A 71567-nucleotide genomic window follows, 5' to 3' on the forward strand; every position below is an offset into this window, starting at 1 on the left:
AATGGTGCGCAAGATTTAGCCACGGTTGGGGAAGGGGCTGCTCTCCTTCCGGCTACTGGAGTCGGAGGGGGGCGGGTGAGGGAAAAGACCAGTTCAGCATATTAGAGTTGCAGTTCCCTGCGCACTTACTTACGAGAAAACCCCACTATTTACGAAGAGATTTACTTCTATGACCGGACGGCTGCAGTCCAAAAGGCATCTACTTGAAGGTAAGTCCCGCTGAAATGATCTGAACACGTTTCCAAGGAAAGGCGGCCAGGATCGCACTGCAGGCAGCGCAAGACCCCGAAGCGCCCCCCCCCCCGCCTGCGAGAGTTAAACACGTCTGAAACGGCCGGATCCGAGCCAATCCGCGTTGAGAGCAAAGCCCTTGGAATTCAGCCCGTCTTATTTCCCAGAAAACACGCAGAGGATCGGGCTGCCCGTTTCCCTGTTTCTGAAAGCCCCAAATTTCCCTGGGCGCAGCAGGAACGCAGCTGGCTTTCACGTGGGCTGGTCTTTGGGGGGCTCTAGCTAAACCAGGGGTTCTTCCAGCTGGGAAACAAATTTCAAGCCCAACTCTAAATTCAATTTTTTTTTCCCCGAGAGAATTTTATGGGGGAGATGATTCTTGTCTTATTTGCCGAGCTCTCCCTCGATCTGGACATCCTGACCAGATACAGACAGACTGGAATAGTTGAAACGAGTAATGCAAACTTCGGGATTACACAGATCTCTTCTTCGGCCGAAAAGAAGTCAAAAGATCTTGCTTTAGTTAATTTCTTTGAGATGAATAGGCTAAGCCCTTGATTTCTGAAAGGACCCACCCTTACTTAGAACCTTTTGAAAGATATTCATGAAGAAGGTAGCCAACGTTTTTTTCTTTCTCTCTCTTTGACAAGCAGAATGGTTTAGGTGGGTAGCTGCGCTGGAAGGGAGCTCCGACTCTCGAAAGCTCACCCCCTGAAAATCTTCTTGCTGTCTAAGGTGCCACTGGACTCAAAGCCTGCTCTTTGACAGGCAGAAGTCTTGCAGGTAAAATAGTACCAACTTTTGTTTCATTCTCCTTTGTTTTATTATGAAACGAGGGAACCAGCTACCTGGATAGGGAATCATCCATCTATCCAGCCCAGATGATTCTTCAGGATCTGAAAGGAGAAGAAGAATCGGAGCCAGCAAAGAGGGAAAAAATGTCAGAGGAATGTCTTGCTAAGGGAGGGGGGAGGGGGAGAGAGAAGCCGAGTGGCGGAGCAGGTTTCTGCGCAGGCGCCTGGCTCTTCCTCGCCGTGCGCCCAGGTGGAGCGCCTTGGCCGGGGTGCCAGTCGGGGAGGTGACTGCCAAGGGGTCCCAGCCCCCAGCCCCTCGAATGGCTCTGCTGGGGAGGAACGATTGGCAAGTAAGTTTCCTTTTGCCAGGGTTTTGGACTTGGGGGAGCTGGCAGTGGTTTGGAACTGGGAGGATCGGGGCCCCGCGAGGAGCTCGGGTGCCGGAGCTGGCTTAAGGCTCCCTGCGTAGAGTTGCTCCGTTCAGTGGGCTGCGACTGAAGAAACTTTGTCCCCCAGTGCAATCCTAAACAGAGTCACTTCACGCGAAACCTATTGAAATGAAGGGCTTTAGGCCGGAGTAACTCTGCCTAGGTGCACTGTCAGCAGAAATTGCTCCATTGCGTGAATGGCGTTGGGAAGCGCGGCTCCGAGGGCGTCGCGATCTTATTGCTAAAGAGAAAGACTTCGGTGGGGGTTCTCGCGTTCTCTCCAGATACCTGGGAGCGGGACTCGAGGTTTTCTCGTAGTATTTACGGCCCCAGCCTACTTCCGATTCTTTGCGAGGAACCGACCGCCAAGTAGGACTGTACCACTCCGATGCCCCCTTGCTTTGGAGAAAAGGTCTCCGGTGCAGCCCGATCCAGGTTACATTTACTCAGAAACGATCCCCACGGAGTGCAAGGGGGCTCGCTGCCAAGTAAACAGGCGCCTCCAGTACACATGCATGCTAAACTTCACGTGCTTGCATAGGGGGCGCTAAACCCCGCGGTCCCCAACCGGATTAAGCCGGACTCGTTGAAGCCAACGTGGGTCCCGCGATCCCCTTCTTCTTAGGTGAAGGGAAACTCGCGCTTTAAAACTACTGCGCCGACTAAGGGGGGGGGGACGCATCTGGAAGCCCAGAATTGCCTGGAGCCGGGGACCTACACGCGAGTATGCGGCGTGGTGACAGCTCAGATCGGCTTGCAGCCAAAGAAAGGTTTAAGGTGAAAGATGCCACCTCAATTCGAGCGCTTAGCGCAAACATTGCTTGTTGATATTGATGGACACTTAAAAAGAGAGAGTCTCTGTCTCTCTTTCTCGCTCTGCGTCCGTCCCCCTCTCTGGCACTTGACGTCCACTTTCTGAAAGTATTTGATCTTCTCCAAGACGGAGTTCCTTGCATCTAAGCCAATTCCGAGCTCTTGCCAAGAAACGTTCCTTCTCCATCTCGGAACTGGGGGCGGGGGGTCGGCCTAAAATTCTCAATTGCTCCCCCCCCCCCCCACTTGCGGGAAACTTTTGCCTGGCACCGAGAACTGCGGTGGGAGCAGCTCCGTTTCCCAAGGTTGCAATAAACAAGCACACATCCTTGGAAGAAACTCCACTGAACCCCTACTCGGCTGTTTCCGCAAAGGGAAGGAGGCCTTTTGTGGCCCTGTAAAGACATTTCGCGCGCCTTTGAGATGCGAGGCTGCCGGTACAGGCACCGGCCCAGGTACACCTACGAACCAATTCAGTGGTATTGCTGACATCGGATCTATTAGGAAGGTGGCCTTTAGAGTCGCACAGAGTTCCTCGTCGAGGACATGCTCCAGGAGGAGAGACCCCCTAAACCCTGTTTGCTGACATGATATCGAGGCCTCTTCCTGGAGGACGCAGAAGAGGAGATGGTAATAAACCATCTTCTAATTTTATTTAGCTACCTACTGGCAGAACTGGAAACCGACCAATTTCTTCTTAGCCATAGCAGTGTAGCTATTTTAAACTGTCCCCCCCCCCCAACCCGGCATCTCTTCAAATTCCACCCACCCGGGAAATGTCAAATGCCCGCTTTAAAAGGAATTAAAGCCCCACAGAATTCCTTCTTCTCCTCTCCAAAACCTCCCATTCTTCAGTGCAATTCCTGGGCTGCTATGCTAGGCACACTTGGGAGCAAGCCCCATTGAAACGGTGGTATTTGCTTTAGAGTAAATATGCTGCATTGATTTCCAAGGAAGCCATTTAAGAATGAGAGGAAGATGATCCCCCAGGCCTGTGTTCGAGACCCAAATTAGATTTTAATTCCGAGGGGGGAAACCCCTGCTTCCGTTTCTTGCCAAAGCTCTGGTTGATTATAAACTAGTGGGCCGAAGTGTTAAGTGTGCAGGCCAAAGACTGCGGGAGAGGAGGGAGGGTGTGTAAGTCTTTGCAAATTGAGTGGTTTTTACAGGCCATTTTAGTAGGGAAGGTTGAAGAAAGTCAGTCTAGTGTAGCGCGCAACGCCTGTTTAATTCCGAAACATTCGCCTGTTTTAGGGAACAGTCCCGAAGGGATGTTGTGTGTTAAATCTGTTGCCGCAAAACAAAACCAAGAGGAGTCCTGTGCTGCCTTAGAGACGAATCGAGATTGAATTCCACCGCAAACGTCAGAGCTGAAGGAAGGCTTGATTTGATTTATTTATAGTCCGCCTTTCTCGCTGAGACTTAAGGCAGGTTAAGCAGCGCGAATCAGTGCAGTCAATTTCAAAGCCGTTTCAATGAACAATGTACTGGGGTAACAGGCGGCTTCAAAATAACTAGTCACTTTCCTTAGTCTTCAAAAGGACACGAAACTTCTGCTTCTTTCTGGGAGGAGAACAGTTAACGGTGGTGTGAGAACCTTCTAGCTTTGGGTTTCTGGGCCGCTGGCGGTGGTCGAGATCGGAGCAACTAGTTAGAGAAAAGAATGATTTCAGGTGGCCTCCAAAGCATAAATCCTTCGGAGGAGGAGCGAGGTGGGGCGATGCTGCAACCCCCCTGGCTGCTGTACTGGGAACGGAGTAGCTGGCTGGAGAATTCCCCCCCTCCCCATTGATGGTGGCGGTCTTGCATTCAAAGAGGGGCTTTTGGGCTACACTTGAAATGTCAGATTGCATCGGACTGGAGCTGCAGGCAGACTTTCAAGGCTGTCAAAAGATCTTTGCCTCAGACTCTCGCTCCGATTTCGAGAGAGGAACTGATTCCCGCGGAGTTTGCTCGCGAGTAGGCCTGTAACGCCGATTTGAAAGTGCCATTGAAATCAGTGGGGAATTCTTCTCGAGTCAGAGATGCTTTGGGTAGAAACCGGTCCATGTTTCTTGAACAAGAGCAGATAGGAATCTGTTTGTTGTCGTCGTCGTTGTTAATAATCTTGATAGTTCTCCATTGCATTTAACACCATGGAGCCAACTCCTTCCCAGTTGGAAGTTATGGTAATAGGAGTTTTTTTTAAAACGTAGCACGAGTTTTTCGTTCGACATAGAAGTGAGGCAAAGTTACTTGGGATATTTTTAGGAGTAGGGGTCAGCTCGTGCGTGATGATTTTGCATTCTGAATGTGCATCTCTGGTGGTGCAAAATTTGGCTGTTTTAGGGAGAGTCTGGTCTACAGAGTTCCAACTGTCTGCCTTTAAAAAATATCTGCAGGGTGTCATGGCTGATGTTTTACCTGGCAATTCAATAAAATAAATAAATAGATAGATCAGAAGTGCATGTTATATTTCGAAGGGAGAAAATCATATTCCTTATTTAGTTCAATTTTCTTTTTAAGATATTGCAGTTATGCCCCCCCCCGCCCTCTCTCGAATTTGGATCGTCTGCCAGGATCCTTCAACCTGATCCAAAGCAGGTCGCTTTTAGCCAGTCTTGGTGTGTCACTCTCTTCAGGGAGCTTCAAGGTTACCTGTGGTCTTTTCTTATTCCCATGCCTAGCCTTAACGACGCCAAATGCGAGAGAGAGGGAGAGGGGTGGAGGAAGGCTTCGCCTTTTTTGTGGTAAAGGCGGATTCTTCTGCCCCTGCTGGGCCTCATTCGCTGCTATGATTCAGCACCTGCGAGCCAGATTGACAGATAACACAAGCCAGGAGGAGAAGGCCCTATGGTTAGCTAAAGGGGGGGGGGGGCGGGGGCGGGGAAAGTGTCCTACCTGGTCAGTTACATTGTGCCGCGAAGCTTCTCCGGGGCAATTTCAAAGCGGGAAGGGCAGCAACGTTGAGGGTCATAAAGCAAACCCCCCACCCCCGAGCTCTCTCTGGTGGACCAAAACTGTGCATTCTACAGGATGTTAAGCTTCCCAGGTTTGTGTGTTAAAACTCTGGTAACAAATTGGCCAGTGATTCTACAATAGAGTTGGTTAGTCTTAAAGGTGCTACTGGACTCTTTTTGAAATTGGCCAGTGTTATTCTAGAGAGCCCACGTGGCAGTTTCGGGGTGGGGTGGGCTGAGTAAAGTCTCCTCGGGGCTGTGTCACCCTAAACAAATGCTTCCTTGTCATGGAAATCAGCGATGGTTCCAATAATTCTGCAATGGGTCAGTAATGACTCAGTGCTTGCACAGGGGGGACTACCTTTACCTAGCCCTTTAAATGCCTCCTTTTCCTTCCCGTGTCAACCAGAGATAGGGGCGTACAACGTAAGCCCCCCGGGCCAGAATCTTAAAGGCGACAGCGCGGGTAGAAGGAATGTCAGTTTCACGCGAGTGGCCGGCTGTCTAAAAACAGTCAGGTTTGACCCCTCGATCCAGGCGAAGCGAAGCGCCCCTTTCCTCCTCGATTTCAACTGCTAGCTTACAGCACGTCCTCAAAGGCCTTCCTTTGAAACCGCCAGCATTTGCAAGGGCTTGACTCGGTCCGGATCGTGTCCTGGAAAGTTTACAAAATTCAAAAACAAGAGAGTATGCTGAGAAGCAAAAATATACTGAGAAGCAAAAGCAAACCTTTCTCCTCCTAAGCAAGTCTTGTAGATTTCAGTAGGACTCGGTTAGCATCTTGTGAAGTCTTTCGCAGCAGTAGTAAGCAGTAGCAGTAATAAAAACAGGAATCTCGGGGCACTGAAAAGCCCTTCTGGAATTATTAATTTCTTCGGAAGGAAGTTTGCAGTACAATCCTAAACAGAGTTATTCCAGTCTAAACCCATTGATGTCAGACTGCAACAACTCTTCTTAAGATTGCACTGTTGGGTCGGAGCCTCGAATTCTTCTCGGGTACAGCGGGTCGCAGTAAGCACGGCCTTCTGGTTGCAATTGTCAAAAGAAACTTGCAAGTGTTTGGACGCCGGGCCGACACAAGAGTCATAAAAAGTGGTGCTCGGGTCTTTCTAAACCAGTCGTCTTGGAGCAACAGCCAGACCTCCCCACGTGTTTATTTGGAAATAAGCCCCACTGAATCCAGCCGGGCTTGCTCCCGAGTAAGTGTGCCGCGTTCAGCCCAGGGCCGCTTCTAAACCGTGATTGAAACTGATGAAGCGCTTTTGCGCTCTTTGCCCAAGAAAAGTCCATTCTCCTTTTAGCTAACGAGTGGAACAGCGGTTATAGGGAGAGAGATAAAAAGATTATTATAACAACGGAGGCTGTGATCCAAAAGATTATTTTAACCTGGCGTGTTTTTCTTTGGGGTGTGGGGGGGGGGAGATATCTGGCCTATGATGTTCTCCTTTGTTATCGTCCCTTTCCCAGGAAGCCCTTGCTACTGTAAGGAAAGGGTGTGTGCCCGCGCTGCTTTGTTTACCTACAAACCCCATCTTTTAATATTTATTATCATGCTAAATGAATTTCACCACCTGATCAACCTACGCCAGAGAGCAAAACGGTTGCCGTAAGGAGGACTCTTTGCTGGTTCTTCCTGCGAGGAGGGGAAAAAAAGGTGGTTAGAAGAACTCTTCGGGAGTTCAATCCGGTTGAAAACCCAGCGGGTTTCCAAAGGGCCTGTGGCTCACCTTTCACAGCCCCCCAGGCTAATGGGGCTCGCCGCCAGCGCAAAGGACCGCAGCAGCCACTGGGGTTCCTGTCTTAATCAAGCAGCTAGTCCGCTTTGATGTCCATAGGCTATCAGTTCCGTCGGTAAGCAGATTGGAAAGCAGATCCCAGGCACGTTTTCCCTGGCAGTAAGCCCCAGTGCAACTTTCCAATGGCGAGTGGATAGCAGGAGTGGAGTCCAGGGGCACCTTAGAGACCCGCAACATTTTCCGGGTATGAACTTTTGAGAGTCAAAGCCCCTTGCAGGAGAAAAGAGCAAGAATCCAGTAGCACCTATTAGACGAACAACATCTGTGGTGGGATATGAGTTTTCCTGAGTCACAGTTCACTTCTTCAGATACCTGAAGAAGTATCAAATTTCCATAAGTTTCGCTCGTCTTACCGGTGCTACTGGACTCTTGCTCTTTTCTGCTGCGGCAGACAGGCTAACACGGCTACCCATCTTGATCCAGAGCCCCCTTGTATCCGAAGAGGAGAGCTTTGGAAAGCTCATGCCCTGAACATCTGGTGGGTCTCCCAGGTGCCAACTGGGCTCCAATCCTGCTCGTCTCTTCTAAGCGCAGCAGAGGCAAAGCAAAAACGCCCGAAGGAGGGGGCCAGAGTAATCCCCCTTCGCGTTTGTTGCAGGAACCCAAGAGCCCCTTGAAGACGAATCGCATCTATCCCAGCATTAAAGCTTCCCGAGTCGGAGCTCATTTCCTCCATCAGCATCTGATGAAGCGAATTCTCGCCGGAAACTCTGAGCGCAGTTCGGGCTGGTCTTTCAGAGCCCCTGGACTCCTGGTTGGATTTCGCTGCCAGGGCCTAACGCGGCTTCGCATCCTGAACCGGGGAACCCCTGCGCCTCTAAACCCGTCGGCCTGGCTCTCTACCAGGGCTTGTTCACCTGCTTGTTCCTCCGGCATTAAATTGCGAGGCTTTCGCCCAGCCTGTTGCTGGAAACCGGTCAAGCCATAAAAAAAAATAATCAAGGAATCCGCAGCTGTTTTCTTAAGTAGAGTCTGGAACGATTCCCACTTTAAAAGTCCCCTTAGGACACAGTCCCTGATTTTTTGGGGGGTGGGGTGGGGGGACCCTTACTCTAGCGGAACTCTCGATTATGCGTTACTCTCTTTCAAGCGAATTCCCCAGGGTTTAAGCTGAAGCCCACCGTCTGGATGGGGATCGAGCCTGCCTAGCATTACCAACGCTGGGTTGGGAAATTCCTGGAGATTCGGGAGGAAAGCGGAATCTCAGCCGGTGCATAGTCCTTTCCTCCAGGAAAACTGACCTCTGCAGTCTGTAGACCTGGAGAAAAGTTAAGTCCGTCTGTAGCAGTAGAAAAAAGCAAGAGTCCAGTAGCACCTAGAAGACTAATCAAATTTGTGGTACCCTATGGGCTTTCCTGAGTCACAGCTCACTTCTTCAGATATAGCTGTTCTCTCCATGGCTCTGCTATGAACTATGCACCACCACATATAGAGCTCCAGATACAGCCATTCTAGTTTTATCTGAAGAAGTGAGCTGTGACTCAGGAAAGCTCATATCCTACCACAAATTTTGTTAATCTTATAGATGCTACCGGAGCAAAGATGTAATTCCGGGAGATCTCCAGCCCCCGCCTGGAGATTGGCAAGCCTAGCTTTACCCATCCCCTCCCGGTCAACGAAGTGTTAACCCCCCTAGCCCCCTTTCCCAGCCCGCCCCCCCCCCGCATCCCCTTGCGCGCTCGGGGGAGCCGTGCGTGTGCGCCTTGGGCCCGGCTGGCGCGTTCCCAGGCGTGCGTCTCGTGTGTGCGCCTTGGAGACGCGCCAGGGCCGGAGCGCCAAGCGAGGAGGGGCGGGGCTTCTGGGCCAGGCCGGGCCTCGCCGATTGGCTGCCGCGGCGCCGCCTGTTGGGGGGGCCGAGCCGGGCCCGGGGGGCGGAGCTATGCTAATGAGCGTGCCATTAAGGGCGGCCGGGCCAGGGGGACTGGCAGTGACCCTCTCCCGGGAAGAGCCCCAAGTCGCCTCCGCCCGTGCGCCTCTATGCCCGGCCGGCCAAGCAGCCCTTGAGAGGGGGAGAGGCGCTCTTCCCCGCCGCTGCGCTTGGATTTACCGCTCGGGAGGCCGGGACACCCCCTTTCACCCTCCCCCGGGGTTTATATATATATTTTTAAATTTGAGTCTACACACTTTTTTTGGGATACTGGACGCCATGTTGTGGAAACTAGCAGACAATGTCAAGTACGAAGATGACTGCGAGGTGAGCTTGCAGAGCTGGGGCCAGGGGCGGCCGTGGCAGGGGTGGGTCCCTCCGCTGCTGGGATTCGAACCCCCAATGTAGAAGGCGAGAGAAAGAAGCGGCTGCTTTATGCCTCTTCAGGCTCCAAGCAGGGGAAAACTCGGGGTTCTACAGAGTTCCTTTCACGGAAACCTCCCCGCTCGCGCTTACCTGCCGATTCCTTCGTTTCCGTGCAAACCGAACCAAACCCGGGCGCTAGTCTCGCTGAGGTTCGGCCCAATCGAACCGAGAGCCCGTTGAGCGAAACTGGCGTTTGGCGTGGTGTTTTCTGAGCGGGGGCAGGGGCGGCTGCGATCCAGAGAACACTTTCTCCGGAGTAAGCCTCACTGAATATAATGGGGTTTATTTCTGAGTAGACCTGTTTAGGCTTGCTCCTAGAGTTACCTAGTCTCGGTAGCGTAGATGAAGAGTAAGGTTAAATTTCTGCTTTTATCTAAGGCTAGCGGATGCCCCGAAGTTTTCTTCTGTGGAGTGAATGGGTCTTGTTTCGAATTCGATTTTCTCTTTTTTAAAAAATCGCAGCCTAGTGAATTGAGCGTTGCTACACCGAAGCGGGTTTATTCGGAAGGGAGTTTCGCCAGATCCGATGGGGCTTCTTCGTTCTTAACTTAACCGAAGATTGCAGTCTTAAAGATGCAGTCTGGCGAATGGTCGAGTTGAAAGCGTGCACGCCGAATGGCCCCTGGCGTCCAAATTCACGCGAGTTTCTGCCTCGATTTATTTTTATTTTTACCTGCGCGTAAACACGAGCGTGTGCCTCCTTGACTGCGGATGGGTGCCTTCCATCTCCTTGCTGGAGCTGGTTCCCCGGCGTAGCTGCACTCAGTGGCGCGCTTGCCTCTGAGTAACCCCATATAGAAGCAGGCTGCGGGCGCTCGGCGACGGGAGGAAGGGGCCGCTTTAAAAACGGGGAGAAAAGGCTTTCTCCGAAGTCGTTTTACAGACGCCCGCGACGTTGTTCCCCAGCTAACGAGATTGGGAAGGGTTAATTGTGCCTTCCTGTAGTGAAACATCCTTAGCCACCGAGGGCGCCACCCCTCCCGGCCTGTTCTTTTGTACCCTTCGCGATAAATACATAATTTCAAAGGTCCCAAGCGTTTCCGGGGAGGGGGGTGGACTCCTTTGCCCCATGTTAAGTGGAACTGCCAGATTTGGATCCAGTGTCACCTTAGAAACCGACAAGATTTTTCAGGGCAGAAGTTTTCGAGAGCCCAAGCTCCCTTCTTCAGATATAGGGTATATGTCTGTCTGTATCATTGATTCTCGGAAGCTCATACCCTGAAAATCTCATTGGTCTCTAAGGCGCCACTGGACTTCATTTTACTGCAGACTAACAAGGCTACTTCCTACCTGAAACTGTCTTCACGGAAGACAGTTTAGAGTCCTGCACACCTTGCAGGAAGAATCCAAACGCCTTCTGTGGGACTTGAACTCTCAATTAAACGAGCCGCGATAAGATCGGGCTAGAATAGACATTTGCATCTTGCAAAGAATAGCCCGGAGTCTCTCCAGTCCGGCACTCGCGTTTCTTCTCTCCTCTTCCGATTGCCGCGGCCTTGTCTTTTAGAGGGCACGGAAACTTTTCTGTATAGAGGAGCTTCCGAGGAGGAGCCGCTCTTGTGTGTGTTGACTCGGAAGTAGGGCTTCCGGGGGGCTTACTCCCCGGCAAGGGTGCAGAGAAGTGCAGCCTGCCTCTGCAGCAATGGAAACCGGTGGCTCTAGATTCGAGTCACTGCGCTCTGCGAGCTTACTTAGAAGTAAACTCAGCAGACGGAAGGCCGTAATCTGTTCCGGCGAAATCAATGAAGCCTCTTGCGCCACGCTAAAGAATCGCACGTTGCTGTCTGTTCTTTAGAGTCCCTCTTTTGTAGCACTTACTCTTCGGGGTTTAAGCATACAGTGCGGTCCTAAAGGCGTTTTCTTGGAAGCAAGCACCATTGAATAACGTGGGGCTGACTTCGAAGGAGATCTGCTTAGGGGTGCCCCTTTAATCCTTTGAAGGGGCTATTTTTACGAGAGAATAGGACCCCCCTCCCAAAAAATTCTTTTTGACTCTCCGAGATCAGAGAAGCGGTCGAGTTGAATTGACAAGGAGAGGAAATGATTAATCCCCTCCGGTCTTTTTTGCTTGCGGTTTCTTTCCCCGAGGGGGGGAAAAAATCAATGCAAACCTTCGCACGCTTGTTCGCCCGGCCTGCCTGAGCGTCCCGGCTCGAGTCCGCCCACGGGGAGGGAAGAAAGGCGCGCCCGAGCGCTCGCTTGCCTGCCGGACGGGTTCTGCAGGCGAAGAAGGGAGGATCGCGCTCCTGCCATGCGGGGAGGAAACGAGGTAAGCAGGAGAGGCCCCGGGAATGGCAGGCAGTTCGGGCACCCAGGTCCGCTTGGAGAGCCGGGAGGCAGCTTGGCGAGTCCTCTCCCCGGGGAAAGTTGCGGACCGAGCAGCCGAACCTCCCTGACAGATTGTATCCTGACCCTTTAAGAGAGTCCCGGGAAGGCCGCTGTTCAACAGGCGCAGCTTTCCACGTGGTTCGCTTGTTGGTTTTGTTGCCAGCGCGGCTTGCTCTCAGGAAAGGCTGCGTAGGATTGCAGCCTTGGAAACGTGCTGAGTAATGCACTTTCAGTCCGCTTTCTGTGCGCTTTAGCGATCGGTTGCGGGTGGATTTTCCCATTTCACCCAGTAAAAATCCAGTTGCAAAGTGCATCGAAAATGTATTATTCAGCATGTGTGAAAGCATCCGCTTTAGCAGAGGGTACCCGGCGTGGTGAAGTATATCCGCTTTCATGAAAGCCCGTCGTTGAGATCCGGTTTCGAGACTGAAGTTGGCTTAACAAGTAGGTCTCCCAGAACACCCACTTTTGCATGGTTCGCTTGAGGGACTCTGATCTGAAAGCAAAGAGAAATGTACTCCGGATTTTTTGCCCAGGGCAAGTATCTGGAAGAGGACCCAATCCTCTGCATGTTTGCAGTGCGGTTTACTCGCGTTTAAGTGTGCATAAGATTACAGCCTACAGACATTTTTGGGGCTTTACTTCCGAGTAGGCCTGTAGACTAGCGGCTGTCTAGCTTCCCGCTGCTAAGCGCGCAGCCCCGAGTCTTCCTGGCAAATACCTTTACGACCAGAGTATGATGCATATTGCAACGGGGAGTCTTGCTTCCGGCAGCCCATAGATTGATTATTTATTATTATTATTATTATTATTATTATTATTATTGAAAACTGCCTATAGCTATGGTCCAGGAGCCGCTTAATTGGATACAGGATCACCCGGGACTTATGTTGTGTGTAATGAATTCTTTAAGCCCCGCCGAAAGTTGCTTTTTTTAGGATTCCGAGGCTTACTCGGAAGTAGGTCATGCTGCGTCTAAGGGCTTACTCCAGATCAGCGTGCCTCGCACTGTTGAGGGAGATTGGAAGGGCTCCCGTGTCCGTTTTCCAACCCTCTTCCAATCTGAAATCGATTAAAAAGAATAAAATGAGTCGCGGGTCCTGTAAACTCAACGGAGAGCTGTGTTTACTCGCGAGTAGGTCCCATTGTGTCTAATGGGGTTTGTTCCTAGGTAAACGCGGACGGCATTTCCTAAAACTCCAGGATAGGAAACCGCAGGCCGGCTAGCAGGATTCGTTTCTGAATCGCAGGCGCAAAACCCGGGTCCCCTCTGCTTGGCGGTGGGGCTTCAGCCGCGCTCCTTAATCCCGGCCAGAATGCAGCTCGCTACACATTGACCTAGGGTGTAAATCCCAGCGCCGTCGGTGGCGCTTACACCAAAGTAAGCGAGCCTAGATGGAAGCCGAACCGACTTTCAGCCCCAGAATCTGTTTTGAATGGTAGGGCTAGATGACAAGGGGTAAGAGTGCCTCTGAGAGTGTGCAGAGGGCCCCTCTCTCCGCAGCCTTCTGTAGAGAATATTCAAATCGGAGAGGAAAAAAAATGAGGCTTTACAGGAGCTCGGCGCTTACACGGTAAAATCCCTCCCGTTGATTTCAACTAGTTTAGACAGGAGTCCGTCGACCTAGGCTAGGATGGCCCTGTTGGCTACATGAAATCCTCATCGTAGGGAGTCTTGCGGGCTGCAATTCCAAACCAGTTTACTTGAAACTCCTGAGGAGTAAAACGGGCAGGGGATCGGGACCCCCGAAAGTCCTGCTCCCTCCTGCGTTTGATGCCTTTGAAAGCTGCAGCCCCCCGCCCGTCCATTGGTCACGGCTCAGCGTCTCCGGCCCCAGCGAGATGAAACTGCCGCTGGGCTCGGGGCTCTGCTGGGGTCCCCGGGGCAAGCCCCCTTCCCCGCTGATTAACCTGCCCTGTTCTCTTAACCAGCGTGGAGGCAGAAGCCGCCTAAACCCTCAGGATCAATCAAGAACCCAGACCTATGAAAGGCCTCCCTTTCTCCTAAAGATCGTTTCCAAATGATTTCCCTGCCAACAGGCAAATTTGCTTGTGCTTTCACGATTTTCCTTTTTTTAAAAAAAACTTTCCCTCCCAAATGTCCTCCCCTAATATTTTTGTAGGGTATTTTCATAGCTCTCCCCCAGCCCGTTTTTTAACAGGCACCCTGGGCCCTGAGGTTATATTAAATTTGCAGTGCCCACAGGGAGGAGAAGGTGGGTTCTTTTTAAATAAAGTACGTCATTGGGACAAGAACTGTTAAAACTTTTGATGCATTTTTAAAATATCATATTAAATATCACGTCAATTTGCTGGTGGTAATAAAAAAGCTCCCTTCTTAAATTCAAAAAATATTCAGCTCCTGTACTGTTAGCCACAGCTTATAACTCATTTCTTGTAAGAGGCGGAAAGCTATAATAATACCCCCCCCCCCCCCCCGCCTCCAGTATTGTAAAAAGAAGGAAACTGACTTGGTCTGTTTTTCTATTCTTTCTCTCTTAAATTGGACAACAAGGAAAGTAAAATTAAAACTCATGTATGCTTGATTTATCCCTCTCTTAAAAGGTGGAGAAAAAAACTCTACTTATTTTCATATGGCAAACCACGTCTTTCTTTTCTTTTCCGAAGACTGGATAAACTGACTTTTTAAGACATAAAAAGTCCTCAAATGGTGTTAGGAAGTCAAATCTGTTTAAATCAGCAAGACTTTCTTCTAAAACTTACTTGGGTCTGGTTGATTTAAAATCAGACTCAATACCTAGAGCGAGAATTCTTGAAGTTGGTAGGGCTTACTTATGAGTAAATATCCACGGTTGGACAGGACAGCATATTAAGTACTTCAGGGTGAGTGTCTTTTGCCATAATTTCAACTCTTCAGTCAGCCCATAGCATTATTCATCAGAGATGATCGCTGATTGAATTTGTAGTAAATTGGCTTAAGGGTGGGATGGTGGCACTGAAATTGGGGGCTATGGCTTTGATCTAATTGCCCAGGTGTGCAGTACTGAGTATTTGTGTGTGTGTTAATGAACTGGTTCCCTTCACTGAAAATGTGAGCCTTTATATTCATTCAAACTTAATTTCCAAATCATGGTGTATTCAAATATGAAACTGGGAATTTCCCAATGTATTCTCTCCCCACGCACTCAGCACCATTAGGCGGCCATAATTAAATGACTAACTCCAGGGCGATTCTATTGCTTTCAAAGGGAGGGGGCTGGGAAAGACTGGGCTCAAAAGTTCTACAGGATGCGTTTCCAGACTCCGAATGGCTCCTCCGCTCTTTTGACGCCAGTGGAGCAGCTTCAGTTGAGATGTTTTGAGGATTACAGCCAAAATCTTGGGTGAATCTGCCTGAAGTCAACCAGGCTCAACCACAATGCAAGCTACGCCCCACTCGGAAAAGGGCTCTGTGGCAATCTGGTTAATTACAATGGGAATGACTTCCAGGCTATATCTTGAGATCAGGGAGCCTTGGGGAGTCTTAGGATATAGAGAGTTCAGTGTGACTTTCGTACCTTATGTAAACTCCCCCTATCATATTTCTTGGTGAACTGATTTGGAAAAAGAGGGCGATCTGGTGGGGTTAAAAGTTTGACCTGAGGTGGCTGGGATCAGGAGCCGGGAGATCCCTCCCCTCTCCAGGTATTCTCCCTTCAGGAAGAATGTATTCCGTGTCACTTCCCCTCCTGCCTAAACACTGCCCCCCTCTAGAGTAATCCTTGCACTGATCTAGCATCTTTCTCTCTCCTCAGGACCGCCATGACGGGAGCAGCAATGGGAATCCGAGATTACCCCACCTCTCCGCTGTCAGTCAGCATTTGTATAGCCCGGCTCCCCCCCTTTCTCACTCCGGGGCCTCAGATTTCCAACCCCCCTACTTCCCTCCCCCCTACCAGCCTCTGCCTTACTCTCAGTCTGGTGACCCTTATGCACACCTTGGAGACCCCTTCTCTATCAACTCACTCCACCAGCCGCCTCCGCCTCCACCTAGCCAGCAACAGACCAGCTGGCCCAACCGTCAGACCAGCCAAGACCCTTCGAGCTTGTCCCACCATGCCCGGCCGGGGTTGGTCCCCCATCTCCCAGCTCTGGAAAGCGGCTCTGCTGGGGCGAGGAGGGAAACGTACAGGCGTTCTGAGCTGCTCTTGTCTCATGGCCACGGTCTTGATGCTTCCAGCCTGGCGGAAAACCTCGGGCTGCATGACATGACGCACCAGATGGAAGAGGTCCAGGTAAAGATTCTGAGAGCAAAGCTTTTGGGATTCCTGGCAATAAAGCAATGCTTGTTTCTTAAGGCATCACAGTCTTTGTCTAAGGGCAAGCAGTTCCACCATGGCTCTGTGAAGGCAGACTACATGATGTTCTAAACTGAGGACTAGTGTATTAATATATATGTATATATATATGGGCTCTATTCAAAATAAAGAGGCATGGGGCACCACACAATATCATGGCCTTGTGTACCATTGAACAATCCCAAGTATAGTTCAGTAACCAGATCAACCCAGAGAGGCAGGTTGGTATTATTCCCATCTTGTGAATGAAGACAGAAACAGACAGAACAGTGTCATGCCCGCCACACAGGTTCATTGGCAGAGGTGAGACATGAGCTGGTCCTCCAGTCCTACTATCCTTCGATGAGAGCATTTCTGCTTCATGGCACCCCCTAAAGCATGTTTATCATCCACTGGGTCAGAGACTAAAATAACACCAGAGAAACCTGCTGCACCCTTCATAGGTTTGAATCACTCGACTGCTTTAAAAAAATCTATGGAATATCACTGCTCTGTGGATGCTATAGAAAGCCATGCAGTGAAGGTTTCGTGCAGCAGCTCTGAACCAGATTTTCTTCCCATGTAAACAAGATCCTTCCATAAATAAAAACGGTTTCCTGGAGCAGATCCTTGCAACTGAAGGTTAGGGTCATTGGACTTACAAACCTTAACAATATTCCTGGTTTCTAAAAACGCAGTCTAGCAATGTGGTCAAATTATCAGGATACTGGAACCATTGAGCATACTGCTGCCTTAAATGCTTTGGGTTCAGTTTAGCAAGAGCTAGTCCTCTGATTGTATAGTGCATTTAAATACGGCACATCTAAGCACATACTAGGAAGTAAACCCCTGTTATCCCTATAGTCCTTAATGCTGAGTAAATATGCATAGTCTGGAAGCATGCTTACCTAGAAGCAAGTTCTACTGATTCCAAATCGGCATACTCTTGAGTAAGCATGTCTAGGAGTGGAGCGTTATAACTGGGCTTTCAATCTCCATTAATTTCAAAATTTTAGGTTTGGCCAGTTTTTGCCAGATTGTAGGTTTCCCCACTGAAATATTAAGGCTTCCTTGGAGCTGAAGGGGTAAAATGGCAGAAAACATTTCCCTTGGGTTTGCGAAGGGGGATGGGTGGGTCCTAAACCGTATTTCAGTATTTATGTTCTAAAAATTTCACATTCTCTTTCCAGAATGTGGAAGATCAACATTTATTAATGCATGACCAGACAGTCATTAGAAAAGGTCAGTAAGTCCGCATTCTGTCCTTGTTTCTCTTCTTTTTTTTTAAAGATGGCATTTCAACGAGTAAAGGATGGCTTAATAGATTGTTTTGGTATTACATTACCCATCGTGTGGATTTCTTTTTCCTGATGGAAAAATTAAGAGTCTTTCTTTCAAGCGGTTTGCTTGAGTCGGTGTGATATCGGAGGCTGTCATTCTACAACCCCTTGACTTCAAAGCAGGCAGGCCAGAGTGTGTATTTGTTCACATAGGCTCTTAAAAGTTTTGTTTTATGCAGCAAAAGCAATTTGGGTCCCATAAAACAGGTTTAAAATGGGTTATTAAATTTTCTAGTGCTTCCCAGGAGCAATTAATAATTGTGCTTGCTGTGCCCAGGCAAAATGTTCTTCAATCTAGCGTGATATATAACCCTACAACTGTTTTTGATGATCACACACTGAGCCTATGCTTGCTGAGTTCACTTATTAACCTATGCTAGTTTCACTTTGGATACGTTGGTCTTGGGAGAGGTTCTGTTAAGAATCTGCCGATGAATGTAGAAAGCAACAGTCTGGCACTACCGAAGGTGCTTTTTCATCTTTGACTTATTGCCAATATGGTTCTTATTGAGCAGCTAATGCCTTATATGACTGGGGAAGGCAATGGCAAACCACCCCGTAACAAAAGTCTGTCAAGAAAATGGCAGTGATGCAACGTCCCCCCCATGGGTCAGTAATGACTCGCTTGCACAGGGGACTGACTACCTTTACCTAATGCCATATAGAGAACTTGCAAAAGTGCAAGTGTTTTTTTTGTGTGTGCGTGTTTTAAAATACGAGCATTTTTGATAAAAAGGGAGGCGGGAAGCAAAATCTTTTTATACATCTAGCCATAACGATGCTTCCAAAAACTAAATAATCAACAGAGACAAAAACTCATTCACACCTTTTTAGCTGATAATTTCTAATGCCAGCTTGCCTTGTTAGCTTCAACCAATATGAGCAGGCAAACCAGGGAATATTACTACTGAACGTAAAGATCTGATCCTGGTTTTGGACCCAAAGTTTATTTAATTGGTTCTTCCAGTGTTGGAAAGAGTATAATGTTGTGCTCCTTTACAAAGTGTATTCTTTCCCAGATTCTATAGATTTGGGATGGAAAGGGGGACATAACATCAGATTTCTGAAATGGGAATGGGTTAACCTAGCAGCCTCTTGCCTGTCTAAATGGATGCTCAAAGGATTTGGTTAGGATTTATCTATACTGAAAAGTTTTCTTTGGTGGTATTTATAAGACTGAGACAAGGGGGGGGGGGGAAATGGAGAAAATTGGTTCTAGTGCTGCAACCTCTCTCCTTTCCCTTTTTAAAAATCAAAGGGGAGTTTTGTCTGAAAGCTTCAGGGTGAGTTGGTGGGGGGACTATATGAGAAAAAGCAGAAATGTTTTGCTGTGAACTCCGCTGATTGCAGAATTAGCTCAGGGCAGAACTTATTTCTGCTGTCAGTTTTACCCACTTGCGTATCTTCCCTCTCGATAAAACAAACGTCTGGCTTTCTCTGGCTTAGCCCTTTCCTGTGCTGACTGTTTGCAGCAGTTATCCAGTGGAAGTGAATTTCTATTGCTATCCCCTTACTGGAACTTAAGGTACCAGAAGCGTTTCCACAAATTAAAACTTTGATTTTTTTTTGTAGCAATGATAAAACAGAGCATTTATGTCCGTTGTTCTTTTGTTGAGGGGTATTTACTTAATTGGGCAATCCTAAGAACGTTTTCCTGGGAGTAAGTCCCACTGAATAATCCTGAGTAGCATTCTGAGTAGACGTGCTTAGGATGCCACTGTTGGAAACCCAACATTATTAACAGCTTGAATCTGACCTAGTCGAGCATTTTATGACCGCAGTCCTACAAACTGTTACCTAGGACTAAGCCCCCTTGAGTATAGAACTGAGTGAGCAGGTGTTTAATTAACTCTCAAGAACTACTTCAAATTTTCTATGGAAGAAAGCTGCCCTTCATCGTAAAAGTGCATGAAAACTCTTGAGTTTGTGCTAAAAAGCCCTACTTGCTGTTAATGATAACATCTATTTTGGGTAGCTCTTAATGGGTTCATAAAACTCAGTAGATTTCTTATGTTTATGACTTGTTTTGTTAAATAAAAAAGAACTGGATTTCCCTAAGCAAGGAGACCAAAAAAACCCCCTTCTCCTTCTGTCTGTCTTGGATTTTTAGGTCCCATTTCATTAACAAAAAACAATGCGTTAGGTCTCCCTTGCCAGAAGGATGGACTCATTGGAGTGGTGATCAATCCCAACGAAGTCTTCTGTTCTGTTCCTGGACGGCTTTCTCTCTTGAGCTCAACGTCGAAATACAAAGTGACAGTAGCTGAAGTTCAAAGGCGGCTCTCCCCTCCGGAATGTCTGAATGCTTCCTTGCTGGGGGGTGTTCTCAGAAGGTAGGGACCCCTACCATCTCTCTCTCCCCTCCCCCTCTAGAATTGCCAATTCCGGTCCAGTAATGTGATGCTGAACTATATGTGAACATTGGATCTTCAAACAATGTTATGGCTCTCTAGGGGGTGTGGGGGAGAGGGACACTGCGTTGTAATAGAGTTTATTTCCAAGTTCTCTCTCTTTGGCACCCCTTGCACTTCCAGAAATGGTGCTATAACAGTTCTGGAACAAATTCTCATTTTGTTTTTTAAAAGTTTTTTTTTAAAAAAATTTATTCTCAGTTGACAGAAAGAGCTTCCTGTATTATAAGCCTATTATTTTTCTGTAAGGGGTCAATCTCTTGTGCTTACCTTCCATTTCTTTCTTTTTTTATGGGGCGGCAGGGGTACTATTTCAGTTTGCTAATTACCCAGGATGGGGTAAAAATGACATGGGCCTTTCATAACATCTTGAGGTACAGAAATCAGAGGGTGAAGTTGCTGTCATGATGGAAACTGTGTGTGTCTGTGTTACGTGTTGTCAAGTTGCCTCTGACCTATGGCGACCCTATCTGAATGAAAGACCTCCAGAACATCCTATCATTAACAGGCTTGCTCAGATCTTGCAAACTGGAGGCCATGGCTTCTTTGATTGAGTCCAGACGTCTCATTTTAAGTCTTCCTCTTTTCCTACTGCCTTCCACTTTTCCTAGCATTATTGTCTTTTCCAGTGAGTCTTCTTTTCTCATGATGTGACCAAAGTACGATAGCCTCAGTTTTGTCATTTTAGCTAGAAACAATACTACTTGGTGATGTCTACATGTTCAGCTGTTGCTAAAGGTACTCCTAACAGGGCTGGTTGTAAAGCTGGTAGTCCAGTTTATGTAGAGAAAGGCAAGGTGTCTTGCTAGGGTCTTTAGTTGGATTGGCTCCAACAAGCTTTTCCACTGGTGAAAAAAGGAGGGCCAACTAAAAAGCTATGTGGGGGAGCTTGGGACCTGCATGGACAGAAGCCAGGCGGGATGGGGGCTTAGTAAGGACTAAATGAGATTGAATGGAAAGCTGACTGTCTCCAACTGATTAAGAGCAGTGTATTTTAAGATCATTTTGATGATGGCTGGTTAGATCACACTGACCAGGGATGTAGATATTTTTGAGGAATAATTGGTAACTAGAAGTTTGAACCAATTGGAGGGGGCAGTGCAGCTTAGCTTCCCAAAGAGCACTTTGGATTTCAATGAATTGTGGTTTCATGTCAAGGAATCAGGATTGCAGCTTCGGCTAACATCCACTTGTGTGCGTACCCCCCACAAGACAATAAAAAGGCCATTTGATGCTTTTGAAAGGTTTCATTTTCATTATGTCTGTCCCTGCAATTTGGCATGGTTTGGGGTTCTGTAAAGGCAAAAGCGTCTTCTCCCGCTCACTCTTTTTGATCTTGCTTTCTGATGTTTATGTGATGGAGCATTAAAAAGTAGGTCAAATCTTGTTTTGTTCCCTCCCCCACCTCCCCCCCCCAACCGTATTGAATGTCAGCGACTTGTATTTTCTAAATTGCTTCGAAATGTGACCTTAAAAATACTGCTAAATAAAAGCATGGTCCATCTTTCTCTCCTCCTCTCCCCCCTAACCTGCACCCATTATAGAGCTAAATCTAAAAACGGGGGCCGATCGTTAAGGGAGAAGCTGGACAAAATTGGTTTGAATCTTCCAGCTGGCAGAAGGAAAGCAGCGAATGTGACGTTACTGACATCATTGGTGGAAGGTCAGTTCTTAAAAATGTTTTTGCTCCAAAAGCTTCTCTGGGTAATAGACAAAGGGGGTATCTTGAATGCTGAATCAAGACGGTCTCTTTAAATCAGGGTGTTTAATCCACAAGTGCTAAAATCAGTGCGAGGCGGCTGCCCATTAAAGCCATATGAATGTGGTTTGTGTCTTCATGTGCATGTGTGCATTCACATGTTTATGGTGGAGGCTGCTATGTATAAGGTCTAAACTTGAGGCAGAAAACCCGGCTGCCATATCTCTAAAATAGAGTTAATTTTAATTTAGCACCTCCTCATAACAGATGTATTTATTGGCATTTATGCCCCCTTTCTCTCTACAAAAGGGACCCAAAGCGGCATGCAGTGTTCTCCCTTCCTCCATTTTATTTTCACAATAACTCTGTGAAGTAGGTTGGGTTGAGAGCCAAGCTACAAGTGACGCCTTACGCAGGTTGGACACGCGTCAGCTTCCCTCAAGTTTTGATGGGAAATGTAGGCGTCCTGGTTTTACAGTTTGGCTCTCCATTACAGCTGCAAGACCAGGATGCCTACATTTCCCATCAAAACTTGAGGGAAGCTGACGCGTGTCCAACCTGTGTCAGGCGTCACTTGTAGCTTGGCTCTGAACTCAATGAGTTTCCATGGCAGAGTGGAGACTCGATTTGGGTCTCCGAGAGTGTCTCCAAAATCCTAGTCCAACACTCGAACCACTATACAATGCACACAGTTGTTCTCTATCCAAGCAAAGACCAGCTGCTCATTAAAATCTGGGATCCAGTTTTTATTCCTGGAAACCTACAGCAGTCTTTATCTCTCATAATTTTGGGAGGCGAGACACCCTCCTGTCCTCTTTTTCTGGATTAAAACTGGAGGCACACTTCATTCATGGGCAGCAGGTTTCCTTTTAGGCCTGAGAACAGAAGGAATATGAGCTGCGGGGTATCCCTTCTTCCAGCATAGAAGGGACCCTTTCTGTAACTTCAGCATCTCCTCATGGCTAAGCTGCCTCCAATCTTGCAGGGAGCTTTTAGTATTTAGTATTTTGCCAAGGCATGTAGCTTTGGAGTTGCTGCTCAGCTGTGTAAGTTCTGTGGTCTGTGTAAAGCTTCAGTGATGCATACCTGAACTTAAATCAATAGGCAGATCATGGCATTTCTTTGTAAAGAGGAATATGGGTTTAAAATGACTGCTGTCACATTGGGCAGTGATAGACGAGGAGCAGTTCAAAGCAGGAGTCCTTCTTCTGATATTCTGCTTAGGAAATGGCCTGAAACTTATAGTACTTATAGTCAGGGCTTTTTTTCTGGGAAAAGAGGTACTCAGGACCGCAAAATGAAGTCACTTTGGGTCGGCTGGAACAACAGGGGAATTTTTTAAAGTTTAAATTGCCCTTGGTGAAAATGGTCACATGGCCGGTGGCCCTGCCCCCTGATCTCCAGACTGAGGGGGGTTTAGATTGCCCTCCACGCAGCGCGCGGAGGGCAATCTAAACCCCCCTCAGTCTGGAGATCAGGGGGCGGGGCCACTGGCCATGTGACCATTTTCAAGAGGTGCAAGAACTCTGTTCCACCACATTCCTGCTGAAAAAAAGCCCTGCTTATAGTGCAGTCCTTAGCTGGGTCACACCCTTCTAAATCCATTCAGGTCAATGGGTTTATGAGGATGTAATTCTGCTTAGGACTGTACTGGAGCCGATGACTATCCCTTTCTCAGGGCCAAGCTACACATGACGAATGACACTTGAACAGCAAGTGTATTTCTCCCTGTTCACTTGCCCTCCACTAAATCCACTTGCCGTTCAAGTGTCATTCATCATGTGTAGCTTGGCCCTCAGTTGGAATTCCCAGAATCATCCTAATTTAAAAAACAAACAAAGAGGGGCTTACAGTTCCTGATTCCCAGGTAGGAAAGTGGAGCAGATGTCACTTGCAGCCTAATCTGTGGATCCCATGACTTTTGGGTTCTTTGCAGTTTTAGCTGTTACCTTCTCGGCAAAAAGGAGATTGCTTTGTAGGGAAGCCTCAAACTTTACTCTTTAAGATATTTGCCTAAAAAGATAAAAAAATATGAGTCTGCTTATAGACACAAAGAACTGGGTTGGCTGTGAACACAGTGTAACTGTGTGTTACTCTGTGATGTGTATAAGAATGGATGGTGTGCAACGATGCAGAGTGTCTGCCAATACTCCCCTTGCAAGCTGTCGCAGGCAGTAAAAATAAGTGACCACCCTGCAACCTAGAAGCAGCCTGAGAACAATCCTAGAATGACAGTGCAATCCTATGCAGAGTTACTCCAGTCTAAGCTCACTGGCTTCAAAGGACTTAGGCTGGCGTAACTCTGCATAGGATTGCACTGTGGATATTGCTCTTTAAAAATGCAGCAGTTTTAATCTTCCAGTAAAAACCACCAGCAGCCAGTGGGATAGATCCAGTCACCCTCCAAGTAGCCTTCCTCCAACTTAAATGACTTTTCCTCCAGAGCCACTGCAAGTCTCCCTAGGTTGGAGGAAGGCTTCCAAAACTGAGCTGAAAGGAGACGTGGGGTGTAAATATTTTAATACATACATGATGTTCAGCGTTCAGTGGAGTGGTAGCAGTGGGCTAGGATCCACCCCAGGCCGCAGGGAAGGGCTTCCTGACATAATATTGTTTTTACTTGGTAATGGGGGAGGGGATAGGCAAGCACTAGCAGAGGTTTGTTAAATGAGAAAAAATGCTTTCTCGTTTTTTTCACCGAAAGAGGTCTTCTTTTCTAAACAGGTTGCTTGTTTGTAGCAGCCCAGTTAAAGCTCCTTAGCAGGGTTTTACATGTGTGCGGCTATGTCTTGAGCTTCTTTAAGTGCAAGAAATTGAAATCAATGGGATCCTGCACATCGGCATCTGGTTGCACAGGCTCTTGCAAGGCAGATGAATTGTATGAAGTGCCTTTACTTGAAAAAAAAATGTTTGAGGAAAGAAGCAAATGAAAGATCCCTCCATAATGGTTTGTCTGCACGTGCAAGACATACCACTTGATGCTGCAATGGGCAGGCCTGTGTGAGCCAACCTTCATTTCCTGGGAAATGAGTTTTGGAATTTGGGATCTCGGGCAGTTGTAGTCCCCCGAGCGAAGATCTGATTGCATTTGCCAGTTTCGCTGAACTTGGTGTTTTGGGGTTGGAATCCCGAGGCATTCACACTCAAGAGTTGCTTTGCTAGTGGCTTGGATGGGAGCATCAGAGTCCTGTGCAGCCTTCGTTTGATTCAAGCTGCCTCAAAACTGTGGGAGGGCGATGCAGCGCACTGCTAGCAATCCGTGCTGTTTCCATGGCTGCCTGCCTGTCTTCTGATTGTCAGAATCTGTGTTCAGTCAAGCTTCTGACTGCAATGGCTTGCACATCACATCCTGCAAAAACAGGCAAAGAGCATATGCCAGTTACAGGATGAGAAGCTTGGCTTTGGTTATTGATGAGGGGCTTGTTTTGCCTGAACATCAAGCACAGGGGATTATTTGCAGACATGACGAATGCAGAGGGCTTTCTTGCTGAACCCTAGGCTTGTCAGCCTCCAAGTAGGGCCTAGAGAGCTCCAAGAATTTCAGCTGCTCTTCAGACTATGGAGATCGGGTCCCCTGGAGGAAGTAGCTGCTTTGGAGGGTAGGCTGCATGTCATTATATCCTGCCCTCCCCAGGCTCCGCTCCCAAATCTCTAGGAACTTCCCAGCCCAGAGCTGGCAGTCCTACTGAAACTTGTTCTTGGGTTTGATCAGTCATGAAAGCTGCCCGTCAATTATGTTCCACTGGTCAGAGTCTGAGGCTGAGAAGAAATATCCAGGTTTCGGGGTCCTATTTTAAACCTTTTTATAAAATAATGTTCTCTCTTGGAGAACTTCTGTCTGTAATGTCACCCTTGGCAAGGTGGTCATATTCACCATGCCATTTCCTCACCGTTCAGGAGTGGCCTGCATTCACTCAGTTTAGACCACTGACTCTTTTCACTGGATCTCATTTATTTTTAAAATCTGGGGTCTGAATATGCATGGAACACACTAGTTGATTGCAGCGCAGGCCTTAGTGGGAGTGCCTAGATAAGCGAGAGATCTGCCGATTGAGGATATGACCAAGTTGCATGACCAAGCAGGATGCGGGCTATGACAGCTGGTAAATTGATTTGTCTTTAAGGCATTGTCAGTTTCCTCTGTGTGCGGTCTCTCTCTGATTGAAATTGGACGGCATGGAAAGGGAAGCTGGAGCCTGCTGAAAACCATCAGGAATAATGGCATTGAACAGAGCATATGATAAAAGACAGGTAGATGTGTGGCTTTGTTTTGATCTAATAAAGGAAATCTCTCTGTCCCCCTTCCAGGTGAAGCTGTGCACCTCGCTCGCGACTTTGGCTATGTGTGTGAGACTGAATTTCCTTCCAAAGCGGTGGCTGAATACTTAACCCGGCCGCATCTGGGTCGCAACGAGATGGCAAGCAGGAAAAACATGCTGCTTGCTGCAAAGTAAGTGATCTTGCTTTGAGTGCAAATGTGCTGCTCCAGAATTTTCAGAGCACTTCAAAAACCCTTGGAGAAATGGGGAAGGGAGAAACCATGTGTGCTATTCTGAATTCCTTGGGAGGAAGAGTGGAATAAAAGATTTACTCGGGGAGCTCTATAAGGATCTTTGCATACTGGAGGTGTGCAGCAAGTTTGAGAGAGGCACCTTGTCTAAGACCACCTGCTGAGAACATGGAAGTGGTGACATTGGATCCTGCGTCTTTTGATAACTGTTGTGCTCCAGCAGCTGTCTTCAACATGCAGCTGCTCTGATCTTTGCTGGGATTTCAGCATGGCGCCTTTCTCCAAAGCAATGCAATCGAACGCAAAGAGAACACTTTTAAAGTGATGTAGAGAGCTGCTCGGGAAAGGGGCTCCTTCTGAAATTTGCATTTGCCTCCAAATCTTCTTTTTGCATCTGGCTGAGCATAATAGTGTCTGCCATTGGCTGGCAGTCCAGCTCACAAGGGGGAAGTGTGGGATGTTCTCCTCTTTCCTCCACACTTGCAACGTCACAGTGCTCTGCCCGGAGCTCCCTATGAGCACAGATCCAGTCTCTTAATGCTTAAGGAAAGTCCTTCATCATCTCTTTAGGTCTTCTCTTTATACCAGAAGGTCTTTGACATTTTCTAATGGCCTTTTGTACGCACTGTGCATCCATTTTTTTCCTGCTCTTATTGGTTGGACATGATTTTGGCTTTTGAGCTTCTTTTAATGTAAGGCTGTATTGGTTTTGATTCACTGTTTGGGGTGCTCTAAATGAAAAAAGGTAGCTAGCAGATAAGCCACCTTTAATAAATAAAGATGCACTGGCTGGTAAGCCTCAGGCCACAGCTCCAAAAGTGAGTTCTCCATGCCAGGATTCTGAATTGTATGCAGCGAGGCTTCTGTTCCCTTCTGAATGCATTGAGTTCAGGAGAGGGGCTTCTTGACAAAGGTGGTTTGTTTGTTTCAGTGAATTTTGATTCCCCCCAATATTTGCCTTTGAAGTGAGCCCCTGTTGTTTGCAGAACCGAATTTATGCACCTGCTAAGCAAGCTACAGTTCAGGGACTGAGAGGACAAGGGGCCTCTAAATACAGAAAATGTACAAAATGCACATTTTGGGATAATATTATGGAACCCCTTAACCCTGACATAGCTTAAGGCCTCAACATGTCTGAATCTGGCCCCAAGTACCTGAATCCAGAGGACTGCTCTTATTTATTCCATCACCATCTTGTGTTGAAGCTTTCTCTGGACTTTTCCTCTTCAGGCTGTGAGTGAATTGAGCATTCATATATGCAGCACTTTGTTTGCCACCCAAAGTGGTATGCTCTGCAAAAACATGAGCTTGTGGGACATGTTGCTCCTTGGGGAAAAAAAAACCTTGGTAGATGTGGTCAGAGCTGTGTGAAACCCAAATTCTATCTCAAGAAAAGCCAAACTTGGCAAATTACAGGAACTTTGGTGGTGCATACAAGTTGTTGCTCCTAATTATGGGGAGCGGCAGTGAGATATGAAGCTCCACCCCCAACTCCTGGGATTTGCACACCACCCTTCAGGGATTGGACAATATTTTCAAGCCCCTCTCTGCCCTCATGAGGGCCAGTCACATTTTTTTCTTAATCAAGCAAAGGTGGATGTCTTGTAGAGGCACAGTTCTGTACCCAGGGACATTGTCCAAAATTAGGGAGTCCTAAACAGACATGTTTGGTGTAGTGGTTAAGAGCTCAGGATTCTAATCTGGAGAACTGGGTTTGATTCCCCCCTCCTCTGCTTGAAGCCAGCTAGGTGACCTTGGGTCAGTCACAGCTCTCTTAGAGCTCTCTCAGCCCCACCCAGCTCACAGGGTGTTTTGTTGTGGGGATAATAATACATACTTTGTAAACTGCTCTGAGTAGGTGTTAAGTCATCCTGAAGAGCCATCCTGAAGAGCAGTTGTTGTTGTATATAAAATGTAACTTCTCTTAAAATCCACTGCCTGAAGAACAAAATGTAACATCTTTGCAAGGTGAAAGGTCTGCATTTGTTTGGGGTCACAGGATGTGTGATGGAGGTTGCATGATTTGGGTCAGGGCCACATGAGAAGAGGGGATTTACCCCTTCAAGCCCTGCTCCGTTTTGCTAATGGAAATCAGGCTCCCTGCACTATAATTAACTTCTTTAAAGGGAAGAGAGGTTGCATCCTTTAACCCCATCCTGCGAATACTGCGGAAAGCCCAGTTTCACTGAGTGGGGCTTGACAGGTTAAATCCTTTTCCATGCAGCCCCTTCTCAGTGGGTCAGTCTAGATGTTCTCAAGAGGTGCCTGAGAACCTCTTGAGAATCATGGCTGTGTGGATACAGTTTATATACTGACAGATGCTGGGTTGCATTCATCTGATGAAGAGAGCTGTAGTTCTCAAAAGCTTATGCTACACTAAAGTTGGTTAGTCTTAAAGGTGCTACTGGACTCTTTACTATTTTGCAGCTACAGACTAACATGGCTAACTCCTCCGGTACTGCATTCTATCACTTTGCTAATGTGATCTGAGCATGTGCAGAGTGGGGCCTTCTCTGTTCTCACTCCTGCCATGTGGCTTTTTCGCCTGGGAAATCTCCCTCCATTACTTTTTGCCTCTACATTAAAATGCTTTTATTTGAAAAAAAAAGTGCTTGCTAGTTTTGTTCTTGGTTGTTTTCACGAAGTTATTTCACTGCTGTATCCTTGTGCACTGTTTTGCACGATTTTTTTAAAAAAATCCAGATTATCGATTACCTTGAAGGCTGTATGAGTATGAGAGCATCAAAGATGTTTTCGAAATTCAAAACTGCTTGGCAATGCCAGGGGAGATCCTAGAAGCCAGAGAAGTTGCTGAATAAGATTTCTAGTGGGCAGAGGAAAGGCTTCTCCCCCCCCCCCCACATCCTTTCCCCTTAAGTAGAATAAATTATGCAACATTAGAGGTCTTCATGAACTGATTAACTATGACACATTCTGCTTTCAAGATTTATTTATTTTATTTATCTCACCTTTCCTTCAAGGAGCTCACGGTGGCATGGGTGGTTCTCAGTTTATTTTTAAATACTCGTAAGGGGGCGTTGCCAACCTCCAGGTGAGGCATATGGATCTCCTGGAATTATAACTGATTTGCAGTCTACGGAGATCAAATTCCCTGGAGAAAAGGGCTGGTTTGGGGGGTGGAATCTATGGCATTGTGCTTCATTATGGTCCAGTCCCTCCCCAAACCCTGCCTTTCCCAGGTCCCACCCCTGAATCTCAAGGAGCTTCGCAACCTGGAGTTGGCAACCTTTTTATAAGTCTAATCACATTGCTTCCCACTTTTTGCAGTCATGGGGCTGATTCCTAGGACTTCTATCCAAGCCTTCCTTCAACAAAGCGAGACCTTTCTCCATTAGAAAAAGTAACTTTCCATTGCAGGGGGTCTCCCTACATCAAAAGAATTTGGACCGTGTTCTCCTCGTGCTGGCTTTTACTTTGTTCTTGCTGAATTTGGTGTAGAATTTTACTTCTGCATGCAGAATATGCATTACCTCTGCTGCCAGAAATCCTGCCCCGGGCTTGCCCTGCACTGCTGCGGTTTTTGATAGAACAATCCTTTGGCTCTTAAGAAAAAAATGTATTTGGTTTATTTTCTTTGTTTATTTATTTTATTTACGTCATTTACAGTCCACCTTTCTCACTGAGACTCAAGACGGATTGCGTGGTGTGAATCAGTACAATCATATCGCAACATTTCAATGTACACATAATGGGTCTATACATGCAATTTGCAAGATTTAAAGAGAAAGAAAGAATGAAAAGAAAGGTGTAAAGATTTAACAGTGTTGAAACGGAGCATAAGCAAATTCCATGACTGATATTTTAAATAAAATAGGAACTACCTGTAGGATCATACTTATAGCAATAGTAGTGAAGTCTATGGTTCCTCACGGTTTACAGTAATAGTAGTGAAGTCTATGGTTCCTCACGGTTTACAGTAATAGTAGTGAAGTCTATGGTTCCTCACGGTTTGCAGTAATAGTAGTGAAGTCTATGGTTCCTCACGGTTTACAGTAATAGTAGTGAAGTCTATGGTTCCTCACGGTTTACAGTAATAGTAGTGATGTCTATGGTTCCTCACGGTTTACAGTAATAGTAGTGAAGTCTATGGTTCCTCACGGTTTACAGTAATAGTAGTGAAGTCTATGGTTCCTCACGGTTTACAGTAATAGTAGTGAAGTCTATGGTTCCTCACGGTTTGCAGTAATAGTAGTGAAGTCTATGGTTCCTCACGGTTTACAGTAATAGTAGTGAAGTCTATGGTTCCTCACGGTTTACAGTAATAGTAGTGATGTCTATGGTTCCTCACGGTTTACAGTAATAGTAGTGAAGTCTATGGTTCCTCACGGTTTACAGTAATAGTAGTGAAGTCTATGGTTCCTCACGGTTTACAGTAATAGTAGTGAAGTCTGTGGTCCCTCATCCCTTTACTGATGAGTTTTCTCTCCCTTTTCGGATGGAACTCTTGAGGCCACTTCCTTACAGTTCAGCCCTCCCATATGATGGAAAAAATCCCTCATTTTTACATCATTTACAGAAGACCAGGAGAATAGGAGCTTTCCTAACCTCCTCAGAGTAGGAGCTTTCCATAAAGTGGATACTACCACAGAAAATGCCTGTGTATGGGCAGCTGTTGATTTTGCCCATGTGAAGGGTGGTATCTGCAGAAAGCCCTGTTCAGGCGAGCGAAGTTGCATGGTGGGATATAAAGAGAGAGTCTCATATATACGATAGTCCAAGACCACAGCGAGCTTTGTAGGTGATAACCAACGTGCAGGGGGCAGCCAATGTGTGTTGGAAGCAGCTTAAACTGCTTCCAACAGTTGTGCTGATTCACACCACGCAATCCGCCCTGAGTCTCAGTGAGAAAGGTGGACTGTAAATGACGTAAATAAAATAAATAAACTGCTTCCAGTGTAAAATAAAAGTGACCTCTTTTTTGCACTTTGACCTTTTGCACTTTGACGATGATCGACGTCTCTCTTGTCTTTGTGTGCGCCCCACAGGCAGATCTGCAAAGAATTCACCGACCTCCTCACTCAGGACAGAACCCCCCTCGGTAACGCAAGACCCAGCCCCATCTTGGACCCAGGCATCCAGGGCTGCTTGACTCACTTCAGCCTCATCACGCATGGCTTTGGGAGCGCTGCTATCTGTGCCGCCATGACGTCCGTCCAGAACTACCTGAACGAAGCACTAAAAATCGCAGACAAAACATACATGAACGCAGGGGACCAGAGTCCCGCAGAAACCAACAAAAGCATTGAGAAGATGGATAAGCATCGGAAGTGAGTGCCTGAGAAAGGAGCCAGACTTTCTAAATTGTTCTCCCAAACATAAGACTCAAGATTTTCGTGCCTAGAGGGCATGTAGAAATCTGGTACAATGCTTCGGGGTTTTTGTTTTGTTTAAAGCATCCTTTTTTTGGGATCCTCCCACGAGATACATGTCTCTCTCTCTTTCTCTCCTTTCTTTAAAGCTGCTGTTATCCATTCATTGTGGGACCAGGTACCGGAAGATAACATGGATACGAGTTGGTTTTGAAGCAGAAAAAAGTGGTGCTATTTGTGGGGGAGGGGGAAATGGGGAAGAAGTTAATGTGGTATTTCTAGATGCTGTGGGGGGAGGTCTATCCCATCCTATATGTGCACTTGTTTACCTCTCTATTGACAACAGCCCCTGCACATGAGGGCATAGGGCTGCCAAGTCCCCTTTCCCTCCAGGCGAGAGGAAGGGGGCCTAGCACTCACCTTTGGAATACCTCTGTGCACGCGCCTGTTATTGATGTAAGTCTCAGTTGAAACATTAAACTTTTTATGAACTCGGAATCTTGGAAATTCTTCTGAGGCAGAGTTTTATTCATGACCCTGCAGTCAGCATTTCCATGATATCCTCTTTTTTTGGGGGGGGGGATTTATAATGTAGCTATAAAACTTCATTCAAGGATGAAATTTGGGACCTTCATTCATCTCCTCCCCAAGGGAGATGATCCTACTCCAAGTATGAAAACAAATGTTAATGTTCTGGAAATGGACTTACACAATAACATCACACAGGCCGCTGGACTGTTCCCGTGTTTCGCAGCAGGCTGATTCTTAATTAACAACAACAACAACAGCAACATTTGATTTATATACTGCCCTTCAGGACAACTTAATACCCACTCAGAGCGTTTTACAAAGTATGTTATTATTATCCCTACAACAAACACCCTGTGAGGTGGGTGGGGCTGAGAGAGCTCCAGAGAGCTGTGACTAGCCCAAGGTCACCCAACTGGCTTCAAGCGGAGGAGCGAGGAATCAAACCCGGCTCTTAAAGAAATGGCCTGTTTGGGGCCCAAATCAGCCCAGCACGACGTGTGGGACCACTGTCATAGCTTGCACAATGATGTCGCTCTTGGAAGTAACGTCACTGCAGGAGCCCCATTCCCACACCTTTCCCCCTCGCCAGCTAGGTGAGTGGTGGTGGGGAACTGAGGCTGGCAGCGGGGGATCCCCTGGCAACCCTATGTGGTCAACATGTGGAACATGGCAAGCAGGATGAGTCTGTGGGAAATACGCATGGATTGACTTCTCAGGTCCATAATTAGGTGCATTGTAGAGTCCTACATGCACTTAGTGGGGGCGGAGGAAGTAGTTGAAGGGGCTTCGTTGAGCCCTGCATGGATTTGAGGCGAGAATTGAGCTTCTGACAAGCTGAGAGCCTTCTGGTACTTAAAAAGTGTCAAGGTGGTCTATATATTTGGAACCAGGCAATAGTACAGTGTGACAGTATTAGCTTCAGGGTTTCGGAATTACTGGCAAATTGCCCGGGATTGTAACCTAAACAAAAGGTCCCACAAGAAGCTTGGTAAAATGAATTCATTCTTAATAGCCTGGCATTTTGAATGCTTGGTAATAATGTCTTGTATATCTTGATGCGTGCTTCAGACTTCTGGGGATGATCCAAGAAATGTTCCTGCAGCTCATATGTGAATGGAACGGAGCTTTTGTCAAGGCTGAAATGAACTTCGCAGCATTAAAGCAGATTGTGAAAGTCTTTTTTTACACAAGGGCACCCCCACCTAGTCCCCCATCTAAACGGGGGAAAAAATTACTTTTACAGTGCAATCTTAAGCAGAGTTACTCTAGTCTAAGGCCATTGATTTCAATGGGCTTAGACTGGTGTAACTTCGGATTGCACTGTAAGAAACTATTTTTTAAAAAATGAGGATACTGCAGCTTTATACACCTTCTGTGTTTTTTAAAATAGGAAAAAACTTGAAAAGCATAGGCACATAATTTTTAATAAATTTTTTTGCCTATATAGGCCAAAAATTATATATATAAATATAAATATATATATATATCCAGGGAAGTTTTATGTGTATAAGGGAAAGCAAGTGTGTTGAATGTACATATTTATTTATGTTGTAATTTAATGGGATTTGTAAATAATGGTGAACTTTTTAATACTTTTTTTTATAAATGGGCTTCAAATTTTAAATTTTTTTTCAACAAGGTAATGGGTAAGCTCGATATATTGCTAAGTTTATGCACAGGTCAGTGTATGCTGGGTATTTAAGACTTTTTACAGAAAAAATGTCTCTATTCTTGCCACTGAAGATTAGATAGAATCTGAGGTGTATGTCGACAAAGCAATAACTTTGTGTATCAGTAGCAATTTGAAATGAGTGTGTGAGGTGCAGTGTGTATGTGGAGAGGGGGGGGCAAAAATTAATGGAAGTCGAACTATCCAATTCCCCCCACCCCTATCTGTAAATGTTTCCCTACCACCATGCTGTTGTATAGGATAACTATAATAAAAATATTCTGGATACAAGCACTTGATTTTTTCTTTACTTAATTGGAAAATGTTATCTTGCTTTATGCAAATTGGGTGGCAGGGCACCCCAGTGGATGACGGAATAGAATACACAACAGACTGCAGAATCCGTCTGCCAGCAAATTGCATGCCTTCCTTTGTATTAGTGCAGTGGTACTCAATCTACAGCTTTCAGACTGCAACGTTTGCAACTGCCGTCAGCTGAGAGCCATCTTCAATTCCATCTCTAGCACCAGGCCTGCACCTCAGAGAGGCTTGCAGCCTACCTGTTTCCTACAGGTATTTGAATGTGGAAGTCACGTGCCAACTACCCGCCCCACCAGGCAAGGACACTGCCCTCTTGCCTGAAACATGGGGCAGGCACCACATTGAAGAACAGTGCTCAGAAGAGCCATAGGTGGTGTGTCAAAGTGCATTGACTCTCAAGCTATTGAGTATCACTGCATTAGTAATACATTTCTGGATCTCCTTGTCTCTGCCATCCAAATATGATGTTCTTAGGCTAGAGACTGCATTGAGAGCAAAGTTGCACTTCAAGGATGGGGGCAGGGGTAGAAAGTGATACCATGAAAACAATTCTCTGAGGACCTTCATTAGGGCTTTCTGCCCTTCCTATTCTCCAAGGTCAGTGCAGGGTTTATTTTATCCTCACACAATATCCCTATGAGGTAGTTCAGTCTGAAACAGCAACTGGCCCAGCCAGTGAGTTTGGTGGCAGAGTGGGGATATGAACTCTAGTCTCCTTGGTCATAGTCTGCTCTACTACAGTGGCTCAAAGATAAGGTAAAGGTGTGCAAGCACCGAGTCATTACTGACCCATGGGAGGACATCGAGTCAGGACGTTTTCTTGGCAGACTTTTGTTACGGGGTGATTTGCCATTGCCTTCCCCCCTCATCTACACGTTATCCCCAGGAAACTCGGAAGGATGGAAGGCTGAGTCAACCTTGAGCTGGCTACTTGAAGCCGGCTTCCCCCAAGATCGAACTCAGGCCGTGAGGAGAGCTTGGGCTGCAGTACTGCAGCTTACCACTCTGCACCACAGGACTCCTAAAGATACCCAAGATCAAATCAAGTTTTTATCTGAACCCATGAAACTGTATTGCTTATAAGTCAGACCGTTGGTCTATCAAAGTCAGTACCGTCTACTCTGATTGGAAGCCGTTTCCAGGGTCTTGGGTGAAGATTTTTTCATATCTCTGCCTGATTCTTTTAACTGGATATGCAGGGAACCAAACCTGGGACCTTCTACTTTCCAAGCAGTTGCCACTGAGCCACGACCCCTCTCCCATTTACCAGGGCTGCAACTTTAGTTAATTTGTTACACTTAATGAATTAAAAACCTTTTGATCAAATGGCATCCCCCCAATATCCAATCAGGCAACCCATTTTTCAAAGTTAATTGTTTTAAAACTGCAGACGCCAAGGGCTGTATTAGGAGAGGCGTTCTCCAGTAGAGGTGTGGAATGACGCGTGTAAAGATGACTGGTTGTTTGGATGAGGCACGCACATGTTAGAACAAAGTGTGTGTGTTCCTTCCTTAATGTACAAATGCAATTGATTAAAACTCTTATGACTAATCAACTAAGATGTCTTTAATCAGTTGAAGGCTTACATAGCAGGTTGAAAGAGCAGCTGGGCCTTTGGGGGGTGGAGAATCAAATTCCCTGCTTTGTATACATCCACCTCTTTCCCAATCTTGTTTGATGTATTGACATTTTCTGTTAAAGTACGGCCGATTCCCACAAGGAAACTGAGTATCATGGAAAGAATCCCTAACAGTTTCTGTCCTGTGTAATAGTCCCCCCGCCCCACCCCATTTTCTGCTGCAAGTTAATGCACAAAGGACTTTGATCATGCTACAGTACAATATTTTAAATCAGCTGAACAAAAACTAAGCTTTTTATTAAAGCTTTGAGCCAGACACTGGTCATTGCCCTCTGGGAGAGTGGATAAGTATGTTTCCATTTCATTCCAGCAGTATGTACCCAAGGAAAGCCCGTTGGGTGTCTGTCTGGCTGTCCTTAACTAACTAGTGCTCTGTGTGGATGTGTGTTGGCATTGGGGTAAGTTGTTTTCATGGCTTTAATGTGCATGGCTGTGCTTAAGGTATACATTATTTCGCAGTGATGGCTAGTTCCATACTGGAGGGAATTCATCTTTGTTCTCCCCCTGCATTTAAAAAAAAAAAAAGTAGGAGCAACGCCAGTAATTCAGAGTAGTTTTTAAAAGCATTATTGAATGTACATAGGGGTTTCCCAAGCCTTCTGTTATGTATTCCTATCATAAATGCACCATGGCGGATCCAGAACTACGAAGGACAGGGGGAGCCCTCAATAGGGCAAATTGTTTCAGGAAAACAGTACAGCAAGAAGGCTTAAGTTACTTTCCCCCATGTGCCCTGGCTCTCATCTGAACTGGTCTCCTTTATGCCTATTTCTTCTGTTCCCAACAGACATCTCTGAACACATCTGAAAGTCCTTGGGGGCAACTCCAGGATTTTATGAAGTGTTGTTGGGTCTTCAGCTGCTCTGAATGCATTGTGGCCCTCCATAAGAACCTCCCCCCCCCACACACACACCATGCTGCTTTATGTGCTTTATGCACCACTGGGAGAGAGAGATGTGCTGTCACAGCAAGGAGATCCAGCCACTTGCTAGCTCTTCAGCACACCTTTGTTTTGCAGCACAGTAAGCATTCTTCAAAGCCCACCTGTCTTTCATATATCATGGCTGAAGGAATAGCATGTGCATACGCCAGAGGAGCCTATGGTGTGAAGTGGCCATCAGTCCATTTCAGCTTCTTTGACACAAGATCTCTCTATCCCAGTATTCTTCTTCCAGGAGTCATCAGTCAGATGGATATTCCCGGGAAACTCGCAAGCAAGACCGGAAGTTGGTAAATGTCCCAAGCATGTGGTAATCAAAGCTAAATGTGTGATGAACACAGAAGGTTCCACGTTTAGCTCTTGTGGCCTCTGATTACTGAAGATCTTCCACATCTTTTGTCCTGCTAAAAAGTCTGGAACCCTCCAGCATCCATTACGATGAATCTCCGAAGTCATGCAGGCATCTGTCCTGAGCCCATTGCCGATCCATGTTGTTGGATAAACATGAATTCTAGTGGTTTAAGAAAACATGAAAAAATATTTTTATGCCCAGCGGATTGCTTAAAAGAAAGTTCCTAGCAGAAACTTACTTTTTGACCAAGGTTGTAATTATTGCCTGTTGAAATCAGACAAACCATAGCTTACTTTGGCAGGAATGAGGTAGGGGAATCTCAAGTTTCTTGAGTTCTTCATCTCCCATTTTTTTAAACTTCATTTACAGCCCACCTTTCTCCACAACGGAGACCCAAAGCAAGTGTCACCATTCCCCATTTCATCCTCAAAACAACACTCTCAGTCTATCCTACCTGTTTTATAAGTTCAAATCTGGTCACGGACTGTAAAAAAAATGAAACTGAAACTTACCTCACAGGGTTGTTGTGAGAGGAAAAAAATAGGAGAGGAGGATGATCTAAGCTGCTTTGGGTCCATGTTGGGGAGAAAGGCGGGCTGTAAATGAAATAAAACAAAACAAGCAAAAATAAAAATTCCCTTCTGAGCATATAAGAGAGGCAGCTATTTCTGAATGGCTGCTCCCTGCAGCTACAGGCATGATATCTCCTGGGATCTTCCAAAACCCCTGCTGCTCCAGTGAAGTGGAGAAAAACCAGGACGGGCTCTTTGCTGTGCGGAACAAGTGAGCACCAAAAAACCAGCTTTGCAGGGGTGATGAAGCCCAGGGGCACCATGTCGAGGACCGATGCTATAAGGATAATGATAGCACAATTCATTACAATGGGTAGATGCAGCTTTACAAAGAAAGAATGAATGAAATGGAGTTCCAAACAGGCACGTTGTACCAAACACCTCCCTGCCCTCAGGCAGTGGCATGGCTGGATCCTGCACCTCCAGGGCTTTTTTTCAGCTGGAATGCGGTGGAACGGAGTTGTGGCACCTCTTAAAAATGGTCACATGGCCAGTGGCCCCACCCCCTGATCTCCAGACAGAGGGGAGTTTAGATTGCCCGCCACGCCCCCCCAGCAGTGTGGAGGGCAATCTAAACTCCCCTCTGTCTGGAGATCAGGGGGCAGGGCCACCGGCCATGTGACCATTTTTACCGAGGGTGTTTTAAACTTTAATAAACTCCCCCCTCCTTGTTCCAGCTGACCCAAAATGACATCATTGTGCAGTCCTGGGAGCATGCACACACTTTGCGTGCGTGCATATGGTACCAGGGGCACCACCTCCTGCTAGGAGTTGCCCCCTGTGCTGGTAACCTACTGAGTTCCACCAGCTCTTTTCCCAGAAAAAAAGCACTGTGCTCCTCCATTCAACAATGTCTGAAGCCTACCTCCAGTTTAAGCAGCTTTTCTGCTAGACACAGAGCCACTTACGTCTGAGGAAGGCTCCATTACGCTGGAGGAAGACTTCAAGCTTTGCTGAATGAAATGATAGCACTGAGGGAAGCAATTCTCTCTTTGTTGGATTGGTTATTTGCCCCCTTGCAGCTGGATTACATGTGTACTGTGTGACATTTTTACCACAAGCATTCTAGCCTCTGTTTGCTGAGCTCCTGGGAAGTTTTCTCTCCCTGCGTCTTTCCCTGCACACCATGACACTTTCTTCACATGGCTTGTCTGAGCAACACAAGGCTGGTCTGCAAATGTAAATCCAAACCATGTCGCTTTAGACATGCTGTACCAATCCTGGAGACAGCTTGTCCATTTTTGTTTACAAATACTCCAAAATGTTCAGAGGAGCATGAAAAGCACCGCCCCCCCCCCCCCGCAACTCGCCTCAAAAGAAAGGAACACTCTCTGGTAAGCTTCACAGCTCATATTTTTATAATTTTTGGAGGTCATGGAGGATAGAAGCAGAGACAGCACCAAAATTTTCTATGTATGAATAGTTTGAAACAACATTTTAATGCTCCTCTTGAGAAGGGATGAATAGTTTTATTGTCCATAAATCCTACCAACAAAGAATTCAGATTCTTTATTCTAACAACTGGCCATATGCCTGCCTTCTTTGTAGTGGCCCCCATCCTATGGAATGGGCTGCTTGAGGAAGTCAGGCTTCCACACACCTGGCATTTTGCAAACTATGCGTAATATATTGGTCGAAATCTAACTTAAGCAAGGGAACTGAAGCCTATACTATCATTGGCTGCTATGTGCGGACAGCAGCCAATCAGGGTGACAAAATAAAGACCAATCACTGAGCTGTAAATAAGTTACAATGTACATAGTCAAATGCAAATGAAGGGTTCCTGTTCTGAACGTTCTCATTGGGTACTGAGATATTGGGGAGTGGTTTAAGATTGAAGTTGTGGATATATATATATGGGTGTGTTGCCGCCTAAAAGTCTGTCTGTGTTACTGCTGAATAAAGAGCTGTTGAACTACATGATGTCTGAACCCACTACTTAACACTATGTAAAACAGAATTGTTCAAGAGGGGGTTTGTGTAACGGAAATAGGGCTCCATCGTAACAGATGGGCCCAGGAAAATGGACTGTGTTTCCAGTGATGTAATACCATGTTCTGCTTTGTTCAGACATCAACTCCATTTCAGAATTCTGCAATACCTAGTTCTATGACAATGGTTATTAAATGCATTATTGGAAACATCAAATAATGCCTCCTCAAGAAGGACTAGTGGTGAAGATTATGGAGAGTGCAGAAATGGACAAATTTACCTCCATATTGAAAGGGCAAATGGAAGAGGACTTTGCTGGGCCCTGGACTCCATTCTATGATTGGATTAAAAATAAACACAAAGACTTGAGTGTATTAAGGACATAAAGGCTTGAATATAATTTGTGTTAATCATCACAGTCCACTTATTTGTAGTATCAAATGATATGTAATGTTTATATATATATATATATATATATATATATATATATATATATATAATATACAATGGTTATTAAATGCATCATCTTGAGTGCACTGGTTTATGTTGTGTAATCCACCTTGTGTCTCAGTGAGAAAGGCGGACTTTAAAAAAATGTAAATAAAATAAATGAATGAACTCCAGATTTTCTTTGGGCTGCCCTGTGTCTCCTCCTCCTGCTTCTTGTCAACTAGAAGCGGACTGGGAAGTGAAATGGCCCCGGGGGCAGGGGAGCAAGCCAAGCTGAGCAGCCACGGTGGTGCTATAAGCCACGGCTTCAGTGGGCCCTCGGTTCAGCAGAGACAAAAGCAGGCAATAAATCACCTGTTGCTTCCTCTGGCAAACTGGCAGTGGAGTGGAAGGAGACTGTATGGGACCAACAATCATTGTGGATGAAGGATCTGATTCAAGCGGCCCCTGGGGCACTGGCAGAATTACCAGGGCTTGGCTGTGCTTGCTCCTGGCTGTTAGTAGCCCTCTAGAGCAGTGGCTTACCTCAAAATTTCCCTGTCAGTGAAATGGCCAGTCCACCCCTGTCCTCAACACAGCCTGCTCTTACAGATTTAATTTAATTTATTGTATTTATATTCCGCCCTCCCCACTTTCGCAGGCTCAGGGCGGATAACAGAATACAAATATACACATAATTAAAAACACCTTAAAAACACAATCATCTCATCTACATCTATTACATATAAATAATTAATTTATTTTTTTTTAAAGCAGCACATAGCAAAAGTTTAGTGTATCACACAGCGGTGTTACCAGAGCAAATCCATACCATAATAATAAGTGTGGCAGCAGCATCTGCGTTCACACGGGGGAATAGTTTAAAAACCCCCCTCCACGGGGGGTGGGGAACCGCACGGCGTCAGCCATATGCCTGGCGGAATAGCTCCGTCTTACAGGCCCGGCGAAACGCAAGTAAATCTTGCCGGGCCCAGGACCGAAAAGGCCCTGGCCCTGGTCGATGCCAGGCCGGCCTCCCTAGGGCCAGGGACATTTAGAAGATATTTTCCACTAGATCGAAGAGTCCTCAGGGGCTCATACGGTGAGAGACGGTCCCGCAGATATGTTGGTCCCAGTCCGCATAGGGCTTTATATATTGTTCATTTGTCTCATTATCCATGTGCCCGAGACACCATTACTCACTTTCATGCTTATGAGTCTGCTGGGTCACACGATCTTTGGTTGCCAGGGACCTTGTTAGGACCCTGAACTTGGCATGGCTGCTGATGGGGGCCTCCTCACTTCCTTAAGGTGACGCATCCTGTTTTCAGTCGTTTTGTGGGCTTGGGCAGACGGGTGGGCTGCTCAGCCTCAATTGCTCAGCAGCACCACTTCCGAGGGCGTCCAGGTTTTCCTTGGAAGTCTCTTATCCAAGTCATCGGCAGGCTAGAGCTTGTTGGATTTGGGAGAGCTCTCAAGATCGCAACCGGAGGCAGGATGGCTTCAAGCAATTTTCTTCCTTAGAACTCATAAAAATTTACATAATTAAAAAAAAGACTAAAATTGACATACCATTTTCCATCTCAGACTCAAGAAAGTAGGTGAAAGGGCTTGTCTTCTGGCACACTCATAACTTGTAGTTTCACGATGTTGTCTTGGAACCGAGAAGTTTCAATCTTTCTGCTTTGGGAGGGGCCACCACTGAATGAAAAGAGCACCTGCTTTGCATACACAAAGCCCTGGCTTCAGTCCCGGAAATCTCCAGATAAACGATGTCAGGGAGCAAGCCTGGGAAAAAAAATCTGTGCCTAAGTCCTTGAAGGGCAGCCAGTGATCAGAATAGATAATGTTGGGCTAGATGGACCATTTTAAAACATCTAGAGGAAGGGCTGTCACTCAGTGGTAGAAGCATAGAGCTGGAAGGGACTCCCAAGGGTCATCTAGTCCAAACAATGCAGGGAATTTACAGCTCCCCTCTCACCTCCAGTGACCCCTGCTGTATGCCCAAGGAAGGCAAAAAATGTCCAGGATCCCTGGCCAGTATGTCCTGGAGGAACATTCCTTCCTGACCCCTAAATGGAGATTGGCATTACCCTTGGTAGGTAAGAAAGGGGCACGAGAGCTTAGCATCAGCTCATCCCTTTATGCCCTCCCACTCCCAATCTGTGTACATTCATGTTGAATCATAGACTCATGCATACCAAGAGGGTTGTCAACTCTAGATTGGGAAATTCCTGGAGATATGGGGAAGAGCCTGAGGAAGGAAGGGAGGGGTGTGGTGTCATGTTAGAGGTCACCATCTAAAGTTCCCATTTTCTCCAGGGAGACTGATGTCAGTAGCTCAGATATCACTTTTAATTCAGGCTCCATCTGGAGGTTGGCAGCCCTGGAGCTCATCAACTGGGAGCTAGTTTGGTGTAGTGGTTAAGAGCGTGGGACTCTAATCTGGAGAGCAGGGTTTGACTCCCCACTCCTCCACTTGAAGCCAGCTGGGTGACCTTGGGCTAGTCATGGCTCTCTGGAGCTCTCAGTCCCACCCACCTCAGAGGGTGTTTTGTTGTGGGGATAATAATGACATACTCTGTAAACCACTCTGAGTGGGCATTAAGTTGTCCTGAAGGGCAGTATATAAATCAAATGTTGTTGTTGTTTACCTTCAGGTGAGGTGCTCGGTTATGGACATCAAATGAAGGATGAGGAAATCTGCTTGTTCTAGAGCTGCTGTGGTATAGTGGCTTGACTGCTGGTCTAGAACTGGAGAGTTCCAGCTTCAAAATTCCCCATTCATCTTTGAAGTGCACTGGGTGGCTTTGAACCAGTCACCGTTAAGCCTAGTCTATCCAGCCACAGCTGCTGGCAAAACGTCAGGAACTACAATGCCAAGACCACGGCAATACAGCCCGGAAAACCCACAACAACCATCTATCACAAAGAGTTGGCAAGGCCCATGCAAGGTACTGAGTCACCCACCCCAAAAGGTCCACTCCCTGCTCCTAGGCCAGTGCCACTAGGGTCTGGTGGTGGTAAGGACCTAGGATGAATTAGGGCTGCCAAGACCCCGGTTGGAGTGGGAGATTCCCTGCCCTGAGCACTCATTGTCCACTCCCTCTCCAAGAGCTTCTGCCACTCTGTCGAGTTTCCAGTGATTCCTAGAGCTACCCACCATCACTTCCAGGTTTCTCTTGGAAGTGACATCATTACTCCTGCAACAGTCCCCATGTCCCTGCCCCCAGCCTTCATTCTAGTTGCCAGTCTCTGCCTGGCAACCTTGGATGAGTTCCCGGTCACATCCTATGCTGCTGATAGCTAAGAGCCAGCTGAGTCCCTGCAGTAGATCTGCACCATGCTCATCGTGCCATACCAAGAAGCCACTTGGGTGGTTTGGCTGGAGAACCAGCCTTGGGGTGTGGGAGGGTAAAAATGAGGAGGGGAGACCCTTGCAGGCAAGGCAGGATTAAAAAAAATGACAAATAGGCTAGAAACTGCATCAAAGGCCCAGTTCCAAGCCAACTTTTCACTGCGCTATGAAAATGCCACAGTGACTATGTGCTTAAAACAATTATTCATTGTTTTCAATCATATTTACAAGGTCCAGATAGCATCTTAAAAGTGTGTGCACTGAACAAACACTTTTTTGTGTCTAGCTTGTTTTGGGATCTAGCCCACTCCAGAATCCCTTCCGATCATTGTAATATCTTGTAATGATCCCTTCCGATCATTGTAATATCTGAAGTTTGAGACCATACTTCATTCATCCATTTGTTTGTACTCTCTCTCTCTCTCTCTCTCACACACACACACACACACAAACACACACACACACTCAAACTCACACACACTTAAACTCACACTCACACACACACAAACACTCACAATGAGCTGGAACTTCAAGCACACATATATGTACCATATACAGGGCTTTTTTCAGCTAGAACACGGTGGAATGGAGTTCCAGAACCTCTTGAAAATGGTCACATCGCTGGTGGCCCTGCCCCCTGATCTCCAGACAGAGGGGAGTTTAAATTGCCCTCCATGCAATCTAAACTCCCCTCTGTCTGGAGATCAGGGGGCGGAGCCACCAGCCATGTGACCATTTTCTCCAAGGGCAATCCACTGAGTTCCACCACCTCTTTTCCCAGAAAAAAAGCCCTGACCATATATGTATAGCGGAAGAACTGTATGTTAATGGCAGAGTGCAAGGAATTTCTGCTTGGTATATGGAAGGCCTCATGCTCAGTCCCTGGCATCTTCAATTAGGCTTCTTTGAACAACGTTCCTTCAATGATCCCTCCTTCTTGCCCAATATTTTTAATTGTTTTAAATTTTGTAATTGTCGTCTGTATATTTTAATTGTCTCTGTATGTTTTTAGCTCAGGTTTAACTGTTCTGATGATGTGTGGTTGTTGTTCTGGTTGGTTTTGATCATTTAAAAATGTGGTTTTATTAGGTTTATTTAAACTCCTTAGCTGCCTTGGTGGCCCTTATGAGGGCTATAAATTCTGCCAAATAAATAAATAAGATGCTACCCTAAGAACATCTACATTTAAAGGCCTTGGTTTGCTGTCCTGAGGTACATTATGTATTGAGCACGAGGAGTACAGAGTACAGAGATCACCGAAGGAGGAGGTTTAATAAAACAAAGATTTATTTAAGCACATGTTATGTGGTGAATTCTCTTTAAAGTTTGAATTTACCCGGTCTGGTTGTCACCAGAGACAGGCCTCACAACTCTGTCCCTTCCCAAAGGTGGAGTTAAACCACTCTGCCGCACTATTGGGAAGAGCTACACATGAAATTGTCTGCCTCCGCTTTTCCAAGACAGCTCCCAACTCTTCTTTCTGCACTATCCCTGAGGCAGAACAGCGCCATTTTCGTTTTCCTCCACCCCCGCCACCCCCACCCCTCCTGCTCACATACCCCTCTGAAAGGTCATTGGATGCCCACGGAGCACTCCTATAGGCTCAGGTGTGAAACAGCTGACTGGCTGTTTTGTCTCTCAGGAGAAGGACAACACCCTCTCTGTCACAATTATCCATCCCTGAGGTTTGTTTCAGTTGTAGTATGAAGACGAACTTGGCAAAGGCTTCATGGAAGAGGGGCATCACTATTCTGGGAGAGACTTCCAGGTGCAAAGGGCAGCAAGGGAGAGGAAAAGAAGGCATTTCTTGTGCTAGGATCCCTTCATTTCTTGTGTATACCAAAAGACCAGCAGCGGCGCATACATGCATAGTGTATGCGCAGTCCAGAAGACTGAAAAAGCCAGTCGCCACTTTGTGCATATAGCTGTGCGTGCCTGCAAAATATATGCATTGCCCCAGTTCAGACAATGGCGTCCACCCAAATTAGGAGAATTGTAGGTAGTGAATGCCCCAATTTTTGCAATTGCCAGCCTCCTGATAAGGATGGACATAATGCCTGAAAAGGGCTATTAACCTTTAGGGAATGGTGCTGTGAGTTGCCCCGTATGCAAACCGTAGGATGCAGAACTGAAGATGTCAGTAATGCAGTTGACCAATCACAGTGGATTGGCAGCCACTCTAGAGAGGTAAAGTTTGACAGAAGGAACAACAGAAAAGGGATGGACTGGAGCCAAAGGAACAGAACACTCCCATTTCTCTCTTGCAACACTTCACTTTCCGTAATGTGTTGCTGCAACCTGAGTTTGAGAATAATTCAGCTCCTATTCAAGCCGCAAAATGATGAATTCAGTGGAGGGATAAAACTCCCAGAGTCTCCAAATGCTTTCCAAATACGCCTGTACTGGATTGGTGGTCCATGAACCATGTAGACATGGTTCTGCATTTGGTTCAGCTGCTCTTCTTTCATTTCTTCCCTTGTGGTTCCCACCCTGATACAACACCAGATAAATTAAGCCTGATGTCTTATCTTTGTAACATCTTCATATTACTCTTGTTCTTCTCTGTACAAGGTTCACTTTAGACACTTTGCAATTAAAAAACTTAAAAGCCTGATCCACATTTTCAGATAAAGCACATAGAATGCAGTTCATGTGAGTACTATTTCTGACTGCATGTTTGAATATGTTCTCCCCCATGGCAAAAATCTTTCCACTGATGGAAAACTCCTATATTATGGACAGGATTTTTAACAATAACAATAACAATAACAACAACAACAACAACAACAACAACAACAACAATAACACTAAGAACATTCGATTTATATACTGCCCTTCAGGACAACTTAATGCCCACTCAGAGCAGTTTACAAAGTATGTTATTATTATCCCCACAACAAAACACCCTGTGAGGTGGGTGGGACTGAGAGAGCTCCTAGAAGCTGTGACCCACCCAAGGTCACCCAGCTGGCTTCAAGCGGAGAAGGGGGGAATCAAACCCGGTTCTCCACATTAGAGTCCCGTGCTCTTAACCACTACACCAAACTGCCTTGCCTTCTCTCTGACACGTTAGTTTTCTGCAAGCAGTTTTGAAAATGTGGGAGCATTAGAATATGGAAGTCCTTCCCTCAGTCTGAAAGTTAGTGTGAGGGCCAGTGGGACATAGTGATTAAAAGAGCTGGAGTAGGATCTAGAAGACCCGGGTTTGAATCCACAGTCTTCCATGGAAACTTGCTGGGTGATTTTTGGTCAGTTATACATTCTCATCTTAACCTACCTCACAGGATTGTTATGAGTATAAAATAGAAGGGAGAGGAACAGTATGAGTTGTTGTGGGTCCCCCTTGGGGAGAAAGGTAAGGTATAAATGAAGTAGATTAAATTAAATGCTATTTTACAAGGACCTGCACATCGTATGATTTTTCTGTATACATAGACTGGATTTCAGGGCACTTGAAGAAGAAGAATTTTGAGAGTGCTGAGAAGAAACTAAAGTGGATGTGTTCAAGATCTCCCACTTTTGACAACAAAAGCCAATAGCCACAGGGAATCACTATGCAGAATGGACTGTATTGAACCCTGCCCCCCAAACAATTTCCCCATCTTTCTTTTGGAGCTCCTACATTTTTTGTGAAGGAAAACACGCTCCCTTTATGTTTTTCCTCACAGGACAAATGGCAGTTTCCTGTGAATAGGGGTGAGTTTTCCATTGGGAAAAAAGCACACAGGTAGAAATGGTTAAACACTCTATCTCCTGTGCTGTGTCCCTGAACTGAATTGTTCTTCCTTTTAAATAACAGTTGTGATCCAGCTTGTATTAGCATTAAAACAAAGTAGTGGAATGTTTTGATAATTATTCTGCTGAATTTGTAGTACAGGAGGAGAGGGGCTGTGGCTCAGTGGTAAAGTACTGAACCAAAGTCCAACCAATCTAGGTAAAAACCTGGTTTTAACAGGCAATTTCCTTACAGGTAGGCATTCAAGTTGTAGGTATAGCAAATTGCATGGCTAGAGTCATCCTTTTTGATGGCAGTAAAGAGAATTAATATGTATTACCACATGAAGCACTGCAAATAAAAAGAGAGGGAGAAAAGAAGAAAATAAAAATAGAGAAATGAGAGAGAACTGAGCAGGAGAAAAGGAAAAAAGTGTGGGCGTGGGAGATGCAAAGTATGTTCATCTACAACAAACTGTAGGAACAAAAGTCATGTAATATCTTTCTATCCAGACCAATCAAAATACCACAAAAAAAGAACACAAGCTTTTGAGTTTCCCAGAACTCTTCATTAGGTAGGCTGTTCTATGCAATAGCATCATATAAAATCTCATGAGTCAAGAAAAGGAGGGGAGGCAGCCTATTTTTTTTCAAAATGACACAAACAGACCTATCGTGGTAAGGCAAAGGACCTGGGCCACCCGGGCCTCCCCTTCCATGCTTGGACACTGGATCCAAGGAAGAATGATGACAACCAGGGTAGAGTGACTCTAGAAATTTGCCAAAGGTTCAGTTTATTTGTGATCTCAAGACTCATGACTTTGGCATATATGCCAACATCGTGTCTCTAGTCTTTGTTAGTGGTAAACCACCCAAGCAGGGAACTAGATGTATACACCCAATGCGGCGAGAGGAATTTTGCTACACATCTTCACTCAGCTGGAATTCTAAGGAAGTAAAAGAATGCTAACTCCTCACTTCATGACACTGCAATTCTGTGGGAGTTAAAAATGTGTGAGTGTGCAAGGTTTTTTTTTTTCTTCAGAATTAAACTTCCTAAGATGCTCATGTTTCTAGTCCTTATGGCTGTGAAGACAGACGCGGGCAATGTCCAGTGGAATCTGGGAAGTCAGAAGGGATGCTGAGTGGCTGAAGTGAGACTTCAGGGACTTAAGCAGATTTTGGCTTCATTTCTAGTAAAGCCAGAATGAACTATACAAAATATTAAAAGTTGAAAAATAAATGAGGCAAACTAAGAAAATCATGCAAAATATGCACAGGCCAAATAAACGGTGGAAGAATGCAGACTTTCTTGGGGCAGAATGTGGATTGCTAGGCACTGCATTTTAATTTATTTCACATGGAGAATACCCAGCTGGATGACCAACTCCACATTAGCAGTATGTGATTCAACTCGGAAATACCGAATGTATCCCCCCCAAAATACATATTTGGTATTATTCTGGTATATCCAGATATGTCTGGCAAATTAGGATACATGGTATTTACATTATTGAATTATATGGATATATTCAGGAATATCTGGGAATCACATTTTAAAGGCTGCAGCAGCTCCTCCTCCCCTTTTTTGCAGGTTTTCCAGGCAACAGGAGGAGGGGTGGGTGGGTGGAGGCAGCGTTACTCTGTGTGTGTATCTGTGTTAGTTATGTTTGCTTTCTATATGCCATTGCCAGGTCTACCTGCTTCCTTATTATTACTGGCTTGCTAGGTTGGATGGTGGGATTTCTTGGTTTTTTGTTGGTTCTGTTGGGCTTGTAAGAGTGTCCCTTACTTTAGTTTGGTTCTGCTGGGATTCTCTAGTTTGATGTTGAGTCTGTTGGGCTTCATTGGTTCTGTTTGCATTGGGATACTTTTGGTCATTGGTTGTTGTTGTGCGTTTGGCTAAGGTTTCCTGCTTTGTCCTGGAGAAAGCCTTGGTTTTTTTCCCAAAGGAAACAATTGAGAGTGGCTAGGGTCAGCTTGTTTAGGGGCCTGTAGAATTGGACCCTTTGGTCCAATTTGCTTAAAAATTGGCACTATTTTAGTGGACAGGAAGAGCTAGGGTCTCTGCAATTTTGGTGAAGCTTGCTTGAAAATGGTCCCTCCAGCCTTTTGGAAATATTCTCCCACAGGGACTAAAGGAGCCGAATGTATTCGGAATTCCGAATAAAATCTGAAACCGAACACTGTATTGGTATTTTGGATCCAACTATTAGGAACACGGAATATATATGGTATTTCGAATACCCAAATCTTATAATACCCAGGTTTATTTTAGTGCACACACTATTCCACATATGGTTTTGTGCTGACAGTGTTAACATGCTGACTGGTCAACTACCTCAGTAAGAGCAAACCCAATTGGTAGCACTTACTTTAAAGTAACTCATGTGCAATCCAGAGAAATACTCTTGCCATTGTGCCTCCAGCCTTAACTTGCTTAATCACCTCCTATTGTTTTGTGGCCTGCAAATCCATCTTGCTTGCAAATCCATCTTGCTCACTCACCACTCAAGGTCATGATTTTTCAGTTATCCAATTTTTGCAAGTTTTATATCTTTTATCTTCCTGATTTGTCAACAAACACCATGTCTGGAAAGGGTCTCCTTGTGGGATGAAAGTACAAATGAGTTCCTTGCAAATGGTTGAGAGTCAGTATAATGCAGTGCCGAACTAAAAGTGCAATCCTAAGAAGAGTTACTCCTGTCTAAGCCCATTGATTTCAGTAGGCTTAGACTGGAGCAACTCTTCTTAGGATTGCACTGTAAATAATCCTCCTTGCATCTCAGTGATAAAAATAGACCATCATCATCAGGGAAACCTCAGGTTTAAATCCCACTTTGCCATGCAAGTTCACTGGGTGACCTACCTCAGCTTAATCTACCTTGCAGGGTTGTTGTTGTGAGGATAAAATGGAGGAAGGGCAGAATGCTGTTGTAAGCCGCTTTCAGTCCCCATTGGGCAGAAAAGTGGAGTATAAAGATCTAAATAAATAAAAAAATAAAACTCTTCCTTTGATGAGGCAGGAAAACCAGCCTCTTTATGAGCTACTCTTGTTGTGGTTTCTGTCTGCATCTCCCCGAAACCCAAGCTTAGCTGGGATTGGTGGATGCAAAGGGCACCTGGTGTGTCAACAAACCCTTCTAGTCAAAAATACACACGCTCACACTCATTATCTGATCATCCTGCATCAAAATCTGGATTAAAAAAAAGTCCTCTCCCAGGAATTTAATAAATGGCACCCCTATAACAGGTCAAGCAAGACAATCATTTTTAATATGGTTGGGCGTGAGAGTCTAGAAGCCAGATCTGATGAATTTGGTGTCACCCTGATGAAAATCTCCCAGCCTGTATCTCTGCAGAGATTAAAAGAGAAGATGAAATTTAAGGCAAAACTGCAGAGTGTACAAAGTGAAGAAACAGCATCCTTATCTCATGCTGACTCATGCCTGTTCACCACTTGGTGACTACGGCGTGGTTGCCTTAAAATGATGTCAAAATATTAATTTCCTTTAAAGTCATCAAGACTTTAACAATCAGCTTTTTTTTTTTAGAGGCATCTTTCCAAGTCTCATCTCAAAAACTGATGTGGCATTTTTTAAAAAAATTCAAGTTAGAATTTGCAACTCCAGCAGTTTTTTCACAATCCAGTTTCTCAATTGCCTGCACAAACTGGAATCTCAAAATACACTATGAAGTCCTTGCATCCACCATATGAACTTTTGCTAGATGACTGCTGAGGGTTTGGTGCTCTGAACTGACTTCCCAGGTACACAGGGGCCCAATCTGAATCTATATTGTGGCCAGGACCCATTTTGAGGGGGAACACGCAGGAACGCAGTTCTGGAAGTTCCCCAAAGAGGTCACATGACAGGTGGCCCCGCCCACCTGACTCTCAGCCATTTTGGACCCGTTTCGGACTGGATTGGGTGCCGAAACGGCCTGGATTGGGCCTCTGATGGGTGGGGGATCACTCTCCCACTCAGCAGCAGCCCGATCCTGACCATTTTTGGCCCCTTTTTGACATTTTGGGCCCAATTTTGGCCCTGAATGGCCAGGATTGGGTCCAAAACAGCCAGGATACGTGATGTCAGGGGGTGTGGCATATGCAAAATCAGTTATGCTAATGACACACTTCCGGTGATATCAAGGGGTATGGCATATGCTGATGAGTTATGCTAATGAGTTATGCTAATAAGTTCCTCCAGCTCTTTTTCTATGAAATGACCCCTGATTGTGGCACACAGGGAGAGCGGGGCTTAAATCCCACCCCTACATTTTCTCAACTTGAACCAATTCCAGGGGGCCAATGGGGGAAATTTATGGTTAACCCATCAGTACATATAAGCCAGACAAGTAGAAGCTTCTTAGGGCCATTTCAGGATAGGAAAATGGTATGTGTATGTCGGGGGAGGGAGGTAAGGCTTAATCCACTGTCAGAGTGGCAGTTTGCTAGTCAGTTCTCAAGCCATAGCTACGCCATGTTCTAATGTTATAATCTGTAGTTGTTTAGTTCTCTCCCTCCAGGCCCAGGTGCTACCCAGGCCGCATATATCCATGGGAGCGAAGAATTCTTATCAACCCGTTCCAGCCGACCTTGATGTCCTTGCCTTCCCAGGCCTCCTAGACAGGACTAAGGGGGGAGGCTGGGAATGGGTGTTTGAAATGTTGTTACTTTTATTTTGTGTGTCATTCTCAACAAAGCTTTCGTTCAGCCAAGGCTTTCCTAGTCCTTGGAATATGGATACGTGTATCCTGAGCATTGTCTTTCAAATAAACCTTTTGGAATCAAGAAACTTTGTGCTTCTTGCAGAAGGGGGGAGACGAACTCTAGATAACTGGGATTCCATAGTCTGACATCCATCTCTTCTCATGATCTTGATCCAAATCAAATCTTTGTGCACAGGAATTAAGCATCGACCACAGAATTGCCAGAACATGACTGGTCAAAGCCAACAGAGCAGACACTTGGGGCACATGAAGACTTTACATTTAAAAAAATACATATATTTGTGCAAAGCAAACTAAAAGACACACACTCCCGGCAAATGAAAACCAGTATCCGCAAATCTATACATAAGTTTCTATAATATCTAAAAATAAGTCCATATACAATTGCTGTCTATATGCGATACGTTCAAAAGTTGGTAAATTTATAAAGTCCACAGTCCAATGAATTATGGGAAGTGGGCTTTTGTCTTTCCAGTGCTGTAGTAGAAGATTTTTAGTGACTGTAAGGGCATAGAGGGTCCATTTCTGTTGACCATTGGTTAGGTTCCAAAGACAAGAAAATAGTTTAAAAGTACATTAACAGCCTCAAAAATAAATTAGTATTCTAATACAAAATTAATATGAGTAATGACTTCCTCCCCAAATGACCAAATAACTGGACATGTTCAGAGCATATGCTTAAGAGATGCATCTTGTAAGTTATAACCACCAACAATTGGACGCTGTACTTAATCCTTTACTAAAAAGGTTCTATGGTGTCCAATATACCCGAAAAATAATATTTTTTGCCACCGTGTCTAACTTTGTTTCTGAGATTTTCCTGACCCTTAAGAACAGCTTTCCAGGACGTACAGGAGATGGAAGGTGGATGGTGACGGAAAACGTTCCATTCCACAAATTCATTCTATTCACAGTTGATTAGATTCAATCCTAGACAGGAGAGGAATATGAAGCCAATATTGAATGCCTGCCCCTGAATCTCATTATCTTTCTCATTCATTTAAAGTGGAACTGAGGAGCAAAGATTTGGATATTTTCAGGAAGGAAAATGCTGTCTGTCCTTTGTGGGCAAAGGGAGACATTCAAACATTTCTCAATTGTCTGTTCTCATTCTCCCTAGAATAATGTCTGGCTTGAGAGCGATACTTGTTGAAACCTGTTCAGCTGGTCTCGGCTTCTTTAGACACTGTTTCCTAAGAAAGAATGTGCCAAGGGATCTAATTTTTTCCTCTTGTAAAAAGAAATGGGATGGATGTGGACGATGTCACAGTGTGGCATCATTCCATAAAATCCTTTTATTGTTTGAGTAAATTTTGGCTCTTGGGGAGAAAATGGGAGGTTGTTCGCTTGGGCTACGTAAAGCCCTGATGAAGAGAATTTGGTCAGCCACAGCTTTTGTCTGCCTCAGGTCCAAACTTGATGTGGTAGGGAGTTTCATGCTCTTTTTTTTAAAAATGAAAAGCAGCCTTGGAGTGCTGCAATTTGGAGCAGAAGAGCAGCACGGGTGGCTGTACTTAACCCTTTCCCCTCCTGCTGTTTTAATGCCAAAAAATCACTACCTGCTCATTTCCCGGTAGGGAAGAAAGATAACAAAGATGAAGAACAGATTCATAGGGCTGAACTGAGGAACCACTGGCCCAAAGTTTTACATAACTAAGATGCAAGAAGCATATTAATGAATGAAACATGTATGCTTTAGGCATCAATTTATCTTCATGGCTATTACTGGAATTGCACATTTCTTCAAATCAGAGATTGAAGCGACAACAGAATTCCCACCATCTAACATTGCATATGTGGCTTGTCTTACTCTGTACTGAAAAGTGTCTTTATATTATAAGGCAGACTTCATGCCCCAAGAGGAGATGTTAGCATATGTACTAGGTTTGATTGATCCTTGGCACATGTTTCACCCAAAGGACAGAGACTATAGCTTTACTGCTTCTGTACATCGTAACTGTTTTTGATATTTTCTTGTTTCAGCTGTATAGATGCTGCAGATCAAAGCATGTGACACAGATACAATTGTTATTTCTGATCATGCCCTGTTTCATTAGTTCTCCAGTTTCATGATTGGGTTAGACCACCAAGCTTATAGCTTCTTAACATCTCTTTGCTCAGTGAAGAAATTTTTAAAACAAAGATAAGAGCTGAGCTTGCTGAGTATTGTAATATTAACCAAGGAACTGTGAATACTTGTACTATTGAATGGGAAACTTGTAAAGCTTTTATCAGAGGAAGGACTATTGCATATGCATCCAGGGCCGGCTCCAGTGTCACTGGCACCTGAGGCAGCTTAAGGGCTGCCTCTGTGCGCATGTGCGCACGCACTGGACTGCATGATGATGTCACTGCATGTGACATATTTCAACTTATGGACCACTCTTGGACCATGAACTTCCATAAACTGCAGACAGATCTGTGGGTCTGTGGGGCTACTCCCGGGACCTGGAGCAAGGGGGGGTTAAAGCACTCCAGGCACTGCTTGCAAGCAGCATCAGGAGCAAGGGGGACTTCCCCGCCAGTCAGCTGGAGCAAGGGGGGTTAAAGCAGCGCCAGGAGCTCTTTAAACTTAAAAAAACTCTGGACCAATGGACCGTAGACCGGAAAAAAGGTTGTGGGTCCGTGGAAAACAGGTGTCCCTATGACCCACCAGTTCACAAACAACGAACTGGGCCAGTCCGTGTGAAATTTGGGTCCATTTTCAGGTCCGTGCCCACCTCTATTAAGGACATGATTTTGTTGAATTTTAATAAATTAATCTCAGATATTATATTATACCTCAATATTATATATGTTACGTATGCAATCCCTTTTAATATACTTTGTAGATAAATTCATCAAATTAATATTCTGTTTCAGAAATGTATGTGTGGCTCAACAGCACCCAAGATTTCTTTAAAGAGGATGCAACTTTCAATCAATGAAGGAGGATTTTGTCTTATGGACCCTTAGTACTTATCATCAAGCATATTTGTTAGTGTGTAGAAATTATTGGGATCCCTCCCTTCACTTGGATACTCCCTTTTTTAGAGACCTCTTTTTTGGAACCACTTTTTAGGTGGAATGCATTAGGATCTACTTATGTTAAAATGTATTTTGTTCCTCCAACAATTTTTGCAGCTAGAGAAGTATGGCACATAATATCATGACAATATCAGTTCGACCCTTTCTCACATACTAAACTAACATTATGGCCAAATCCAGATTTAAGAACTGAGAAGAAATCTTTTTAATGGAAGGCTTGGACAGATAAGGGAATTTTTTAGTTTAGATCAATTGATAGGTAATGAGTTCTTGTCAGTTTTCCAACTGAAGTCTAAATATGATTTGCCAAGTGCTGAATGACAATATTTACAATTGCAACATTTGTTGGTGTCCAAATATGGTCCAGCAGCCTTGAGTGCCTCAGAATCTCCCCCGCTTTTGGAGATTCTAATTGAATCAATACAGGAAGTGAAATCTACAATATTTATATATAAATATTTGAGGTTGGTTAATAAATATGAAACACAGAGTGTTGGAGATGAATGGAATAATGATCTGGGACGTCCATTTTTGCTAAAGCAATGGGATAAGGCCTTAAGCCATATAACTTGCTAATATGGCTCTTATGTTGCAAATTAGCAAAAATTATGCTGATGGTATATCGGTCACCGCAGATTCTTTTCACTGAAGGTTTGATCACAGTGTCTAACTATTGGGGGGTGTAATTCACAAAATGCATTTCTTAAGCATATGCTTTGGTCATGTTTAGTCACTCAGACCTTTGGGGAGGAGGTTATTAGTCATATTAATTTTGTGTTAGAATACTCATTTATTTTTGAGGATGTTAATTCACTGTTAAACTACTTGCTTGTCTCTTCAAGTTTAACTGATGATAAATGGAAATGGACCCTTTGTGCCTTTACAGTTGCTAAAAAATGTATACTTCAACGTTGGAAAGAATAAAGCCCACCTCCTGTAAATCACTGGATCCTCAAAAAATCACTGGATCCTCAAAAAAAAAACACCTTATAAACTTATCAACATTTGAACGACTGCATATAGAAGGCAACTGTGTATGTTTAGATATTTGGAAATTTTATTTTATGTTTAGATATTTGTAAATCTTTTGTAGATACCTATATATAGATTTGCCAATAGTGTTTTTGTAACCAGCACTGTTTTTTCTTTTTGTTTTTTCCTCTTTTCTGTTTGCTTTTTTATTTTTAAAAATGTTTTTGTACTAATAAATACATTTTAAAAAAATTAAAGAAAAACGTATGTGCTTGCCATCAGACTGTCCTAAAAATATGTGTATAATGTCTCAAACATACATTCTTTTATTTTGTTATATATAAAAATACTTGTATACTGCTTCCCCCATGCCTAAATCACAGTGCAATCCTATGCACAGTTAGGGCCAAACTACACGTTATGTTTGTTGATGTCCCAGGTCCAGAGTTCCTGTCTGCAACTCTCTTTTCCTGTAACCACTCAGCAGCTGCAGGGAAAGGTATTTTTAAAGTCCCCAGGAGCCAGATAGGACTTAGGATAGCAGAAGGGGGGACGACGGTTTCATACCTCCCCTCATGTGTACTTTGGCCCTTCCATTCTACATCCAGAGTTGCTCCAATGGGCTTAGACTGGATCAGCTCTGCAATCCAAAAATTAAACCAAGAATCATAATGCAGCTTGCAACTCACAGCTCTCTGAAACCAAAATTCTGGCGATACTCAGATTCTAAACCAATCCAGTGTCTTATGCCCTGGTCTATTGCAGTGGCCACAAAGACAAATTTCTCCATACAATCATTCCTTTGACCTTTGCAAAGAGTCATGTATTTTGCTGCTCTCATCAGAACACCTGTCTATATAGAGCCCTGGGCAAATGGGATCCTGCTCCTATATTTAAATGGCTCATGGATTAGACCGTACCAACAAAAATAATTCTGAGTGTAAACATAAGACAGGTGAATAAATAAGACAGAGAAGCATATGATAGTCCACATCCAAAGTGAAACCCAAAATAGAACCAGCAAATATTAAGATGAAGCTTTCTTTCGTCACTTCACAGTGAGCACAAGCTCTTTGTTTTTTGATCAAAATTAGAGATGATTTCCCAGCTCAGAATAATCCTGTGGTATGTCCTGTTGAGACAGTACCATGTCCAACAGCAGGCGGGGAATTGCACACTTAAGTGTAACTGCTTATCAGGGAGAGAGACTCTAGTCCTAATGCGCTAGTCTGTAAATGCAAGGGTGGGTTTTGGGGGAGGGAGAAGTTGTTTTGCGAAACCTCCAGATATGCAGTTTTTCACTTTGAACTACAAATCATAGAGCTAAACTACATGAGACGCCTGTCGTGTTCCCACAAGTTTACCTGGGAAGTGTAGTCGTGCTCCGCCCCTAAGCTCCCAGAGAAAAATCCGAGTAGAATGGATTTTTGCAAGAGACACTCTTGCAAAAATCTGCTCCACTCAGGTTTTCCTGCGGGAACTCAGGGGTGGGGCCCGACTACCCTTCCCAGATAAACTTGAGGGAACTCGACATGTGTTGGGCATCTCATGTAGTTTAGTTTATATAGACACAACAGGACAGAATCCTTAGGTTGTTCTGAATATGCAAATTGCTTCTTAGAACCTTGAAGAATTATCACAAGTGATGCATTGTAAAATCAGATCAAATTCTGCTTTTTGACAAATATGTGTTTAATTTTGGATGGATGGAAAGTTACTCTCCACTATGCCAAACTTGCTGGACGTGTGTGTGTGTGTATAGATCAATGGCGGTGAGTGTGGTGTGTACAGGAGAAGATCCAAGTTTGGTCTTTGATGTCTCCAGTCAACAGGAAATAGACGTTGGGAATAACCCTTCTTGGACTAAAGGCTCTGAGAACTACCGCTACTCTTGAGGTAGATGGACCAAAGCGGCTTCACATTTGGTGGGGTAACCCTGTGTTGGCTAGTATTGTTTCATGTTTGTTAAGAAGTTAGCTAGAGGGTAGCTTTTTTATTTAATGATGCCAGTCTCTGCTGATATATGACTGGACTGAATATGATTTAGAAGATTCAAAATGGGGAAAAATGGACTCTCAACTTCTTTTTGGACATACATGAAGTATATATCAATTCCACACACACAGCCCAATCTTTTCAATATTTACCTACTTGGGGGAGAGGGCACCTCCAAAAGGAAACAATGGCCCTTTTCACACTGCTTACCGGGACTCACAACGCTGCGGAACATTGCGCTACAAACGCAGAAAATCGCGTTTTTTCACGTGAGATTTGCACAACATCACGCGAGACTTGCGCGACATCGTATGAGATTTGCGTGATGTCGTGCAAATCTCGCGATAGAAAACGCAATGTTCTGCGTCGTTGCGAGTCCTGGTAAGCAGCGTGAAAAGGGGCAATGTCAAAAGGAAAATTTCAATAACAGTGTTACATTAAACCCTGGAATGAATAGTATTTTATATATTAGAAATACGATCTGCTTGTTATCTTGAGGAAATTCATTTTGAATGCCAACCTAAGCAGAGTTACATCATGCCAAGTTAGGCTTGCCAGGCCTCCTGCTATGGCAAGATACTTCCTGTCAGCAAGGCCCATTGCCTGCCACCATTCCAAGCAGTAACACAGAAAAGGCTCTACTAAAAAATGCAAGCAGATCCTCAAGAAACCAAATCAGAAGTACACAATGAATCCACCTCTAAATGTACAATTTAGAATGAATGAGAATTATCTGGAATAACATAAATTGAAGTGTGGATAGGTTCCTTGCCCCTGAGGAAGTCATTGACGAAAGCTGAGACATGCAAGTTGGCCCCAGTTTGGCCAGGGCACCGACGAGCTTGGACTCCTTCCCCCATCCACGCTACTTTCTACAGAGAGAATAAACAGACTCATTAAATTCACTTTTCCTTGTTACTACTTATCTGCCTTGTTGCGTCTTCCATGGAGCTTCTTGCTGACTTAGAAGAGATTTTAAAGACTGTTTCTCTGAAGATATAAATTTGTACAGACGGCTGTATAGATTGTATTTTTGTATGTCACGTGAGGTATCAGCTGTTTGTATTTGTGAATGGATGCTATTTATTGGTAATTGTATATGTCTATTTTTCTATGGAATTTTGACGAAATTATATTTATATAGGTTTCAGAATATATAGCACTCTGTATAAGCACTTAGTCACTTTAAGAGTAAATGTAAAAAAATTGTACATTTAGAGGTGGATTCATTGTGTACTCCTGATTTACCATTCCAAGCAGTGGCAGGAGAAAAATAAAATTTAAAAAAGCATCATCATCAACATTGTTACATCACTTCTGGGTACAACTCAGAAGAGACAAAAGGTAGCTCTAGGAATCTCCAGATACTAGTTTCCAGAGATTCCTAGAGCTACTCTTTGTCACTTACTGGTTGTACCCAGAAGTGCAATAGCAACTTCTGGGTACACATGCAACTTCTGGATGTCACATGCATACCCTTTTGCCCCTGCCCCCATCTCAGCCTGATAATCCTGGGCCAACTCCATTGAAATCAATGGACTTAGAAGGGTGTAATTCTGCTTAGGAAGATACTCATTAAAGTTGCTTGGGCAGCTCAGGATATGGTTCTTCTGTTTTCCATGTTATCCATACAACAACTCTGTGAGTTTGGGTATGCTAAGAGAGTGTGATTGGGCAAAGCTCACCCATTAAGCTTCATGGCTGAAAGGGAATTGAACCTAGCAACAACAACAACAACATTCGATTTATATACCAGCCTTCAGGATGACTTAACACCCACTTAGAGCAGTTTGCAAAGTATGTCATTATTATCCCCACACCAAATCACCCTGTAAGGTGGGTGGGGCTGAGAGAGCGCCGAGAAGCTGTGACTGACCCAAGGTCACCCAGCTGGCTTCAAGTGGAGGAGTGGGGAATCAAACCTGGTTCTCCAGATTAGAGACCTGCATTCTTAACCACTACACCAAAGTGGCTCTCAGTGTAATCCTAAGAACACCTTCCTATGAGTAAGCTCCAGCAAACAGACATGAGTAGAATTTTGAGTAGGCCTGTTCAGGCTAAATCAGGGATTTTTTTCATCAGGAACACGGTGGAACGGAGTTCTGGCACCTCTTGAAAATGGTCACATGGCCGGTGGCCCTGTCCCCTGATCTCCAGACTGAGGGGAGTTTAGAGTACCCTCCACCGAGATCAAGGGGTGGGGCCACCGGTCATGTGACCATTTTCGTAGAGGGCGATTTAAACTTTTAAAAACTCCCCCCTTGTTCCAGCTGACCCAAAGTGACGTCATTTTGCGGTCCTGAGTTCCACCACTGAGTTCCACCACCTCTTTTCCCTGAAAAAAAGCCCTGGGCTAAATTAACTTTTTATATGCATAAAAGACAATATTGGAATTCCAGAAAAAAATGGAAAAATTTCTTTGAGTATGCAGCTTGAAGTTAAAAAAAAATTAAGAACAATTGATATGGAAATAGTTTAATTATAAAACAGAGACCTTAAAAATGTTGAATATAAAATATGAACTAGATGACAGATGAAAGATTGTTGATATGAAATTTTAGGTATAAGTAATTAAGGAGAGGGAGAGGAGAAACATTTTATAATTTAGCTGTGTTACCACATATTTTGAATATACTATTCTATTGTAGTTCACATTTAGTATTTTGTATCTTGTATAAGTTTCTATGCACTTTCTATTGCTATATGCATTTTTCTTTACAAATAAAATTTTAAGAATTAAAAAAAAGATTGTTCTTCATGTCTCTCAGTTCAGCACTCAAAGAATCACAATACAGTAGCTCTTAGGAAATATATTTGCTGAACAGATGTAACTTTGCAATAGGGCCTTGGTTTCCTATTTAATCTCTTGGGAAATCATATTAAATCATAAAGTGGTAGAACGGAATGATATGTAAAATCCAATTATTTATAAAGCTAATGAAAAAAATGTTAGTGTAATAACGCCAAGGAGGGAAGGTGTTTATATATGTACTAAAATGTCCAGTGTTATTAAGGAATTATATAATATTTCTGCTTGTGCATTCATTAGTTACATGACGGAGTATTTACTTTGCACTTGTATTAAAGAAACCAGAAGGAATGCAAACTCCATGGTACAAACCTACATTTTGTTGTTCAGAAAAATCTGCCATATGTCAGGAAGGCAGGTGCCCCAGCCAAGAGCTTGACTGATTTTTGTGAAACACCCGTGGAGCTTCTCACGTATAATGACTTGAAGCTCATTAAGCACATCCTCCGATGCAAGCTGTGGACAGAGGGAAGGTTGACATGGATTGGCTGGCCTGTCATTACTTCCCCCTCTCCCTCTCCCTAGCCTAATGGACCCTGGTTTCTTCTGCATGAACTCTCTTTGCAGCCTGGATGGAGGCAAGGCAAAAGGGAGCCCCAGAAATAAGAGTAGAGATGGGCATGAAATGGGGAAAAACCAAAACGAGCATTTTGTGTTTTGTTGCATTCCACGAATCATGAACTTTCATGAAAATGTCCTGTTTTGTGAAACGATTTGTTAGTCTTTTGATTCGTCAGAACCCAGGGCACTGCAATGGCCCCCTTCATACCCAGAGATGCCAAACTTGCAGGGAGACTTCAATAGGCTCTCCTCCACTCACCCTCACCCAACAAGCCAGCAAGAACAAATGCGCTAAATAAGAATATAAGCAAAGAAAATTAAAGAAAAATGTAGGCCTCAGTCAAGCTAGGCCCCAGAGCCAGGCAATGCCCTGAGACTGAGGTTAGGTGGGGTGGAGGAAAGACGGCACCCTCACCCAACGACCTTCCCAGCAAGGCCAAGAGCTGAAAATAAGAAAGAGGCTTTTCAGTCTCTTTTAAAGTAGCAGCAAATCCAGCCAAAAGCTCCCAATTCCAGTCTCTCACTTCAAATCCCAGCAACAGGTCCTCCCTCTCCCTCTGTCTACTGGAACTGAAAAGCACGAGGCAGAGAGCTGTGTCTTATATAAGAAATGCTCAGACAGAGCAGAACAGGAGGTCTCTGGTTGGCAGACAGACCTGCCTAACAGGGTTTGGAGGGATGAGCTTGGTGTTCCCATGGCTACAGAAGGTCCATCTCCTCAGTTGCCTAGGGGATTAACCCCCCCTCGCTCCTTGCTGTATAGGGCAGAACGGAAGCTCTCCAGTTGGCAGGGAGAGCTGCCTATCTAGGTTATGTGGGCTAAGATTGGGGTCTTCAATGGCAACAAAAAGTCTGCAGACATTCCGGGTCTATGTTGCCTAGGGAATCATTGGATCTGCACCAGCCTGTCTGGCATCATGAATTATTCACGAATCGAACAAATCAGCCCCCAAAATCATGAATTTCATGAAAACTGTGGCCCCACGGAACACATTTCGTGAAACACGAATGGGCACGAAATTTGTCATGAAATTTGATTCATATTTCTTCACGATTAATCATAAAACTTGATTCGTATTTCGATTCGTGCCCATGTCTAAACAAGAGGTCAGCCAGGGAGCTCTGCACATGCAGGATGACTTTTGGGAACCTCCTTCCACGTGCATGGAGCAAGTTGCATTAGTCCTCCCTGAACCCATGTAAAGTTTCACTGTGGCAATGCAATTCTGCTAGCTCAGGTCCTCAATAGCCCTACTTTCAAAGGCTGCATGGGAAAGCATCAGAGATGGTCTTCCCAGCAGAGGAACCATGCTCAGGAATACCCTCTTTACAGAAAGCTGTCCTCTGCCAAATTTACCATTTTGGGGCAAGCAGGGACTTACCAAAGCCTGTAGCTCCCCTTTCCAGCTCCCCCATGAAACCAGAGGGGAAAGGGGAGAGGGTTGTTATTAGCCAGATTAAAAGCCCTGAGTAATCCATGAGTCCTGCTCAGCATAAGTTAAACCAGTGTTTTTTTCCTTTTTTTTTTAAAAAGAGAGGTACCAGTATTCTTATATCAACAGCAGCAGCAACAACATTCTATTTATATACTGCCCTTCAGAAGAACTTAATGCCTACTCAGAGCAGTTTACAAAGTACGTTATTATTATCTCCATGACAATCACCCTGTGAGGTGGGTGGGGCTGAAAGAGCTGTGACTGACCCAAGGTCACCCAGCTGGCTTCAAGTGGAGGAGTGGAGAATCAAACCCGGCTCTCCAGATTAGAGTCCTGCCGCTCTTAACCACTACACCAAACTGGCTCTCTGCTCTCAGCCCAAGTCCCACATGCTTGGTACTCCATAGAGAAGTGCCAGTACTGTAAATGAATATGACATGATGTGGACATTCATCTCAAATCCCCACGTGGAAGCAGTCTAGGCAACTATTTCCAACGGAGACAAGCTCAGTTTGGAAGCCTTGAAACATTCCTTGTGGCCAGAAATGGTTCGACCCAGCACTGGAGACATCACATAGAGTTTCTGCTCGTTTATTTCAGCCTCAGGGTTGCTTTCTAACATTTCGTTGTTTGGCTATGATTTTGGCAGTGCGGGCTGCTGCAAACGCCCTCAGCCTTCTGACTCAGCCTGTGACTCCCGGATCCAGTCCCGACCCGAGCTCTTCTTTGCTGGGTCTCCTTTGGCGGACAAGTTTCCAAAATTTAAATCCTCTTGTGGCATCTTTGGAATTGGCCTGGCAGTGTAATTTGGTAGTTGCTTGTGACTTTCGAAGCAGTGAGTCATTTTCTGCAGCCATAGCTTTTTAAAAAAAGTTAACAAGGGTCAACGTTTATTGCAAAATGCTTTTTGTATAGGCTGGGGCATAATAAAAGTTTAAGAAGCTGTCTCTATTTTTCGCCAGACTTTGCAGCCAGAAAACCACACCCTCATTAAATACTTCCTCAACCCTCTTTGACCCAGATTTTTCAGAAATGACGGCCGTCATCAGAGGGTCTCCACTCAAAAGTTCCCACACTAATCACCATTGCAGCAACTCCATTCCAGGTTTTATGCTAGACCTTGAAGCAAGGGATACCCTGGGAAAGAACTATTATGTGAAGATGACTTGACTTTTCTTTCTTGATGATTCTGGGTAGGATTGTGGCCCCCATTTTATTGCCAAGGCTTCGGGGTTCTTTATTCTGTTTCTCTTTAAATTCAGCTCTCTCTACATATATTGTCACTGGCTTCAGTTCTTTGCTTTTTCTCTGGTGCTTTTGTAAATTCATTTGCATTGGGAATGCACTCTTTATGGTTTTACATGCAATGTAGAATGGATTGGTTGGCAGAATTTGGGGAGGGAGCTAAGCGGTGGGGGTGATGCCACAAAGCTCCACCCTTTAAAGCTGCAATTTCCTGCAGGGGAATTGATCTCTGTAGTCTGGAGATCAGTTGTAACTCCAGGAGAACTCCAGCCCCCATCTTAGAGGAGCCAGATTTCCCATAATAGTCATGATAATGATGACAACAACAACATTCGATGTATATACCTCCCTTCAGGACAACTTAACGCCCACTCAGAGATGTGTACAAAGTACAAAGTATGTTATTATTATCCTCACGACAATCACCTTGTGAGGTGGGTGGGGCTGAGAGAGCTTTGAGAGAGCTGTGACTGACCTAAGGTCACCCAGCTGGTTTCAAAGAGAAAAGTGGGGAATCAAACCTGGCTTTCCAGATTAGAGTCCTGCTGCTATCCACCAAACTTGCTCTCTCCTGGCCTCAGCCTCCTTAGGATTGTCAGGTACCTTCTAGTGGGAGGCAAACTTCCAGCAATTTGCCTTTATGCCCCACTTCCACTGGCGATTGCTGGGAGGAGGCAGGCCACCTGGAGATTGGCTACTATCAGCAGGCGGCCAGGACAAATGGCCATGCATGCATGCTCCTGCGCTGGGAGCAGTAACATCACTTCTGGTTACAGTGGAATTGTGCAAAGGCAAAGTCTTTAAGAATCAGCCCCAAATGCTATGTTTGGGGCTGATTCTTAAAGAATTGGCCCTGGCACCAAGACATTGCTTCTGGCTTAACTGAAAGTAATGTTATTTTTTTCCAGCATGGGAGCATACGTGCACTGATGCATGCTTGCAAGCCAGAGGTAAAGTAAGTATCCCCCCAATAGGATTGCCAGATCCCCTTACCCTCCTGGCAGGAGGGAGGGACCTGCCATTCACCTGGCTCCTGGCTCAGCACAATGATGTCACTTCCAGGGGTGACATCATCTTGCAGGCCCCAGGAGTGCTCCTAGCCTTTGCTGAAGCAGCCCAAATTGCCCCCGGAACCTTGATCCTGGGGGACAGAGGACCCCAGGGAACAGGATTTAGAGGGGCATTTAAGGCTGCTGAAAGGCAAGAAAGTTGCACTCCATGAGCAGAAATCCTTCCTTCTGTGGAAAAACTCCAGAGAATCTAAGTCTGTGTAATTGTTAAAAAAAGAATTACTGCTTAGTTTTCACCTGTGCCTTTCTAATCAACAACAAGATTTCCAGTGTACAAACTTTTGAGATTCAAAGCTCCCTTTGTCAAGAAGCTTATACCCTGGAAATCTTGTTGCTCTTTAAAGTGCTTTTGGATTCAAATCTTGCTCTTTTACTGCAGACCAACACAGCTACCTGCCTGAAACTTTCTAACCAACATTGTCTGCTGATCAGTCTGGGACAGCAGCCATTTACACATGTACATTTTTGCACAACCCCACAAGAGATGTAGAGCCAGGCTACAAGTGACGAATTACACTTTTCGTCACTTGTCGCTTGGCCTGTAGTTTTCAACTCCCTTGTGTCATTAATTATCTAACCTGACCCAACCATCTGTGACCCTGGGAGAAAATCGTTTTAATCTGCTCTGCTGGTGCAAACAGGAACAAAATTCCGCCCCCGTAGCTACTACACAGCCGCAAAGCTGCTTAGCATGGCATTCAAGTCAGATAGCTGCAAGACACGAAGACCTCGGAATCCGCTGTCCAAAACAGTAAGCTGGATTCTATGGATTTGCTCTGCTGGAGGTAGCATCTTCCTCCAGCACAAGGTGCTCCCCTTCGAAGCCAGAAGCTTTTCTGATGGTGCCACTGGATGAAGCTGAAATCTTTTCTCCCCACTTGTGGCTTATACTGAACCAGATTATCAAGGTCAGTGGTGGTGGTGGAGAGTGCCCTCAAGTCAGAATTAACTCATGGCAACCCCTGGTGGAGTATTCATGGCAAGAGACGAAGAGAAGTGCTTTGTCATTGCCTGCCTCTGCAACTCTGGTCTTCATTGGAGGTCTCCCATCCAATTTCTCACCAAGGCCAACCCTGCTTAGCTTCTGAGATCTGATGAGATCAGGCTCACCGGGGCTATCCAAGTCAGGGCATCCAGGTCAGTGTGGTCTCCTTAAAATGGCACTTCAGGGTCTCAGGTGGAGGACTTTCACCTTACCAACTACCTGATCTTTTAACAGGAGTTGCCATGGATTGAACCTGGGACCTCAGATGCTGTACCCCTCAGCCACAGCCTCTCCAAGCCGCAGGTTCATCTGCTAATAAAGCCTGGAGATGAGATCAAGCAAAAAGTGCAGGTAGTAAGCATGAAAGCTGCTGTGAAAGAGGAAAGTGCTACCAATAACAGAACAAATCCCTAGAATCCAGCCCAGGATGTTCACCTTCAAAACATGCCCAAGTTCTTGGCATGCCTAATTGTGTCTGCCAAAATAACAAGAGAGTTTTGCAGCGCCTTAAAGTCTAATGAGTTTATTATGGCATAATCTTCCATGAACACTGGGCTCTGCTTCACCAGTGCTTATGACATAATAAACGTGTTAGGTGCCAAAGGATTCTTTTGTTATTTTGGTTGCAGCAAACTAACACAGCTACACCCCTCTGGCAACGGTTATTGTGTATAACCTTCCAGTGACTGTCTGCCATAACAGTTAAAAATGGAGCTTCCATATCCAGAAGCAGTATGCTAGGGACAAAGGACAACTGTCTCCATTCTGCCCTGATTGTAAGTTTCCAGGGGTGTCTGGCTAGCTATCTCTGGAGTCTGGTCTAGACAGAATTTTGGCTTGGTTCAGCAAGGCATTTCTTATGTACTTAAATTCCATTTTCCCATCAACTGTCGAAAGAGCACAATGTGTCTGATTCACGACTCCAAAAGCCATCTCAGTCCTTTGCTTACCTTTCCTGCCTGGTCTGTTTGGGCTTCAAAGAGATTTTGTTATGTCCCCAAAGCCTGCTTTAAAGCCTTCGTTATAATGATTGGGAATCTGAAGGGTGCTGTTTCAGAGAAATGCTGTCCCATAATAGCTTCGTTGCTGTGGAAAATCCGATGTTATTTGGCCATTCGTTCGGAGATCTCTAAGCAATCAAGACATTTGCCTCAAGGCTGCACATTCAAAGCTACAGGCAAAACCCTCTGGACATAATGATTGGGCATTTATGCAGAACTAAAAACTGGAACAGCTGAGCTGGATATCTATGAATAGAAAGCATGCCTTGGAGCACAAAAGACAGCCCTCTGAAATAAAAAGGGCTTATAATGGTTCTGACATCTGGTACATCAAGATCATGCGACGGTTGTGGTAACTTTCTTTGTGTGTGTGTGTGTGTTTGTTAGAACCATGTTTGTGAAAGCTCCAGCATTTCAATGATTGCAAGAAGAGAACCCTTGAAGCATTGCTCAGGAAAAAAACACACACATCATATTAACCAAATGATGCTTCTGGTGAAATCTCGAGAAGATACATCATTTTGAATCAAAATAGCTGTGGAACAAATCTATCATTGCTTCCTGTTCTCCCCACCGCCCACTCTCAACACTTTCTTAAGGGGCTGATTTGATGAGTCTGAAAAGACTTGATGCTAATGTTAACTGAGGCGTGTCTTCTGATACGAGGAAGCACAGAAAATTGGCCCTAAGCGATCCCGCCAGAGGGAGAGGCTAATGAAATCCAGAATGACTTGGATCAATAGCAAGTCGGGGGCATTAAGTGTTGAGAAATGAAGGATGATGGGTGTTGTGCGTGTGTGGGTTTTGTGTGTTTTATAGAGAGAGAATGATTTGCTTTTCAAACTTTCCTACGGAGCCCTAGATTCATCAGGAGTTCTTAAATTAGAAGGCTTCAAGTTTTAGTGCAGAAAGTGCTCCGGCAGATATGAAGGGACTGCCATTCCGCTAGGCCAAGCATAGATGCGAGGAAGAGACTGAGGACAGGAACTGAGTTCCTGGTGGCTGGTGTAGCCCAGAGGTGGTTTTGTAGTCAGTCCAGGCAAGGGTCAGATCGAAGAGAGCTAGGAGGACCAGGGGGAAAGGAGCAGTGACACCAGGCAGATGTCAAGTCCGGAGAACAAGCTGACCTCATCCTCACAAGAGACTAATCTTCAAGGGACCTCGTGGAAAGAGGTCCACCCTGAAAACCAGCTGAGCAGTGAAGCCAGTACTACAGGCCGGAAGATGCGTTCAAAGCCCTGATCTCAGGACAGCAGGTGACCAGGTGTGGATTCTGGTTATGATGAGCTTTATTTTGAGCTTCCCTTTAGAGAATATTAGTCGGACAGTCATCAGACTTTCTCTAGTCCCTAATTTTATTATTTGAAAGGTGCTTATAACATTTTTCAGTAAAAAAAAAAAAAATTCCCAAAGTGGTTTACCCAAAAAAGAGGCAAGAAATCAAAGAATAAAATGGCAGAGTATGATAAAACCCCTTCAATTACTAAATGCGTTAAGCAAAAAGTCTACCTTTCTTCAAAAATAAAACAGAGAGCAGCCAAACGAATTCTCAGATGAAGGGGGCTGCAAACTACTGTAGCAGTAAAGGCCCAGGGGCTAGAGGAGGCCAATCTTGCTTCCACAAAAAGTAGAAGGTGAACAGGGCCTTGGTAGGAGGTCTCATTTACCAGGAGGGCTCATGGGGGAGTAGATCTTCCCTGAGAAAGTCAAGAAAATGGTTTCTACCATTCATGGTGTTGTGATTAGAGAGTCTGACCATGATCGGAGAGACCCAGGTTCGAATCCTCACTCTGCCAGGGAAGCTTACTGGGGGACCTTGGGCCAATCATACCCTCTCATCCTGATCTACCACATGGGCTTGTTTTGTGGATAAAATGAAGGGGAGGAGAACTATGTAAGTCCCTTTGGTTCCCTTCATTTGGGAGAAAGGTGGGGTATAAATAAAGTCAAACAAACGAATGCTAAAACTAACACATTGGACTGGACCTGCATGCAAACAGAAGCTAGTCTTCATCTTTCAAAAATAGCAAGACATGAACTTCTATCAAGAACCTCTGGATCATCTTCAAGGGCAGTCCCATGTAGAAAACAGTGTAGTAATCCATACTGAAAGTCACCAAAGAATGGATGGCAGTGGCAAGGTCTGCCTCTTCCGTGTGGCTCAGGGCCAAACTACATAGCTGTGGAGAATGCATTCTTTTTAAGAAAGCAAGAGTATAGAGGGGCTCAGAACAACACCATGGGGTGAGGATGGACTCCTGCCTTCCCTCCGCCAAGCCATTTTCTGGGGTGAGAACAGGGCTGGAGGAGAGTTATTTCCCCATTTCTGCCACTCCATGTGGAGTATTTGTGCATGTGAAGCAGCAGAAATGGGGAGATAACTCTCCTCTAGTGCTAATTTTGTGCAGCTTAGGGGGGAAGGAAGAGTCCTTCCTGCCCCTGCAGCAGTGTTCTGAACCCATTTGGGCTCTCTTTATTTCTTTTAAGGAGTCATTCCTCAAAGCAACAGTGTGGACCCAACTCATTAAAATGACAGACATGTAGTTCGGCCCTCAGCTGAGTCAAAGGAGACCCATGTTGCTATCCCAGGCGCTGTAGAATTTGCAACCGACCGACTTCCGGTTTGGGATTCATGGAGGTCTAACGCAGCTCCATTTGCGGAGCTGACCGGACTGCCGTTTTAACCGGCCGGAGGGGTGAAAATAGCCCGCGGCCGACTGCTCTCAGGCGGGGAGCAGGCAAAGAACGCTCAAGACCCTAGGGTGAGCTAGATCTCGGACGAGGGGGGGCTCTACCCAACGAGTCTCCCCCCGATCCTTGAGGTCCCACCTTGCGACGGGTCGGCTATAATCTCTGCGGCAGTTTTGGGGCCAATTCGGCTGGCATAAGACCTACATACCCAAGCTTCGATTGGGAAGGAAGCTGAGAGGAGAATTTAAGATCGAAACAGCGATTACAACCCGAGAAAAGTGAAGAGAAGGTAAAGATCGCTATCTTTTGAAACGGGACAGATTGACAAAAACAGAGAGGAAAGAAAGTAGATTTTTAAACTGCAACAGACTAGCGAAAAGGAGGTGAAGACTCGGCAGGAGGTTTATTTTAAAAGAGACTAAGTTTAAAGAAGTTATTACAGAAATCGGACTATTGTTTTGAATACCTGTGGTTTTGGAGCTGTGGGAAAAAGACACCATCGCGAGACCTGCTGTGGGAAGACGGGAGACAGGAAGTGCGTAACAACAATAGAGTGGCTGGAGAGAAGCGGCCCTTGCCGAAGGACAGGAAGTAGGGAATCGCCATTTTTGAAAGGGGAAGGGTCGCGGCTTCAGCGGAAGAGGAAGTAGGCCATTTTGGATTACAACAACATAGAGAAACCATAGAGAAAAGACGCCCGACATTTTGGACACTTTAAAATTTAATTTTGGCAAATATTGGGACATTTGAAAAAAGAAAAACGTTTAATTATACGCCACGGAGTTAAGGAAGAGAGCAGATTCGTGGGAGCGAGCTAAAGCAAGCCCCACGATGTCGAAAAAAGAGTGGCAATCGGCAATAGAAAATCTGGATAAAAATCTGGACAAAAAACTTGTAGATATGATTAAAGAACTTAAGGACACGAAATTGGAGCTTATTAAAGAGGTTAAAGAGGTTACACAGACAGTAAAGTCGGAGCTGTCAGAAGTGAAAAAAGGTATGGAAACGATTAGTAGTGAATTACAAGGAACGCAGCAGAGAGTTAAAACAGTAGAAGACGCGATGGAGAATTTAATAGACACGCAACAAACAGAGATGAGATTGGTGAAGGGGAGGATGTCAGTTGCAGAAACTAAACACATGGAGAAGCAGCTTCGTTTTCGTGGTCTGCCAGAAGTGGAAGGGAAGTCAGCGCAAGAACAGATGACTGAGGTGTTGGCTGAATACCTGGGGAAGGAGGAGGAGGAAGTTGTGGCTATCCTAGATGTGGCGTACCGTGTGAATTCGAGAATTGCAACCCAGAGGAAATTACCAAGGGATGTGATTGTGCAGTTTACAACTAGAAACATGAAAGAGAGGATTGTGACAAAACAGTTTCAAGATCCATTGGAGATTGATGGCAAGACGATCATTATAATGAAGGAACTGCCCAGATCAGTGTTATTGGACCGGAAAAAATATAAAGTGCTAATTCAGACTTTGAAGGACATGAATATCAGGTACAGATGGGAGCTACCGGAAGGAGTGTCCTTTGAGTTTGGAGGGGCAAAAAAACGCATCAGATCTGAGCGAGAGATGGAGCGATTTATTAAGGACAATGAAAAAGACTTACCAACAAAACTATGAATATGGAGTGTAAAGTATTATCTTGGAATGTAAATGGACTAAACTCACCGAATAAGAGGAAAAATATTTTTCATTGGCTACTAAAACAAAAATGTGATATTGTTTGTTTGCAAGAGACCCATATCAGAAAACAGGATGTAAAATATTTAAAATCTGGAAAATTGGGCAAAGAATTTGTAGCGGCCTCCAACAAGAAAAAAAGAGGAGTGGTGTTGTACATAAAAGAGGAGCTGCAGCCAAAATTTGTTATGAGAGATGTGGAAGCTAGATTTGTAGCAGTGGAATGCAATTGGAATTTAAAGAGAGTGTTGGTAGTCGGACTTTATGCACCTAATGGTGCAAAGGAAAGCTTCTTTGAGGATTTAAGGAAGCATTTAGACGATCTTGCATATGACCAGATAATTCTTGCTGGAGACTTCAATGGAGTGACAGATTTGGAACTAGACAAAAAGACTACAACAGCACAAAAGAAAAGAGGACTATTGCCAAAGCTCTTTTTTGAGTTGATCCAACAAGAGACTCTCGAAGATGTATGGAGGAGAGAATATCCTAAAACTAGACAGTTTACTTTTTATTCTGCAAGGCATTTTACACTATCAAGAATCGATATGATCTGGGCCTCAAAAGACTTAGCGTTATGGACTAAGGAGGTAGAAATAATGCCGATGGTAGGCTCAGATCACAACCCAATTATGTGGAAATTTGGAAAAAGGAGAAAAAGGAAAGCCTGGAGAATAAATGAGGACTTGTTACAGGAAAGAGAGAATATGGA

General features: G+C 45.1%; 1 protein-coding gene across 3 annotated transcripts; it reads left to right on the forward strand.

The window, feature by feature from the left end:
* Nucleotides 1-1276: 1276 nt before the first annotated feature.
* TFAP2C (transcription factor AP-2 gamma) lies at nt 1277-33674 on the forward strand. Of its 3 annotated transcripts, none has more exons than XM_054980154.1 (8): nt 1277-1375; nt 15378-15857; nt 17090-17141; nt 19350-19572; nt 21195-21313; nt 25658-25799; nt 30866-31147; nt 31339-33674. In XM_054980154.1, the coding sequence occupies exons 1-8, from the start codon at nt 1346-1348 to the stop codon at nt 31379-31381; spliced, it is 1371 nt and encodes a 456-aa protein (XP_054836129.1). In that variant the 5' UTR covers nt 1277-1345; the 3' UTR covers nt 31382-33674. The 3 variants fall into 3 exon arrangements, with proteins under 3 accessions (XP_054836129.1, XP_054836128.1, XP_054836130.1); XM_054980153.1 differs by lacking the exon at nt 1277-1375 and adding an exon at nt 8949-9195; XM_054980155.1 differs by lacking the exon at nt 1277-1375 and adding an exon at nt 11505-11563.
* Nucleotides 33675-71567: the final 37893 nt, after the last annotated feature.

This window comes from Eublepharis macularius, chromosome 5 (assembly GCF_028583425.1).
Source record: "Eublepharis macularius isolate TG4126 chromosome 5, MPM_Emac_v1.0, whole genome shotgun sequence".
In the NCBI taxonomy this organism is placed as follows: domain Eukaryota; kingdom Metazoa; phylum Chordata; class Lepidosauria; order Squamata; family Eublepharidae; genus Eublepharis; species Eublepharis macularius.

Excerpts from the sequence above, each read along its gene's own strand:
- TFAP2C (XM_054980153.1), top strand. The coding sequence starts at position 9,148 with ATGTTGTGGAAACTAGCAGACAATGTCAAGTACGAAGATGACTGCGAG. Across the intron at positions 17,142-19,349 it reads CCAGACAGTCATTAGAAAAG|GTCCCATTTCATTAACAAAA; the intron begins GTCAGTAAGTCC and ends TTGGATTTTTAG. Across the intron at positions 19,573-21,194 it reads CTGGGGGGTGTTCTCAGAAG|AGCTAAATCTAAAAACGGGG; the intron begins GTAGGGACCCCT and ends CACCCATTATAG.